This window comes from Podarcis muralis, chromosome 16 (genome assembly GCF_964188315.1).
Source record: "Podarcis muralis chromosome 16, rPodMur119.hap1.1, whole genome shotgun sequence".
In the NCBI taxonomy this organism is placed as follows: Eukaryota; Metazoa; Chordata; class Lepidosauria; order Squamata; family Lacertidae; genus Podarcis; species Podarcis muralis.
The window spans coordinates 3109033-3169980 of record NC_135670.1 but is presented as its reverse complement, the minus strand read 5'-3'; the positions used below and the strand labels follow the sequence as shown (position 1 = coordinate 3169980).

Sequence of the window (60948 nt, the reverse complement as noted above, 5' to 3'; positions counted from 1 at the left end):
CCTGCAGGGCTCCCCACGCTGCGGATGTATGCCTGGCGCGAGGGGCGCTCTGTTTCAGGGCGCTCCACCCGCCGGGCGGCAGGCTGCAATCTGCAGCGTGGGGAGCCCTGCGGGGAACTCCTGCAAGGCTCCCCACGCTGCGGATGTGTTCCCGAAGCGCCAGGCGCTCTGCTTTCAGGGCGCCCGACGCTCCGGGAAGCAGGCTGCTATCCGCAGCGTGGGGAGCCCTGTGGGGAACTCCTGCAGGGTTCTGCACGCTGCGGATGTCTGCCCGGCGCGAGGGGCGCTCTGCTTCAGGGCGCCCCTCGCGCTGGGCGACAGGCTGCTATCTGCAGCGTGGGGAGCCCTGCGGGGAACTCCTGCAAGGCTCCCCATGCTGCGGATGTGTTCCCGAAGCGCCAGGCGCTCTGCTTTCAGGGCGCCCGACGCTCCGGGAAGCAGGCTGCTATCCGCAGCGTGGGGAGCCCTGTGGGGAACTCCTGCAGGGTTCTGCACGCTGCGGATGTCTGCCCGGCGCGAGGGGCGCTCTGCTTCAGGGCGCCCCTCGCGCTGGGCGACAGGCTGCTATCTGCAGCGTGGGGAGCCCTGCGGGGAACTCCTGCAAGGCTCCCCACGCTGCGGATGTGTTCCCGAAGCGCCGGGCGCTCTGCTTTCAGGGTGCCCGACGCTCCGGGAAGCAGGCTGCTATCCGCACCCTAGACACTGCTAGCGGAGCGCTAATCCCGAAGCTTGGGGCGTGCGGAGCTCAGCGCGCCCCAAGCTTCTGGGTGCCGGCAAGGTCTCCGCTCTCCAGGCTTCAGGAAGCTTCTCCCACGGCTAGCGGAGACCTTGCCGGCACCCAGAAGCTTGGGGCGCGCTGAGCTCCGCACGCCCCAAGCTTCGGGATTAATGCAGCTCTCCGCTAGCCGTGGGAGAGCTGGGTCTCCCATGGCTAGCGGATAGCTTCCTGAAGCCTGGAGAGCGAGAGGGGTCGGTGCACACCGACCCCTCTCACTCTCCAGGCTTCAGCGAAAGCCTGCATTCGCTCCATAGGACGCACACACATTTTCCCTTGCTTTTTAGGAGGGAAAAAGTGTGTCCTATGGTGCGAAAAATACGGTATGTATTTTATCAAAGTAATTGTTGATCCCTTATTTTGGCTGCTGATCCCTTATTTTCGAGGCTGCTGGTCCCTTATTTTCAAATCTGTAAGTTGACAGCTATCCGTTGTACAGAAGACTGCTTTCTACAGATACTCGTTCACGTCCCTCACTATATTCCACCCTTTGGCCATGCTTCCTGAGGCTTTTGGGAGTTGTCCCTGCCCTTCATTGGTGTCAAGCATTTTCCTGCCGCAATGAGGGCTAGAAACTTGCTCCCCACCCTGTATAGATGAAGCTCAGATCCATGAGCAATTGTTGCTGTTTAATAGAGAGGTGAGTTTTTCTGGTTTTCCCAGGAGGCGGAGGCAGACACTGTGTTTTGCTAATCTATTTGCACCTTTCTCAAAATAGAAAAAAAAGAGAGAGATGATTGGCAGTCCCTAAGCGCAACTCAGGACAGGTTTGGGCTTGTCATACGTCATTTTTGTGACATCTGAATACGGCATGTACTTTTTAAAAATAGCTATGCGCTGGTGTTTATTTTATTTCCCCAGGTATGTTCCCACAAAAGGGTTGCGGTGATGCAATCTCCAGCGACCTGTTAAATCTGCTTACATAAGAGCGGGCATGTCTTTCAAAGACAGTCCTTAGAGCCCGCAGAGCGAATGGTTTCGTCTCTGTGTCACCTCTGCTGGTTTCAGTCGCAACTGAAATTCAGGGTGGGCTGCCCGGGGCCGGCTCTGCCCTAGGGCAGAGTGAGGTAGATGCTGGTTCTCACCTTTGCTGAGGTTTTGTTCCAATTGGCAACAAATTTTGTCCCTTTGAGAGATGGGGAGCCGAGCGCCAACCCTAGGTTCCAGAAAAGTCATAATATTCACACATTTCCCCCTGGCCTTTGGTCTGACAACTGCCTGATCCCTTGTATCCCTACCTGATCACTGAGATCTTGGGAGGAGTCTCTGCTGATGGTCACCCATGGCTGAGATGTAACTACTAGAAGATCTGCAGTTGGTCTCATTGGCCTGTGGAACTCCCTCTCACATGACAGCTCCACTCCATGCTGAACTTCAGCTGCCCAACAAATACTTCCTTATTCTAGCAGGTGTCTCTTGGGCATTTATGATTATTTTTTTTACTTTATTCTCTGCATGGCTCATTTTTAGGCACAGCGCTTAGAAATACTAGACAACTGAGTGGTATATAAATGCCTTAAAATAAATACTAAATGTATTTTTGTTTCTAATGGCTCATCTAAGCTCAGTATTGTTGGTGCTTACTGGTAGTGGCTGTCCATGGTTTCAGTCTTCCCCTTAAAAATATTATACTCCTCGTGATTCTGAATAAAGAGCTGGTTTAAATATGAACATAGGAAGCTTGTACCAAGTTAGGCCATGGTTTTGGGCATCACATGGCAGGACAGAGTCTCAAACAAAGATGTGCTCTCCCAAGCCTAAATTCTGAGCATGATCACGCTTCTGTCTCGGCGACGTCTGCGCTGGCTTGGCCATGTGCACAGATTGGAAGATGGCAGGATCCCCAAGGACGTTGAGAGACCAGCTCTGTGTCACAAAGATGTCTGCAAATGTGACGCAAAGGCTGGCAGTATCGACACCGCCATGTGGGAATCCCTTGCAGATGACCACAGTGCCTGGAGACAGACAGGTCGGACATTCATAGCAGTGACCAGAGGAGGAATGACCGCTGGGAGCAGTGCAGAGAGAAGAAACGTTGTGGTGCATCTGCAGCAGCAGAACCGGGCATCTTCATCTGCCCCGGCTGCAACAAAACATGTCTCTCCCGTATCGGTCTCTACAGCCACAGCAGGCGCTGTAAGTCTCCAACAGTTTGACTTGACCTCCAAAGGCGCACTCCTCCGTTCTCTCCCGAGACAGACGGGTGCCAACCATCTAGTTCAATATTGTCAACACTAACTAGCAGCTGCTCTCCTGGGGCCTTCTGCATGCAGAGCAGCCGCTCTGCCCTTTTGCAAGCCCTGACGATCAGCTGAACGGTGACATCCTTGCTGGTTCCAATGACCACTTCGGAAAACCCTATGCCCTCCACGAGACACAGACGTCATCTGGGACAAACCGGCTTGTCTGGGGTGCCTCTACCTCCTGACCTATATTTCTGCAAAATCAGCTGGTGCTTTTTTTTTTGCAGAAGTCGGCAGTGGGGGATTGAACATCCGGTGGAAAAAAAAGCATCACTTTCCAGCGCAGACGTGACATCCTGTTATGCTCGGTGCAGAATCAGGAAAGAGGGCAGAGCGAGCTAGACTTTGGGTGGGTGGGGGGAATGGACATATGCTAAAATCTGGTGGGTGGGTTCCGTCAAACCCTTTTCACTGAAGCCACCTCACATCCACCTCAGTCATAAATAAAACATTGAGAAATCCCCAGAAAACTCTTTGCACCTCTGTTGTTTATGGGGACGAGGTGCCCGTGGCAATGAGCAGCGGGCAAGCTCCCTTTTCATCTGCTGCTGCTTTCTTTCCTTATACCAAGACAGAATAATAATAATAATAATGATAATAATAATGATAATGATAATAATAATGATAATAATTAATAATAATAATAATTTATTTATACCCCGCCCATCTGGCTGGGTTTCCCCAGCCACTCTGGGTGGCTTCCAACAAAATATTGAAATACAATAGTCTGTTAAAACATTAAAAGCTTCCCTAAACAGAGCTGCGTTCAGATCCACAGAGCTCAGGGCTGTCCACACTGAATGGCAGCGACTGGGCTTTCAGATGGTAGATATTCCAAGCCCTGCCTAGAGATATTGAGGATTGAACCTGCGTGCTCCCGGCTTGCTCTAATCTGCTCTACCAAGTGAGCTGCAGCCCTTGGCCTAAAGATAAGCTTCTATTCCTCATGGTTCTAGAGATAGAGAGAGCCGGTTTAAACAGGGGGAAAGGAAGGGGCCTGCCACTGCCAAAGTGCAAGTCAGACCATGGGTCCATCTGCCTCAGTAACGCCTGCACAGGCTGGCAGCTGCTCTCCATGGTTTCAGGTAAGGGAGATGCCGGCACACCTGTTCAAGTAGAATTCAAAGACCCCAAGCGCAAAAGACAGGATGCTGGAGTATAAGGGACTGTGGGATGTGCTCTTCTGATGCCCTCATAGAGGAATTTGCATCCACCAAGACCCTATGGCACACACACTAAAGTGCGCTTTTCTTTAAAATGCATCATTTCCTTTTATCGGGTGCTGAAAATAGACCTTTCGGGAAGCTGCTGGAAGTTTCCAATGTTTGTTGTTCTCCTCGGTCTCTAGGGGAAGTTCCCCCCCTTCCTCTTTTTGAGACCTTGTTTCCCTTCTCCTCTCTGCCCCCCCCCCCTTGAGAAAGCATTACATAACAAAGCATTCTGCATTCTCCAGGGGTGAGTCACACACACAGATACTTCCTATTCTCCTTCAAGATCTCTCTTTGCTTTTCCATTGATGGGAGAGGGAAAAACCCAAATCCTTCACCCATTGAGCTTTCCCCCCCAAAACAGATACTCCTCCCTTTCCAGCTTGGCTCCGCCTTCTACCATTAAGTTCCATGGAGCTGTTGATCCTTCCCACCTCTCCTGTGGCCTCGCTGCTTCAGTGTTCAACACAGATATGTTAAATTGTAGACTGAACCATTTCTTTCTTTCTGGGGGGGGGGCGGGCGGAGGGAGAAGTGAGCGCTACCCATCAAACTCAACCGGTGGGGGAGGGACTCCAACATTTTATTTCGTTTCCTTAATTTTATTTATTGTTACATTTCTAACCTACCTTTCCTCCAAAGAGCCCAAGGTGATTGATATAAGTAAAAAAAAAACACTGCTCCTTTTCCCTTATGGGGTACCCAAAAGCCCATATAGAGTCCTTTTGTAGGTTCTCTATTGGTAGGAGAAAATAACAGAGACCCACCAGAGAATATTGAGAAGCAAAGCAGCTAATAAGCCTGATCTTTATTAACTGTTGCAACAGGGTCCTCACTCCCCACACGCAAGAGAGAGGACCCAGAACAAAGGTGTGCCTGCCCTTATATAGACATTTTAAATTACCCGCCCTGGAGTCCAAGACCACCCCCAGAAACATCATAGATACATCACAGAAAAGGCGGTCTACAACAGAAATCTGAGTGCGTTGTTGTTACCCTGTCTGCCAGGTTACCTGTTAATGGTCACTTGACTGGATTACCTGTGGAGCCTGGCCATTCTTTTGTAAAAATAATACTTAATTCCTGAGCCAGGTCACAGGCTCACCCTATTCACACCTTAAATGTGCCCTTAAGGCAGGATTTGTGAGGACAGAGACAATGGGGAGGTTTCTGCATTTCCTTTTACCTTGCAGAGAAATATTTGAGGTGACTGAAAGAGTCAAAATGGCTTTAGGACTTTTCCTATGGGTTTCGGACATGTGGTTTATATATTTATATATGTGTTCGCTTGGTACATTTATGAACATTTATTAGAGATATATAAGACCTTAAAATTCTTATAACAGTGACTGTTCTCCCACTCTGCATTTTACCCTCACAACAATCCTGTGAGGTAGGTCAGGCTGAGAGGTGGTGGCTGCCATAAGATCACCCACAGGGAGCTCCATGGGCAAGTGAGGATTTGAACCCAGATTTCCCAGGTCCTAATCTGATGCTCTTAACAACTACACCACACTGGTAGGCCAATTTTGCTTAGTGTTGGGAGGACACCGACTGAAATCACTGGTGGCCATGAGTAACTTTTGAGTCCATGGATTTATAGGAGAGTACCGCGGGATGCCGGTGGCACTGTGGGTTAAACCACAGAGCCTAGGGCTTGCCAATCAGAAGGTCAGCGGTTCGAATCCCTGCCACGGGGTGTTGCTCGGTCCCTGCTCCTGCCAACCTAGCAGTTCGAAAGCACGTCAAAGTGCAGGTAGATAAATAGGTACCACTCCGGCGGGAAGGTAAACAGCGTTTCCGTGCGCTGCTCTGGTTCGCCATAAGCGGCTTAGTCATGCTGGCCACATGACCCGGAAGCTGTACGCCGGCTCCCTCTGCCAATAAAGCGAGATGAGCGCCGCAACCCCAGAGTCGGTCACGACTGGACCTAATGGTCAGGGGTCCCTTTACCTTTACCTTACCCCATGTTAGAAAGAGCTCTTCCTCTTCCTAACCCAGGTCTTAAGTGTGGCATTTATAGCCCCATCCTGTACCTGTCTCCTCAAAATAAACAATTTCTGGACAATGGTGGTTTGATGGAGCAAAAACAACAGGATCTCGTGGAACCTTAAAGGCTGATACATTTTATGACGGCATCAGCTTTTGTGGATTGGAGAGCCCCGCAACAGGATCAGGCCAAAGGGGCCTGTCAAGTCTAGCATCCTGTCCTCGCAGTGGCCAAATGCCGCAGAGAACCTAGGAATCTAGATAGACTGCCTCTGGACCTGGGGGTTCCATAAGAAAGTCAGAAGAGCCTGGTTACTGGATCAGGCCAAAGGGGGCCCATCATAGTCCAGCGTCCTCACAGTGGCCAACCAAATGCCTATTATGCAAAACCCTCAAGCATGACCTCAGCACAACAGCACTCTAAGGGGGGTCTGGTCCACGGAAGCTGATGCCATAATAAAAATTGGTTAACTCCATTCAGATGCTGTAAGCCTCTTTCCTGTTCTTACTCAGAGGTGAACACTCTTCACCTCAATAAAACTCCCTCCCACACAAATGTGTATAAGGGTTACAGCCTCAGTGTTGAAAACCTGTTCATATCAGCAGGTCATTGCAACCTGTCAGTTTCAAAGTGAGTCAACTAAGGGTGACGTTTCTGCATGAAATCAAGCGCTGGATTTGGCCCAGGGAGGAAGACACCCCGGGGTAGTTTGAACAGAGAAAGACTTTGCTGCGAGCTGAGGGGGTGTTTTACGTGGGTGGTCTTGTCCCATAACTCCATATCCAGTTCCAGATGAGCCTTGCGATTTTTAAGCACTGGACTGCATTGTAGGGCTGTTGTAAACTGCTCTCTCTCTCAAGTCGCAGCAGCACAGAAAGGCCCCAATCTGCAATATGGGAGTCATAGCAATGGACAACATTGCAGGACTGTTGTAAGCTTTTCTCTCTTTCCAAGTTCTTGCAATGCTGGACTACACAGCAGGGGCGTTGTAAACCCACCTGAAATATATGGGCAATGGGCTGCACATTTAAAAATTACACATTCCACACAAAATAAGACAGAGGTTTTTAAGGGTAGTTGCTTGGCTATTTCCATTTGTTTTCTCTTTGCCAATGGTTTGTGGGTAGGCTCCCTGGTATCCCAAATCACAGCTGCTCTGAAATCCAGTTTTTTCCTCTCTCGGTGCCCACAGCATGGCTGTGCAGATTTCATGCTTTGGAGATTTGTTTCCACCAGATTCCCAGAATCCAGAAACCGAAGCCAAGTGTTTGCACAGTGGCTGAACAGGTCAGACGCACCCTTGGAATCGAAGGAGGGTAAAGAGTACATATGGGAGAGCAAACACGGCTCAGCCCAGGAATCTTGTTTACAGTTCCAGTTTTCGGTTTCAGAACTCAACTTTCAGCCTCAGCTTTTTTTTGCTCAGACATCCGCTCCTGGTTTCTGCCCTGCCTGATCTAGAACGGCAATCCGCTAATCTGGAATGGCAAACCGCCAATCTAGAATGGAAAATGCTAATCTAGAACTGCAAGCCCACAAACTAGGGCTACGAAACTCTAATTTAGAATTGCAATACCCTAATGTAGGATTGCAATACCCTAATCTAAAATGGCAAACCTCTAACCTAGAAACGCCCCCAAAAAACAAAACCGCCTGATCAAGTATGGCAAAACCCTAATCTAGAACTGCAAAACTTTGGCCACGGATCTCCTATGCACTCCCTGCTCTTAGGGGAACTCTCTACTGTGAGAACAGGATGCTGGACTAGATTGGCAAGGGGACAGAAGAACAAACAATCAGAAAGAAAGGGGCCAATCTCCTGGGAAACCACCCTGACGCCTGCTTTGCCTTTGGTTTGGACACAGTCTGACCCTCATGTTTCCCTCCCCTTATGGTTTTGATCTATGGTCTACTTTTAAAATGAGGCTGCATTTTAACCTGTATTTTAAATTGGGTCGTCCCCCCTCTTTCCCCCCTATTATGTTTTGTACTGTGATTTTATTGGTGTTAGCCGCCCTGAGCCCGGCTCTGGCCGGGGAATAAATAAAATAATAATAATTATTATTATTATTATTATTATTATTATTATTATTATTATTATTATTTATCATCACTACTACTACTACGGGCTACTTTTAAAATGAGGCTGCATTTTAAATTGCAGTTTAACCTGTGTTTTAAATTGGGTTTTTCCCCTCTATTATGTTTTTACTGCAATTTTACTGGTGTTAGCCGCCCTGAGCATTATTATTAATCATTATTATTATTATCACTACTACTACTGCTAACCGGCCCCCACCTGCCCGCCCCCGAACAATGGAGCAACCAAGAAGCGCCCTATACAAAAGCGGGCTCCTCCTTCTACCCTTTAAACGTCTATGGTGGCCTGTTTTAGCCACGCCCCCTCCCCTCCGCGTCACTGCCTCAAGCCCACGTCGTATGCCACGTCCCTTCTGACGCCAGCGCGTCAGAGCCTTTATAAGACCCTCCCCGCCGCCGCCGCTCCCCTCTCACAGCTCTGCGCGACGAGCTTCGGAGTTCGCGGAAAGCTGCGAGGAGGCCGCCATGTTTAACAAGAAGTCGGTGGTGTTGTATTGTGGGGGCGCACCGAGCATGGCGCCCGCCACGCCGGTCTCCCCGGGGGCCGGCGGAGGCGGCAGCAGTAGTGGAGCCCCAATCGCCTCAGCCGCGGCGGCCGCCGTCTTCACCGCCAACGGCCGCTCTGAGGGCGCCGGCCCGTTCTCGCCTCGGATTGGGCGCGGCTGGGGGGCCAGCGTCTTCCCTGAGGGGCCCTTGGCGCGGATTGGCTCAGGGGCGCCCCTGGCGGGGCCCCTGGCGCGGATTGGGCCCTTCGAAGTAGCGCCCCGCGCGCTGATTGGCTCCCCCGCCGCGGCGGCCGTTGGCGCCGCGCGGCCGTTGGCGCTGGCGCTCCCTGAGGGAGAGCTGGACGGCTGCGACGACGACGAGGCCGAGGCCCAGGCCGCCCAGGCCGGAGACCTGCCTTCGCCCACCCCTTCGCTGGAGTCCATCCCGTCCGCGCAGGGCGACGACGACGACGCGGCGGCGGCGACAGTGGCGTCCGCACCGGACGACCTGCGCAAAGTGACGCTGGAGTTGGTGAGCCGGTACCTGCGCGAGGCCGCCTCGGGCGACGGCGACGCCAAAGGGCCGCCGGGAGGCGGCGGCGGGAAGAAGATCCTGAAGGGCCTCCTGGGCCGCTTGGGGACCACCCACGAGGAGGAGGAGGAGGCCGCCGCCGCCTCCTCGCCGGGCGCCGCGCAGGCGCTGGAGACCCTCCGGCGGGTCGGGGACAACATCCTCGACAAGCACCAGCTGGCTTTCCAAGGTGGGTGATTGGAGCCGAGGGGGAACCCCGAGGTCATCTAGCCCAACCCCACCCCCGCGGGGGCTGGAATCGCAGTTGGGCCAAGGTGGGAGGGAGGGGGTTGGAGGAAGTGGGGAGATGAGGGGCAAGAGGGTGGCCTCTAAGTCGTTTAATAATGATGTCGAGGTTATTGCAAGCCGCCCCGGAAAGGGGCCAGGGCGGCTCACAAGAGCCGTAGGAGGTGGGCGTGGTGCCAGTTCTTTAGGCCGCGCACTGCCCTCGACGGGACCAGGTTGGCACCCTTTTTTGCTGGGCCTTATTTTTTTTGCGGGGGGGGGGAGTAAATGGAAGGGGTGCCTGAAAGATGGCTGGTGAAGAAATGATGAATCATTTCTTATTCATAATAATGAATAGTGGGGGAGGAGTCTGTTCTGGGGCCACGCCCCCTCTTAATCCCAGATTGGCACCCTTCATTGGGGATGGAAAAAGGTCAAGGGAAGAAGAAAGCCAGAAGGGATCTACAAATAAGGGCTGGGGGAGATTATAACTTGCCCCCAAAGCAGCCCAAGCTAGATTCTGTCCATAATGATGATGATGTAGGGTGGGGGGATTGTGCCTTTTCTTGAGATCACACCCCCTTTTCCCAGGCTCTGACTTTTGCATGCTTATGTGTTCTTCGCCTGGCTGGAATGTGTCCTTGAGCTATGATGATGCCTCATTAAATAAATGAAACAGAAGCTGTTTTCAATGAAGATGATAAACATATACAAAAAAAAAACAGGAAGTACATTCAAGAAAGGACCATAGGCCTAACAAACTGGTAAAGACTCATTTATCCCATGAGGAAAGCCCAAAGCAGAAGGCCATGGGCCACATTTGGGCGGCCTTTTTGTGGGAACTATTTACAGATACAAAATACCAGAGACATATGCAACAACATTTATGGAAGAGATAAAAAATACAGAATAGCCATAACAATGGCTGCTTCATTTTAAGAAAATAAAAGCCTCTGCAGAGGCCCATTGGCATAAAACAGTTTTTCAAGAGGATGCCTGCCTAATCTTCTGGAAGTGTACCCCACTGCCTGGGACCTATTGACACCAAGTGCCTGACTGCTAGTTGAAGCCAGTCAGGCAAGCTGACAGACTGGGAAACTCCCCAGCAATATTTCCTGGGTGGCTGAAGAGAAAAGCAACATTTAAAATAAAATTATTCTAATTACATACACTGAAGTTGAGGTGTGGCTTTCTTAGAATGAGTGTGGGAAGGAAATGGGGGCGTTTGCTTGCTTGGGAGGAAACAGTGAGGAGTAATAACTGATGGGGGACTTAAGTCATGGGGTGTGGAGAGGAGGAAACTGTATCAGCACCTCACATTTACTGACATTTTAGTATCTTGCCTTTCTCTTAAAGCAGCCAAGGTGGTTCGCAAAAACTAATACAAGATTTATCATTATAAAAAAAACAAAAACAAATCCTCAGTAGCACTAGCAGGAAGTGCAGCAGGGTACTGAAGTGGAAAGGGACTGTGGGGAAGGAGGAGGACGGGAAGCACTCCCTAAGGTGTGTTTAGGGAAGAGCATGAAAGGAGCTTGTGTGGGGCAAAGAAAAGTTGGGGGTGTCAGCTGTAAGGGGCGAATGGAAGTGGAGGTGAGCACCTGTAGGGCTGGTGAAGTGCTAGAGTAGGGGTTGGGAGAGGGGAGGGAGGAAAGCAGGTTGCCTGAGGGGGGGGGGAGTGAAGGTGAGGAGCTAAACATAGTGGATCAGGGCGTCCTTGGGATGGGAATGTAGCAAAGTTGGGGGGGGCAGTGAGGAAATTGATGGGTGGAAGGGGGAATGTGTTGGAGGGTCAAGTAAAGGGGAGAAATGGTGGGGCTCTTATGAAAAAAGAATTGGAAGAGTGTCCAGAGTTTAAAAAGAGTAAATAGGGATGTTGAAGGGAAAGTTCCTGGTGTGTCCATGGACTGAAAGGTTGCACATTTGAGTCTGGTTGGTTGACTGCAGTTCTGTGCAGTTTGGGCCAGATTCCTGATCTTCAGTAGAGTTCAGGCTTCTTGAGAGGCCACCCTGGCAGCCAGAAGTTTGTGGGTGGCCCAGCCTGCCTTCCCACCCTGTTTTTCTGCAAGGAGTCATTGTGAAAGCACCAAGCCCAGCAGAAACGAAACTGAATTTAGTTCACCTGACTGTGGGGTGGGGAGAAACTTGCAGGCAGAAGAAGATAATCTGGGTACAGATTAGCTCTTGCTGACATCCTGCTCCTGCCTAGCAAGTGAAATATAATTCATTGTAAACATGGTGATAAAAGATTAGCTGGTTCCTGCTGTGAACAACTAACTTCCTTCTGAGTTGCTTTGGAGCAGGTTTGCTATTTACCAGCACTTTGCCATTCTCATTTGACTTTATTTTAGTATATTACATTAGCTAGGGCACTGACTATGTAGAGTTGGGAAGTAGCCTTAAAATAACCTCCAGTAATTTGAACACTCCTAGAGAGCCTCTATGGTTTGCCACCTCTAAGTCAGTGTCCTCCAGTTGTCTATCCCCTCCCAGCTACCCTTGTGGCTGAGCTGCTCAGGTTTTTGTAATGTGGATGGGCAAGAAAAACTTTTGACAGTAGCTATTTGTGAGATGTCCTGTAGAACATTCCTTACATCCTGCATATACAGAAGTCACAATGGCACAGACTTCCCACAGAGGTATTGTTTGTTTTCTGGGTTAGGACTTGGCTCACTCATCTAGTGTATAAGAACAAATTTCATTAGACTTACGTTAAATGGTTTGCTTTAAGCCTTCCGAATCATTGCCTCTCCACAGTACAATAATGTCTCTGCTTTGGGGCAACTCCTAAATGCGGATGCAAGCATCCCTGTTCCTGAATCATGAAAATGAACTAGCTATAGTCACTTCCTTGTTGACTTCTGGATTTCAGCTTCCTCAAGTTTCTTTTAAGTATCAGTGGCTAATAGTTGAAGGCTGCTTAACCCTTAAGGACAGAATTGTACTGCCAGGGTTCAAGTCTTGAACCACTAGCTCAAAGCATGACGACTGTTGGACACCTTGTTTTGTATTAAAAAATAGTTGAAGCAGCACTTACTTAGACGCTAGAGCTGGACTTTGGTCTAGGGCTGCAGATATCAGTGGCTGCATGTAGGAGTTGTGTTAAGTTTGTCTGAGTATTGGACTCTGAAACAGGCAGCTGCTGATCTGCAAGTCTAAAGCAGCTCTAGAACATTTTCATGTTCTTCTCAGGAAGTGCTAGAACTTATTTTTATTCAGACAATCACTTTGTATTCAAATGAATTCATAAAGCGATAGTCAAAATAAAAGAACAGTAGAACATCAAAATGGGAAGTGAAAAACATTTAAACGAATCTCAAAGCAATGTACAACATGGGAAGCAAATACAATGCAGCAGAATTTTAAAGCAGCACAAAATAGAAATCAAATGCAATACAGTATATTGATAATCAAATAAAAGCCTACAGTTACAAAATCCCAACCAATCACTTTGTACAACAAAGACAGCTGACCAGATAAAAACTCATATAGCCCCAGAATTAAAGTAAGTAATAATTGCCTCCCACTTAGGACAGCACATTCACTCCCTGTCTCATTGGGGAGGGGGAAGCTCTTGCCAAGAAGACTTCTGAGCAAGCTTATCCTATCAACATTCCATCTGTTCAGGCTCTGACCCCGAGTTTTAAACATCAGTGCCCACCCACCATCCATTGCTCATTCAACCAAGTACTACAACCTCCATCCTTCCAAAAACAAAGAGCAATGGGGGGGGGGGGAGAAAACCAAACTGCTTTGTTAATGATTTTGATTGTTAAAACTTCTTGCACACTTAAATGTGGGATTTTCAGTATTTTCACCTGTGTTCCTTATTGCTCACTCCCATCTTTTCTCTCTTCAGGAATGCTTAGGAAAATTGAAATAAAGAAAGAGGATGACCTGAAGACTGTGTCAGAAGTTGCAAAGCACCTTTTCAGTGACGGCATAACAAACTGGGGTCGAATTGTGACTCTCATCTCTTTTGGTGCCTTTGTTGCCAAGCATCTGAAGCGCATCAATCAGGAGAGTGCCATCGGTCGTTTGGCAGAGCTCATCACCGAGGTTCTGGTTACAGACAAGCGGGAATGGATCCTCAACAATAATGCCTGGGTAAGTGAGTCATGGTGGGCCTGAATGGTAGATGATGTTGTGCTGCCCCTTTCCCTTGTAACTCTTCCCAGTCAAAATCCAGACCTGGAGACCCCAATACCTTCCTGTAGCTGATCTTTCTGGAAGTGAATGCATGCTCCATCAGATTTTAGGGTTGCCTCCCTATGTTAACTCTCCATAAATAGAGTGAATATCTGTCATGAGATGTTTAAAAGAGCTACGTTAAAATTGGTTTCCCACAAAGGGAACATTGTTTGTGTGTGCGTGGTTGCGGTTGTTGAAAATGGGGAGCGGATTGGACTCAGAATTGCTGGATGTTGGACTTTGCTCAGTACGTGGTTTTACCTTCCATTCTTGCTGCGAATTCTCTTTGAAGCAGTCAGAAACACATGGCTGCCAGTGCTTAAAAGCAATTAACAATGCAATTCTTTCTTCTAGGAGGGATTTGTTAATTTCTTTCACGTAGAGGACGTAGAAGGCAGCATCAGAAGCGTTCTGATGGCTTTTGCAGGCGTGGCTGGAATAGGAGCAGGTTTGGCTTACATGATCCGGTGAGTCAAGGAGTGCTCCCAGTGAGGAGCTAGCTTGGACTATCCTGTTCTACTGTGACTAGAAAACTGAGCCGTTCTTTGAAAGTTGACGGGAGAATTGAAACACCTCGAAATCCCATGGAAAGTTTGGTCTGAACTGTCAGTTTTAGAATGTCATCAACAAGGATGTCTTTACAAATTGGGAGTAGATCCTTCAAGCCAAGGAACACGCACTCCGCTTCCTCCAGTGGTGGAGCTAAGAGGACTGAAGCCCACCTGAGCACAGTCTTGGGCTTGGACTATGAACCCACAGCCACATTGGGCTTATAAGAACTGATGGATGTGCTCGGTAGTGTTCTATTTGCACAGAACTGTGACCATACGCCCAAGCGGGGTATCTAAATTATCACCTTCAGAGAAGAGAGTGGCGTGTTAGGGGTGACGTGCAAGATTGTGCGGTGAGCAAAATGAAGGACCTTCAGGTGAACACTGCAAATGCCTTATCTGTTCGCTGGCACAGGTGTGTGTTGTGTCTGCTGTGGAGAGAGAAAACTCCAAAATCTGAACCCATCTCATTGCATCAAGGGCTGATCCTGTTCTATGTACTCCCTTCAGTTTTTGTTTCCTGTTCTTCTCTGCCCTCCCCTTGGAAGCGTACACTGCCATAGCTCCCAAGTTATCACAAGACATGGAGCGCAATAGTGTAAATATGTATAAACCTTCACGGGGAAGTCAGCAGAAATGTATGTACATTTGTAGCTGAAACTGTACAAATTGTATACTCTTAAAAGAGATTTATCTTTGGGAAAGGTTGTAAAAGAGTTTTTTTTAATGTAATTAGATTCAGGTTTTGCAGCTCTTTATTCTTTAGCCCTCTAAATGTCACATAATCTGGGCCTACCTTTCTACGTACTTCAATAACAACTTGGTTCTGCCAGGTGACTTTACTGAACAACCATCTAAGTACAGCTGAGCGCCTTCCTTTTTGTTCTTTAAAATGTTTTCTTTCTTCATGGTTGCCAGGGGAGGCATTTCCACAAATCTTAAGGTTTTTTTTAACCTTCTTTATTTTGATTCTTGCTTTCTTTAAAGCCAATTATTTTAAGCTAAACTTACAAAAGAATGTCATACTTGTCTCTAAGAATAAAATTTCTCAAATGAGTTAGCAATGTAAGACATTATGGCCTATGCACGGAATAAATCTGAATCTTTGAGGGAGAATATGAGAGGGGCTTGTAGACTTGGAGTTTCTTGAACTCTTTATTAGGCAGAAGGGTTCAGTATAGGAGCAAGAGGTTAAGTTGTTTTTGCAGTTTGACTAGATTGTGTTTAGTCTTTGCTGTACTGTTAGCTTTGTTTAGACCAGATTGTGGCAGATGTGAAAACCTAAAACAAAGCATAGACTCAACATGGTGCTATGGTCAGACTTTCTTGTTTACATAAACTGTCCAATAAAACAATTCACAGGTGGTTGCAGTGTGTGCCTTCTGTTAAGGCAGAAACATGAAACAATTGAAGCTATATTTGTATGCATCCTGCCTTCTCTGTGGCCAAACTCTACTAGAAGGCCTGGCCATTTGCTGCCTCTCTTCTTTCCTTCTTGTCACTCAATCTTGCAGCTGGCTCTGGAGGGGAGCACCCCTGGCTGGCTTGTGAGAAAGTAGCCAGTTACTGCTGGATCCTGGATTATGCCCCTGGGGTTGCCATGACTGGTATCTCTGTATCGGTGGTGGGTAAGCTTACAGCCCTAGGTGCTGGTGAGAGTTGCAGTCAAACAGCATCAGGAGTGCTTCAGTTTCCCTACTGCACTGCCTTTATCCATAGCTCTCTTAGCATATCTATGCCTATATGCATTTTTCAACGGTAGTTAAAAAAAGGTGAGAGTTACCGTATTTTTTGCTCTCTAAGACTCACTTTTTCCCTCCTAAAAAGTAAGGGGAAATGTGTGTGCGTCTTATGGAGCGAATGCAGGCTGCACAGCTATCCCAGAAGCCAGAACAGCAAGAGGGATTGCTGCTTTCACTGCGCAGCGATCCCTCTTGCTGTTCTGGCTTCTGAGATTCAGAATATTTTTTTCTTGTTTTCCTCCTCCAAAAACTAGGTGTGTCTCGTGGTCTGGTGCGTCTTATAGAGAGAAAAATATGGTATATTAGTGCAATATTGCAGTAGTCTCTTTGAAATTAAGTGCTGTATTTTACATTATTATTTTTATTACTGCTAATACCACCACCTGCCCTTAACTAGCAGATTTCAAGGCAGATTGCAACAATTTAAAATTCAGAATTGAAAACAGATTACAGTCATAGGAATAGGGTGGGTCCTGAATTTATATAAGAAGCAGTCTTCCCCTTCTAAGTGCTGTGACTCTTAAGACAAGAGGTATGAAACCATTTTCACAATCCTCCACACCAACTTTGTAATGCCTTTGAATGTGCTGGTGGTGCACTCTGGCCCTATGCAAAGCTTTGCCCTGGAAATATGCAAATCTGCACCTTCTGCAAAGTTCTGTTTCTAGTTAGTGGTGCAGTGTTTGTGTCAAAGGTGGGTGCTTCCTGGTTAGGGTAGATCGGGCAATTTCTGAAGCAACTTTTTTCACATAACAGGAAATCTCTCTTGTCAAAAGTAGAGGGAGGGGTTTTTATAACCAGACCCTTCACTTAACTATTTAAACACAGTTCTAGATGTTTCACTGGACTCTGTTCTGCTAATTTGCCCTTGGCAAAAGTTGACAAAAGCCAATTCCATGTGCTCCGTTTCAAGGGAATCCTGAGGAAAATCAAGCATTTCATGCTTCTAATGCCAGAGAGGGAAACCTGTGCTGGAATACAACCCATCATATCCCTGGCCATTGGCTGTGCTAGCTGGTAAAAGGTAAAGGTACCCCTGCCCGTACGGGCCAGTCTTGACAGACTCTGGGGTTGTGCGCCCATTTCACTCAAGAGGCCGGGGGCCAGCGCTGTCCGGAGACACTTCCGGGTCACGTGGCCAGCGTGACAAAGCTGCATCTGGTGAGCTAGCGCAGCACACGGAAACGCCGTTTACCTTCCCGCTGGTAAGCAGTCCCTATTTATCTACTTGCACCCGGGGTTGCTTTCGAACTGCTAGATTGGCAGGCGCTGGGACCGAACTACGGGAGCGCACCCCACCGCAGGGATTCGAACCGCGACCTTTCGATCGGCAAGCCCTAGGCGCTGAGGCTTTTACCCACAGCGCCACCCGCGTCCTAGCTGGGGTGCTAGCTGGGGCTGATGGTAATTGTTATCATTATTACTATTTATTATTATTATTTCAGTTTATATACCAGTTTATATCAAAAGATCCCATGGCCACGGACAACATTTTACAGAGCATAATAATAATAACAATACAAAGCATAATAATGCCATAATAAAATAATCTTAATAACAGATCCCTTTAACAGGCCATCGATTACTTAATGGCTGAAGACCTGTGTAAAGAGGAATGTTTTTGCCTGGTGCCTAAAGACATGTAATGACGGTGCCTGGTGAGCCTCTCTGAGGAGAGCATTCCACACATGGGGAGCCGCTACAGAAAAGGCCTGCTCTTGTGTTGCCACCCTCTGAACCTTTAAGGAAGCAGAAGAGGGTCATGGATGACAAGTGCGGTCTGTTCATCTAGGGAGAGGCAGTCCCAAGGCATTGAGGTCCTGAACCATGTACGGCTTTATAGTTCAACACCAGCACTTTGAAGTGGGCTGGGAAACAAATTGGCAGCTAGTGCAGTTGGGCGTTATATGCTCAAACAGTCTTGTTCTGGTGAGCAGTCTGGCCATTGAATTTTGTAGGAGCTGAGGTTTCTGAGCCATCTTCAGAGGCCCACGTATAACGCATTGCAGTAATTCAACCTAGTTCATCCCTGTCCAGATATGAGCATAGCTAGGCCACCAGCCAAAGCTGATAAAAGACCACCTGGGTTTCAAGCAACACCAATAGATCCAGGAGCATCCCCAAGATACATCCCTTCTCCTTAAGAGGGTGTGTAATCCCCTCAAGAGCAGGCAGACTCCCATCCATTTGGTCTAGGGGACCACCCATCAACAGTATCTTATCTGGCTTGAGCTTCAGTTTGTTGGCTCCCAACCAGTCCATTACCTAGGCAAGGCACCAGTCTAGTCCACCTACTGCCTCTCCTTCAGATGTAAAGGTGAAATAGAGCTGTGGGTCATTAGCATACTGCTGGCAGCACACTCCAAAACTGGAAGACTCCACACAGCCGCCTCATATAGATATTAAACAACATGGGGGATAGAACTGCCCCGAGGGACCCCACATTGAAGGCCCCATGGTGCCGAAAAACACTCCCCAAGCATCAGCTGATGAAGACAACCATCCAAGTAGGACTGGGACCACTGTAAAGCAGTGTTGCCCACCCACAACTCAGAAAGCCTTTCCAGGAGGATACAGTGGTTAATTGGTATTGAAAGTCGCCAAGAGGACAAGAAGGATAAACGGATACATTGCCCTGTCTCTCTCCCAATAGGTTATATAGGGCGCTTGGGGTAGTTCCAAGTTGGAAGCCGTGATTGAAATGAATCTAGAAAATAAAGAACAGTTAGAGGACCTAAGTTTCCCCATCCCTCAGCACAGACCCCTCTACTTGTGGTCTAGGTCAGTAATGGGGAATCTAGCCCTCCAAATGATGGAACTCCCAGTTCTCCCATCATTCCTGACCATTGACTACATGGACATGGGGTGACAGAAGTTGAATCCAACAGCACCTGCAGGGCCACAGTATTCTTCTCAAATCCATGCATACCTCTAAGAATGGGACAGGATCTAAAATGCCCCTATTCTCAGCAGAATTCCTCTTTGGAAGGACGCTTTGTAGTTCAGCTAACCTTGCTATGCATCCTTTAGCATCACAAACATATTTGCTCTGGAACCGCCCACATTTTCTTCCTATGTTTCAAGCATCTCCAACCAACCAGCAGTGAATTCTTGCTCATAAGCTTACTACTGCTGCTGGGTAGTCCTGTTACCTAACAGGGTTTACCTCTGGGGTTTCTGCTAGCTTGGTATGTTCAGCCTGGAAATAAATTCCCTCTAGAAAGAGTGATTCACAATTGCTGTGTCTGCCAGAAGATCCCGCCCTGCCCCACCCCCCAGAAGATCAGTTCTCTGCCGTTTGGAAGGTTAATAATGTCAAGATCATTTGCTTTTAATAGGTGGGTGAATGCATTGTTTCCATGGTACTAGACTTGAAGCATAAATACACCACTGAAATGGTTCCCCAATGCAGCCCGCTGGCCTATGCCCACCCACAGGAATAGTTGCTGGAGTTCAGAAACATTCTGCCCTGCTATGAAGGTGCTAAAGTGAGAAGGGATCCATGAATCTGTGAAAAAATGCAGTGAAACTACATAACAATTGGGCCTAATGGAGTTCATTTTCCTCTTAAACTATAATAACTCCTAATAATAATTTATTATTTATACCGTGCCCATCTGGCTGGGTTTCCCCAGCCACTCTGGGCCGCTTCCAACCAAATATTAAAACAATACAGCATCAGACATTAAAAGCTTCTAAACAGGGCCGCCTTCAGTTGTGTTTTAAGAGTAAAATAGTTTGTTTATTGCCTTGACATCTGCTGGGAAGGCGTTCCACAGGGCAGGCACCACTACTGAGAAGGCCCTGGGGAGGGTTTATTCTTCGTAACATATAAAAACTAAAAAGTAGCTGTGGGTATTTTGCCAGGGAATTCCCAGTTATCAAAAAATAAAGCCCAACATGTTCTGCCCTTAAGCACATAGTCATAATTTCCCAGCCCTGATTGATCCAGACTAGTTAACAGTGGAGTTCTTTTTGCACCTTTCCCCAAAAGTAGGCCTTTGTAAGTTTGAGCAAATGTTTTTTTTTCTTCCCAGTTTTGCAATACACACAGGTGGCTGTTTTGGAAATCAGGTTGGGTGTGGTGCTTAATTCAATGGCTGTTCTTCAAAGCAAAGGAGGAGGTCATGCTTTTTTTAAAAAAACAAAAACCCAAGGGAAGGACACACACACACACAATGATATTCCTGTGGAGGGAAACAAAACTGGGTCTCAACTAAACTGTGTGTCTTTCTTGCCAAAAACGAAAATCAGTTTTGCCTGTTGGAACTCACTTCAACATTGGCTGAATTGTTTAGGCAAATAATGGCAAGCAGCACTGAGTATCAGCCTTCTCTGTTTACATATCAACTTCACTGTGTGGCATTGATCCAGCCCGGGGTCTGTGTTGATATGAATGGGGGTCGGGAGAATCTGGATTAGGGATACAGTCTTCTCTTGTAGTTACAGTTATTCTTACTTCCAGAGTTTACCACCATAGCGATCATGTTTCAAAGTGCCCTCCTGTAGCCATGGGGACTAGATGCTTACTCCAAAGGTCGGGTTCTCAGAGGTCCATGGTGACCCACCTGCCGCTGCCTTTTGCAAATGGATTTCTTAGGCTTTTTTGTAATTCATTTGCAAACAACATGAGTTGATGGCTGTCAAGGGCAGCATCTGTTTCAAAGGGTGCTGGACTCCTTCAAAACAATTGACCGAAGTCTCAAGGAAAGACTCCAAAAGGGAGCAGCCCTTCGATTTGCTTGATTAGGGATTTCCGCAGAGTCTGTCGAGGATCCCTGCCTTGGGCTGTTCCTTCTCTTTTGCCTACCTTGTCTGGGATCTAGCTGATTCATAAAGCCATCCAGCCCTTTCCACGGAGCCTAACTTAATGCAGCTGCTTTTAGCTCTCGGTTGCGAAAGCAAAAAATAAAGCCATCCAAATGTTAACGCCATTCCTCCCCGGTGAAGTCATTGCTGTGGCTTTTCCTGTAATAAGAGGCCTTGCAAATAAATAAATGAAAGGGAAGCTTTTATCCAGGCAAGCAGGCGGGCAGCGTTTCCTTCACAGGCCTGACGAGGTGAAAAGCACTCTTTGCTAGTGTGCCTTCCTCTCAGTTATTTGTACTTGTCAATGTTTGCACACAACACTTTCATTTTCTTTTTAATTGCAGTATTTGGGGAAGTGTGTTTGTCAGATAAGCAGGCAGTTTTCCCCCAAACTTGGCGTAGCTGAGGCACCATTGGTGAACAGATTTTCCACCAGAGGACTCCGTTGCTTTTGCACCTGAAAGGGCTTGCTTGTTGTATGCCAACTAGATCAGGCGAAATGTTCCTCTGTTCTGGGGCTTCCTGCCCTCCAGATGTTGTAATCCCTGACTGTTGGCCACGCACTGGCTGGGGGCAGATAGGAGTTGCAAGCTCAACAGTATCTAGAGAGCCACTAGTTAGCCTCTCCTAATCTCCTGCAAACCAGATACGTACATCTGAGAAGCCCAGTATAATGAAACAAAAGCAATAGCTTTCCTCTGTAATTCCTTCCCTCATCTTGATATTAAAGGTAAAAAGGTAAAGGGACCCCTGACCATTAGGTCCAGTCGCGAACGACTGTGGGGTTGCGGCGCTCATCTCGCTTTATTGGCCGAGGGAGCCGGGTCAAGTGGCCAGCATGACTAAGTCGCTTCTGGCGAACCAGAGCAGCGCACGGAAACGCCGTTTACCTTCCTGCCAGAGTGGTACCTATTTATCTACTTGCACTTTTATGTGCTGTCGAACTGCTAGGCTGGCAGGAGCAGGGACCAAGCAACGGGAGCTCACCCCGTCGCGGGGATTCGAACCACCGACCTTCTGATCGGCAAGTCCTAGGCTCTGTGGTTTAACCCACAGCACCACCTGATATTAAAGGTACACTACCACTAAACGTGGAAGTTCTGTTTCCAGCTATTGTAAAAATGGAGCAGTAGTCCTGCTGGATGAGATACGAAGAGCCTGCCAGGTCAGGGCAGTGGTCCATCGAGTCCAGCATCCTGTTCTCACAGGGGCCAACCGGATGCCTGTGGGAAACCTGCAAACAGGATTTGACCTCGAGCAACTCTCCCCTCCTGTGGTTTCCAGAAACATTCACTGCCTCTGACTGTGGAGGCGGCAGAGCATAGCCATTGTGGCTATTAGCCATTGATAGGCTTATCTTGCATGAATTTTGTCGACCCTTAAAAGCCAAACAGGTTGGTGGGAATCGCTGCCTCTTGGGAGAGCAAGTTCCACAGTGTAACTCAGCGCTGCCTAGATTTAAGCGTCCATCTGGTCAGCCTTCCGTTTGCAAGTCCTTTCCCAGGGGCTTCTTTCTGCTGTTCCTCCCTCAGCAATTGCTCTTCAGAAGCAACTCATCTCTAACCACTAAACTGGTGTGGCTAACAGCACTTCCTTTTACAGACCCCCACACTCCAAATAACGTCTTGCTCTGAGTTCCATAAGCTCACTTGCGTGTTTAAAACATCGAATGATACACCCAGGGACCGCCGTTTCAATTCCATACTGTGTTCCTGCAATATCTGCTGCCCTGATGAGAACTGAAAGTGAGACTGAAAGCCGTTTTGCGTATGCGCCTCTCGTGAAACCAAGGAGGGAGCAAGAAGAGGTTTCAAATGGTCAAGCAGCTGTCATGGAAGACTCACTTGGCTGCCGCAGATGTATATACCTCAAAGAGGTCTGTTCTGTGTATGGTTCCCCCTTGGAGAACTCAGGGAGGAGGATGGGATTGACTGCCTGTTAGTGGCTCTGGAAGATCACTACTTCTATAGGGCTTTTGCAAGAAGGTTGAGGTCTATGTGAAATTAAGCCTCGTGTGACCGCAGGGCTGAAGGTTGCCTGCTTCTGTTGAGCCACTTCAGCACACTGGCATCCAAGCTGACCGGTCCAGTTTTGACTTCTGTTCCAGAGGATATAGGACACCAAAGCAGTTACCTGCACCCAGATATATAACATGCCCCTGGCTTTCCACCCCCAGTCCTCGAGGGCAGCCTTGTGTGGACATGCATTTATTATTTCCTCCCATATACATAAAAATGTACAGCTGTGATTGCATAGCCCCAGTTGGAGGATATGTAGCGCTTCATCGCAGTCCTGGCTTTTATGAAGAAATGGGGTTGGGAAGGTGGAAGGTGAGTTTAGTGGTTGCATGGGGCGGGTAGGGGAAGCTCTAGCGCAGGCATCCCCAAACTCAGCCCTTCAGATGTTTTGGGACTACAATTCCCATCATCCCTGACCACTAGTCCTGTTAGCTAGGGATGGTGGGAGTTGTAGTCCCAAAACAGCTGGAGGGCCGAGTTTGGGGATGTCTGCTCTAGCGGGTTGGTAAGCAGAGCTAGCCGGTATTTCATAAATGAATATACAACTTGACTGTAAAAACAAACAACCCACCTCAAAGTGGTTACAGACGAACCTGAGTCTGGACCACTGATCTGTTTTGCTCAGTATCAATTATTCCTGGCCGGCAGTGACCCTCCAAAGGAACCTTCCTCATCCCAGACCAGAGGGTTGGAAGGCACAAACGATGGTTTCTGTGTTCCAAATCAAGTTCTTGCAGGGCCTTGGCATCGGAAATATTTTCTGCTACGGACCTGGCATCCGTTGACCTCGCCACACAGAGTTAAGGAAAAACGACAGCTGTTATGCATTGGTTTCCCTTGGGGCTTTCCTTCAGGTGGTAGAACCAAGGTGCAAATCTGTGTGTGTGGTGAGGGGGGAGTAACTCTGCCCCTCCACCTCAACTGGACCGATCCTATTTGCCAGGCATGGGTTGCCACCTGAATGGCGCTGTTGGATTGGAGTTGTGTCAATCAAACTGCATTGGGGCCGAGACTTCTTGGCTTGGTACTAAAGGTAAAGGTAAAGGTACCCCTGCCCGCACGGGCCAGTCTTGACAGACTCTAGGGTTGTGCACCCATCTCACTTAAGAGGCCAGGGGCCAGCGCTGTCCGGAGACACTTCCGGGTCACGTGGCCAGCGTGACAAGCTGCTCTGGCGAGCCAGAGCCGCACACGGAAACGCCGTTTACCTTCCCGCTAGTAAGCGGTCCCTATTTATCTACTTGCACCCGGGAGTGCTTTCGAACTGCTAGGTTGGCAGGCGCTGGGACCGAGCAACAGGAGCGCACCCCGCCGCGGGGATTCGAACCGCCGACCTTTCGATCGGCAAGCCCTAGGCGCTGAGGCTTTTACCCACAGCGCCATGGCTTGGTACTAGGCCCTATTGAAAATGGCGGAAGGGTAAGGAGGAGTCTTCATATCTCCAGCAATAGTAAGGCCTGAAGCAGCACCATGGGCATGTAGGAAAAGGCCATGAATGAGGCTGCCAGAGTCTCGATCGAGTTTTCTCAGCAGACAGCAGGAGACAGGCATTCCACTGACATGAATTCACTCTTGGGTCCTGTCCAGGTCTGAAAAGAGAACAGCTCTCTCTCTCTCTCTCTCTCTCTCTTTTTTTCCCCAAGAAAGAAAATCTGTTTTTCTCAGTATAATTGGTGGTCTGAGTAGTTGCTGGGCTTTTCAGAAAGAACCTTAGCCGTTTTCCTTCTTTCACAGGGCTTGCGGTGACTCTTCCCATTACGCCCCTTGCTTTTTTAGATGACAAAGCAGCTGTTGCATTTAAAAAGTAAAATAAAATAGTTCCTATGCAGGCAGGACCCTTGTTTGCATGTTAATTGCATTCCCCCAATATGGCTGTTATTTATTTGTTAGTTGTCTCACATTTGTATTCCGACTTCCCATCACAGAACACAAGGTGTCATAAAAGTGGCTTCCGGGCTTTCTGGATCCTGAGGTGGCATCCGTCAGCCCTTGCTCCATTGGGATCTGATTGAATTGCAGCTGAAATCTCCAGATTTGACTGCCCCCTCCAGGTGGCAAGGGGAGGGTTTGAATCTCCAGGTGGCTGAGAGGGCCTTCAAATTTTTTAAATTAAGAAGACTATGCATGCCTCTTGCAGGCTTCATCCTGGTAAGAGCCAGATGCAAATGATTGCTGCTCTCCTCTGCTTCCCCCTCCCAATTAACCTCCGTCTCTAAATCTTTGCAAAGGCTTTGGGGGAGTTGTCCTCCCCCCTCCCTCTTTCCTGCTCCAATTAATCTCCATCTCCAGGACTCAGTAGGACAGGGGTCAGCAAACGTTTTCAGCAGGGGGCCGGTCCACTGTCCCTCAGACCTTGTGGGGGGCCGCACTATATTTTTTGGGGGGGAATGAATGAATTCCTGTGCCCCACAAATATCCCAGAGATGCATTTTAAATAAAAGCACACATTCTACTCATGCAAAAACACCAGGCAGGCCCCACAAATAACTCAGAGATGCATTTTAAATAAATGCACACATTCTACTCATGTAAAAACACGCTGATTCCCAGACCGTCTGCGGGCCGGATTTAGAAGGCGATTGGGCCGGATCCGGCCCCCGGGCCTTAGTTTGCCTACCCCTGCAGTAGGGAGACAGAGTGCAGAGGAAGAATCACCAGGGCCTGCCCCCGTTACATCACCAGGGGCCACCCCCAGGACTCAGGTTTAGGCTCTGAGATCTCACGGTCTGGAACGCTCTTGACCTGGCAGCCCTATTGCCATATCAAGAACACATTCATTCAAGCCATATAAGTTTATTGTTCCAGCCAAAGGCCAGGACAAGCCCACAGCAACAGTGCCAATAAAACAATAGAGATCCATAATACGAGCCAACATCCATGATGTCAGAGGGAGGTTACAGAGACACCAACAAACTCAAATTCACCTTGATTTCATTTAAACCTCTGAATCACAACAACAATTTTTTAGCGATTTTATCTAGGTCCTCACCCTGTGTTACGAAGCTACTACTGTCATTCAAAGGAAACTGGACCATTTCTGCCAGGGTGTACCTGCTTCCTTGTGTGATCAAAGGTTTCAGAAAGGGATCTCTTGGGTCTCTATCTGAGGGACAGGCTAACAGATAATGAGTGATGTCTTCCACCTGAGGTTGGCCAGATATACAAAATCTGTCTGCGTACGGGGCCTTGTTGTAGTGGCCCATCCAAGGCTGTGTTGGGCATCGCTTGGGAATGCTGCTCAATAAAGGTTTAAAACAGTGTTTTAAAAGCACCAGTCATACAGTGGTGCCCTGCAAGACGAATGCCTCGCAAGACGAAAAACCCACTAGACGAAAGGGTTTTCCGTTTTTGAGTTGCTTCGCAAGACGAATTTCCCTATGGGCTTGCTTCGCAAGACGAAAACGTCTTGCAAGTCTTGCGATTTTTTCCCACTCCCCCCCCTTTTTCTAAGCCGCTAAGCCGCTAATAGCCTTTTAGCCGCTAAGCCGCTAAGCCTTTAATAGCCGCTAAGCCGCTAAACCGCTAATAGCGCTAAGCCGCTAATAGGGTTGCTTCGCAAGACGAAAAAAACCGCTAGACGAAGAGACTCGCGGAACGGATTATTTTCGTCTTGCGAGGCACCACTGTACCACCTTTTAAACCTATTCTGACCCTGTATACTTCTTGGATCAATAGCAGAAGTCTGCACTCAATGTTGGCAATTTGAAATTTCTCCCACAGGCCTGGGCTTATCATAAGCATTTGTTAATGGATAATTTCTTTGATTTCTGGAAAATAGATTGCTAGCACGATAGGAATTTTGGGCCTCTAACCAGAGCATATTTATCACAACACCTGCATTTGGGCCAATCTTCCCTTCTTATCTGTTGGAGCATATCCAGACATTATTAGGATATGCGACAAAGGCATGAGTCTTATAGCTTGAGAACTTCCTGCTCCTTCCTCTCTCCTGTTGCCTTTTCCAGACTGCAGTTCTTTTCTCTAGTAAGGCTCAGGACCGCGGTATGTCAAGGACCGCCTCTCCCCCTATAATCTGAGCCAAACTCTGCATTCACCATCTAAGGCCCTCCTTCGTGTGTCTTCTCCAAGAGAGATCCAGAGGGTGGCAACACGAGAACGGGGCCTTTTCTGCAGTAGCTCCCCATTTATGGAATGCTCTCCCCTCGCTTATATATCTACAGGGGGAAATGTCCCTCTTCGACCATGTGTTTGTGGGAGGGGGCTATTGTTTGGTAGTTTTCGTTTCAATAACTTATTTGCGTTTCTATCTTGTATTTTTATCTTGGGAACCACACTGAGATCTTTTGATGAAGGGCAAGTACGTAAATCTAATAAACAAATAAGTAGCCGGTACAGGGAAAGGATATTTCTAAATTGTCATTGGGCGGGTGGGGGTTATTTGGGAAAGCTTTTAATTTGAATAACAGCTCCCTGTCAGCAAACGTAAGAATTGGAAACCAACATTTGTCCAATGCATCCGGATCCTAAAACATTAGTTCGATACTGCCTCTCTGGTCACAATTAGACAGGTATTTACAACGCAGACCATTTCCTAAATCCAGAGAAGCCCCTACAATGGCTTGTATTCCTCCTTTTAGTTCAGATTCTGTTATAATTTTTCCTCTGGATTTCTTCACTGGCCGGTTATGTGGCGACCTCTTTCTAGAAGAAGCATCATTGAAATTTGGGCTTTCCCCCTCTGTGTTTATTACACTGGTACCTCTGGTTGTGAACAGGATCCGTTCCGGAGGCCCGTTCGCAGCATGAAAAGCCCGCAACCTGAAGCGCCATATCTGCACAGGTGTGCGGCGTGATGTAGCGCTACTGCGCATGCGCGAGCAGCGAAACCCGGAAGTAACCCTTTCCGGTACTTCCGGGTCGCCGCGGGACACAACCTGAAAAAACATAACATGAAGCAAACATAACATGAGGTATGACTGTAATCCATTGCTCACTGCCTTTTCCTCCCGTCCGCGGTGGGGCAGGGAATGTGAAGTTTTCGACTTGCAGCCTGCAGAGCACAACACACACACAATAAAACACTAGTCTGGAGGGGCTCTGAGTTGCTGCTGAGGTTTTCTTGGGTGAGAGGGAGGAGGTTAGTGTCTCTTCTGCCCCCCACCCCCCAGCCCAAGCAGGTCCGTAAAGATCCCAGAATTTCTTCACCTTCCTGAGAGCTGAGTGGATTCACTACAAATCTTGAGCGCTGACATCCCTCTGCTGAACCAGCGGACTTTTGCTAAAGTCTCGTCGAAATTGGAGACTGGAAAACATAGGTCACAGCGTCTCAAAAAAGGGTTATCTGAGTACTTTGTCCTCTACAGTTGACCAACCGTGGCAAAACCTTGCGCAGAACAGCTGAGTTGCAAATGTCAGTTCCCCTGTAAACATCCAAAAAGGACGACAAGTCATTCATCCCGAACGATGAAGTCTCAATGATGAATTTGGAAGACTGTCAGAAACAGGGATGGAGTCATCGTCTGTTGTCACAGACTGCTTGCTGGGGCTGAAAGAATTGCATGGGCTGCCAGTTAGCTACAGGCAGGCCTAGGTTCAAGGTGCTAGTCCTGGCGTAAAGAACTCTATACAGCTTGGGACCAGGGTACCTTACCTCTTAAAAGGTAAAGGTACCCCTGCCCGTACGGGCCAGTCGTGACCGACTCTGGGGTTGCGTGCTCATCTCGCTTAAGAGGCTTGGAGCCAGCGCTGTCTGGAGACACTTCCGGGTCACGTGGCCAGTGTGACGAAGCTGCTCTGGCGAGCCAGCACCAGCGCAGTGCATGGAAACGCCGTTTACCTTCCCGCTATAAAGCGGTACCTATTTATCTACTTGCACTTAGGGGTGCTTTCAAACTGCTAGGTGGGCAGGAGCTGGGACCAAACGACGGGAGCTCACCCCACCGCGGGGATTCGAACCGCCGACCATATGATCGGCAAGTCCTAGGCACTGAGGTTTTACCCACAGCGCCACCTGCGTCCCTTACCTTACCTCTTACCTCTTACAGACCTTACCTTACCTCTTACAGACCAGTTTATCACTCAACTGAGGGCCTCCTGCAGATACCATCTTATCAGGCAGTCCATTCCACACAATGTAGGAAACGGGCCTTTAGCGGGTTGGCACCTGTCCTTTGGAACTCCCTCCCACTGTATATCCGACAGGCTCCATCTCTGTTGGATTTTCGGCACCCTCTGAAGACCTCCTAAGCCTTTAAAGCTGAGATCTTTCCCAATCCACATCTGTGCTGGAATCATTTTAGGATGTTTAACATGTCCGCTATTCTTTTATCTCTTGTTGGATGTCCTGTGTTCCTTTGGAAGGAAAAGGGCAGGATATTCATTTAACAAATAAATACCGGGCAGGGCTGGGAGTTCAGGAGGCAATGTCTTGAGACTGTGTTTGCATATACATGTGGGTGATTCCTCAGCTGGGACCTGAAGGTGTTTTAACTTACCACAATTTCTTGACGCAGCTGGCTGGTCTAATAACCATCAGATCAGCCAGACATCTCCCAGCTGCCTTGCATCAGTTGAAGAACTGATTCCCCTTAACGCTCTTGACTCACTTTTCCTTCCATCCTGTCCATGGCATCATCATCATCATCATCATCATCATCATCAATGTCAGGCTGTTTCGCTGCAAAGTCTTTCTTGCCCAAGAATCTCTCGGAATTCCAGTTTGAAGTGGCGCTTAGGAGTCCCAAGTTAGAAAACAGTCTTAGAATCATAGAATCCTAGAGTTGGAAGAGACCACAAGGGCCATCGAGTCCAACCCCCTGCCAAGCAGGAAACACCATCAGAGCACTCCTGACATATGGTTGTCAAGCCTCTGCTTAAAGACCTCCAAAGAAGGAGACTCCACCACACTCCTTGGCAGCAAATTCCACTGTCAAACAGCTCTTACTGTCAGGAAGTTCTTCCTAATGTTTAGCTGGAATCTTCTTTCTTGTAGTTTGGATCCATTGCTCCGTGTCCGCTTCTCTGGAGCAGCAGAAAACAACCTTTCTCCCTCCTCTATGTGACATCCTTTTATATATTTGAACATGGCTATCATATCACCCCTTAACCTCCTCTTCTCCAGGCTAAACATGCCCAGCTCCCTTAGCCGTTCCTCATAAGGCATCGTTTCCAGGCCTTTGACCATTTTGGTTGCCCTCCTCTGGACACATTCCAGTTTGTCAGTGTCCTTCTTGAACTGTGGTGCCCAGAACTGGACACAGTACTCCAGGTGAGGTCTGACCAGAGCAGAATACAATGGCACTATTACTTCCCTTGATCTAGATGCTATACTCCTCTTGATGCAGCCCAGAATTGCATTGGCTTTTTTAGCTGCTGCGTCACACTGTTGGCTCGTGTCAAGTTTGTGGTCTTCACTCTCCCAAAACTACATGTCGCAGGGTCCTTTTGGGGGAGGAAAACAAACATAGTGGGTTTTAATTTCCAGCTCAGATGTGGCTTAAGTCAAGGCAGGCAAAACAGAGAGAGGTAAATTTTATCAGCTCTGGCTCTGCTGAAAGACTAGATCCATACATCCGTAAGGGCAGTCTCTACCCTCAAACAGTTCCCCATCCAGTTGGTCATAAAAAAAATAAGATTTAGTTCCTGTTCTTGCCCCCCCCTTTTTTTCTGTCCCTTTCCCCTTTTATGTTGTGTCTTTTCAATAGCAAACCTGCAGGCTCTTCTTGTTTTAACTGATTGTTGGTCCAGAAGCCAGTCTTAGAGCCTTTTTGGCTGCAAGATCAGGGTGCAAGCATCCTAAATGATAAATGTAAAAAGTAAAGGTACCCCTGCCCGTACGGGCCAGTCTTGACAGACTCTAGGGTTGTGCGCCCATCTCACTCAAGAGGCCGGGGGCCAGCGCTGTCCGGAGACACTTCCGCGTCACGTGGCCAGCGTGACATCGCTGCTCTGGCGAGCCAGAGCCGCACATAGAAACGCCGTTTACCTTCCCGCTAGTAAGCGGTCCCTATTTATCTACTTGCACCCGGGGGTGCTTTCGAACTGCTAGGTTGGCAGGCGCTGGGACCGAACAACGGGAGTGCACCCCACCGCGGGGATTCGAACCACCGACCTTTCGATCGGCAAGCCCTAGGCGCTGAGACTTTTACCCACAGCGCCACCCGCGTCCCTAATGATAAATGTACCATAGTCCTAACCTGTTCCCATGCTTAAAGAATTACCCTTGACTACCAGTGGTTGGATGGTGTTAAAAATATTGGCTGGTCTTTTTTGGTTTTCAGGATTCAGCCATTGCCAGGGGGCCGGGGGGCGTACAGGATGGGGGCACACTGAGGAATTGATCTGTGGCCTTGCATTTATTTGAGAGTTTCTAGGGAGGGCTGTCACATCATCTTTCAAAGCTGGCTTGTTTGTTTCTGCTATCAAATCTCTCGGGTGCAAGCGAATAGCGTTTCCTTGAATTTGCGATGAGCCAAAAGAACATTTACTGCGTTACGGAGAAACGGGGGGCGGATGCCGTACACGAAATCCAACCGAGCTCAAGGAACTGGGCTTTCATTTCGCAGAACGGCGGAGATAAAAACCACCGAGGAATCTTATCAGCCCCACGCACACCAAGAGTGGGGGGAAGTGGGGGCTGGCCTTTGGTTTGACGCCTGCGGGTAGCAGCCGAAAACGGCATGCTGACTCGAGAGGGAGAGACGGAAATTCAAAAAGCAACAGCCCAAAGTGTTGACAACCCATAAGTCAAATTCTAAACACCATATCAGGGCTTTAAAACAAAACAAAACAAAACAAAGCAAAAATTAGGCCAACCGGAACATTGCAAAGCTGTGTGCAAGCTTGCAGCAGCCTCCAGTATTCTTCACCAGAGTCTGCTGGTTAGAGTGAGTGCAGACTCATGGTGATAAAAACCAACTAGATTTTCTCTCTCTCCATTGACGTAGCGGGGGGGGGGGGTCAGGGAAGGCCAGCTGCCCCCCTCCCTAAATCAATAAAAATGAACAAAAATACATAGCAAACGGAGGTTATAATAATAATTTAATAATCATTTATTATTTATACCCCGCCCATCTGGCTGAGTTTCCCCAGCCACTCTGAGCAGCTCCCATTCAAGTGTTAAAAACAGTACAGCATTAAATATTAAAAACTTCCCTGAGCAATGCTGCCTTCAGATGTCTTTTAAAGATAGGATAGCTACTTTCCCCCTTCACATCTGAAGGGAGGGTGTTCCACAGGGTGGGTGCCACCACCGAGAAGGCCCTCTGCCTGGTTCCCTGTAACTTGGCTTCTCGCAGTGAGGGAACCTCCAGAAGGCCCTTGGAGCTGGATCTCAGTGTCCGGTCTGAACGATGAGGGTGGAGACGCTCCTTCAGGTATACAGGTATATAGAGGTCCTTCCTCTCCCCCAAAAAAGGCCTGCCCTCCCCAAAAAATCTTGGCTACGCCCATGTCTCTCTGCCCCCCTTTTGTTTGCTAACCAAGGTATAGGACCAGGAGTGGAATCCCACCTTCCAGACTTTCTTGCCCTTGGATCTCCCCTTGCCAGCCCTGCTTGGATCTGCTTGGATCTCCTTGGATCCTCCTTGAGGGGTTTTGCCTGGCTGGAATGTGTCCTGGATCTCTGCTTATCCCTTTTGCTTCTTTGATTGGAGGATAGAGAAGGGGTTGCATGGGCAGGCAAACTAAGGCCCGGGGGCCGGATCCGGCCCAATTGCCTTCTCAATCTGGCCCACGGATGGTCCGGTGTGTTTTTACATCAGCGTGTTTTCACATGAGTAGAATGTGTGCTTTTATTTAAAACGCATCTCTGATGTGTGAACTGATGGACGAAGGGTCTGATTCGGTATAAGGCGAGTTTCCTATCCTCCTCTGACATAACTGCTTTCCTTTCCACTTCTGCTCCTTACTTACGGTAATTCTCCTGGACACATCCCGCCGCCGCAGGCAAGCTAGCAAACCCGTATACCCTTCCTCGTTGCATCCCTGCATTCCAAGCAGTTTAGCAATTAACAGGATTTGCAACTGAAAAGACAATTTGGAAAGGTATTGCCCATTTCCTTCCTTCTACTGCAGATAAAAGTTTTGGGGTAATTTGGGAGAGCCAAAACAGCTTCAGGGTTGCTCACCTAGACCATTTCAGAATGTGGCTCATGTGCACACACCCTGTGTATTTATGAACATTTATTTTATTGATTTGACACCTTAGAGGCAAGAGGGGTAGGTACATGCAATGGCCAGTTCTCGGGTAACAATAACAGTGGTTAGCTACCCAGACCTCATTGCTGGTTGTGAAGGGCCCACCCCTCTTAAAATAAGAATTTTAAGGTCTTATATATATAAAATAGATGTTCATAAATGTACCAAGCAAACACAAATATGTAAACCACATGTCTGAAACCCACAGAAAAGTCCTGAAACCATTTTCTCTCTCCCAAAATGACATCAAATATTTCTCTGCAAGGTTGAAGGAAATGGGAAATCTCCCCATTGTCTCTTTCACAAATCTTGTTGTAAAGGTAAAGGTAAAGGGACCCCTGACTGTTAGGTCTAGTCACGGACGACTCTGGGGTTGCGGCGCTCATCTCGCTTTATTGCCTGAGGGAGCCGGTGTACAGCTTCCGGGTCATGTGGCCAGCATGACTAAGCCACTTCTGGAGAACCAGAGCAGCGCACAGAAACGCCGTTTACCTTCCCGCCAGAGTGGTACCTATTTATCTGCTTGCACTTTGACGTGCTTTCGAAGTGCTAGGTTGGCAGGAGCAGGGACCGAGCAACGGAAGCTCACCCCGTCGTGGGGATTCGAACCGCAGACCGACAAGCCCTAGGCTCTGTGGTTTAACCCACAGCACCACCCACATCCTTCACAAATCCTGTCATAAGGGCACATTTAAGATATAAATAGGGTGTGAGCCTGTGACCTGTGGCCTGGATTCAGGAATTGAGTAACAAGAGAGTGGCCAGGATGCCCATGTACTCCAATCAGGCAACCTAGCAGACAAGAGAGAAAAAACAACACACTCAGATTTCTGTTGTAGACCGCCTTTTCTGTGATGTAGGTATGATGTTTCTGGGGGTGGTCTTGGACTCCAGGGCGGGTAATTTAAAATGTCTATATAAGGGCAGGCACACCTTTGTTCTGGGTCCTCTCTCCTGCGTGTGGGGAGTGAGGGCCCTGTTGCAACAGTTAATAAAGATCAGGTTTATGAGCTGCTTAGCTTCTCAATATTCTCTGGTTGGTCTCTGTTATTTTCTCCTACCGATAGAGAACCTACAAAAGGACTCTATATGGGCTCTTGGGTACCCCATAAGGGAAAAGGAGCAGTTTTTTCTCATAACACCCCCTAACATTCCAAGTTTCAGCCCCCCCCCCAAATGTAGGTTTTCCACAAGCCAGCAGAATCCCAAAGGCAAAAAGCTGGCAACTGGAAAGCCCCTTGTTTGCTTAAGAGTTTAAAAAACCCACTGGTTGAGAGCTGAGCAAATTGCAGCATCCAAATGCTTAAAAAACAGCACATACATTATTGCCCCAAATTGCCCCAAGTTGTGGTGCAGTGCTGTGCTGAGACATTCCGCCTGATCTGTGCAGAAGCAACTCTGCTGATTTCCCTGTGTTTCGTACATGGGGTGTAGTGGGGAGTTGGGTGGAGTTTATTGCCCCACACGGACAGGAAAGGAGAGAGGTGTGACTCTGCGTCACTTCCCTCCTGGCTAGACACCAGAGTCGGGATCCACACTCTTGCAACAGGGCCTCATGAGTCACGTTGGGGAACTGCCTTGACCTCTTCCCATTTCACAGAGGGAGAAACCGAGGCTTTCTCATGAGGCCCGTTTTTGGACCGCGTGCGGCGGGTGGTTGCAGCATTTGGGCCTTTTCAGTTCAGAGAAAAAGCGAGTAAGGAGTAGCATGTTAGAAGCGCATAAAAATATGCGCGGCATGGAGACAGCGGATAGAGGGAAGTTTTTTCTCCCTCTCTCTCTCGCAACCCCAGGGCTCGTGGACATCCCATGCGGTTGAATGCTGGGAAGATTCAAGACAGATAAAGCCCTGTGGAACTCCCTGCCACAAGAGGTAGTGATGGCTTTAAACTTGGATGGCTTTAAAAAAAGGTCTGGATAAATTCATGGAGGGATAAGGCTATCAGTGGCTACTTGCCGCGATGGCTGGGCTCTGCCTCCACGGACGGAGGCAAGAGGGCTTCCGAATACCAGTTGCTGGAAACCGCAGGACGGGAGAGAGTTGGTCTTGTGTTCGAATCCTGCTTGAGGCTCTCTCTTTGGGACATCTGGATGGCTGGACTAGATGGGCTGTTGGCCTCATTCCAGCATGCTCTTCTTACGTCGCTATCCGACTGAATCCTGCTCCGGAGTAGACCCACCGAAATCAATGTCCACGGCTTACTTAAATCGGCTGGTTCCAGTGGGTTTCTGCCAACCTGAGAGATCAGTCCTGCCACAGCTGATAAATGCCTTGGTTCTGTGTTTCCCACCACCAGAGGGGTGAAAAAAATAAATCCTTTTTCGGTCTTGTTCCGGATTTCCTTCGCTGCTGCGTCCTTCCCCGCTTTGGCCACCCACCTGCAAGGAAGGCGGTTAATTGGGAGCTTTGAAAAAAAGAGAGCGAGAGAGCGAGATCTGGCGAAACCCAGGAGGGGAGCGAATAGAAAGCAGAAGAAAAGGAGCTTATTTTTGTGAGAGCTGGCCAAAGCCAGATTGCAGTTGGCAAGAGGAAGCTGAGAGCGGCTGGGGGGGGGAGAAACATATGACGAAGCCCCCACTCTGCCATCTGCTCTTTTGCATCTGCTCCTCCGAAGGCCCTTTTGCCCCAAAGCTCTTTCCGCGGCAGCTGCTCCTTTTGTCTGCCCCTCTGCTTTCAAGGATCTTGGCACGGGACAGAGCCGATTAGATCTCCCCTCCCTGGGTGGAAACGAACCCTGCCGAAGAGCACAGCTGGCCCAGGCCTGTTCAGGGAAAGGGGGGTGGGCTGAGAGCACACAACAACCTTGCATAGGTCTTAGGAAGTGGCCTTAGGCAGAACTCAGTATTGTCGACACTGACCGGCAGCAGTTGCCTGGGGTTTCAGGCAAGGGACAATCTGCTATCAAGGATTGAACCAAGGACCTTTTGCAGGCGAATCGGATGCTCTGCCCTTGAGCTGCAGCCGTTCCCTTAAAAACAATAGTAAGGTTCCAGTCCTCATGGTTCTGAAGAAATAGGAGGGAAGGAAGATGCCTTTTCCAGAACCATGGGCCATCTGGTATTGCCGACACTGGTCGGCAGAAGCTCCCCAGGATTTCAGGCAGGCAGGGGTCATACCCAGCCCTACCTTTGGGGGTCAGACTTGGGGCCTTCTGCATTCACAGCAGTTGTTCTATCGCTGAGCTTTGGGCCCTTCCCTGACAATGGAGTTCTTGCCTCAAGAAGGGTTTCCATGTCCTCTCATACGATATACGATATCTTTATTGTCATTGTCCCATGCAGAACAATGAAATTGAAAAACTACATAAAACATTCAAAACCCCCTAAAAACTCTGAAACCCCATTTTAAAATACACTATACTATAGAGACCACTTATGCTGTGTTTAGAACCAGAATTGCATTTGTGTAGAAACTGTTTCTGAGGCGGCTAGTCCTGGCCTTTATAACCCTGTATCTTCTTCCAGAAGGCAGAAGCTGAAAGAGATCATTTCCGGGGTGCGCACTATCCTGCGCTATCTCTGCCGCTTTCTTATGGCACCTGACAGCATAGATTTGATCTAAGGTGGGAAGAATGCACCCAATTACAGTGGTGCCCCGCAAGACGAATGCCTCGCAAGACGAAAAACTCGCTAGACGAAAGGGTTTTCCGTTTTTTGAGTCGTTCCGCAAGACGAATTTCCCTATGGGCTTGCTTCGCAAGACGAAACGTCTTGCGAGTTCTTGCGAGTTTGTTTCCTTTTTCTTTAAGCCGCTAAGCCGCTAATAGCCGTGCTTCGCAAGAAGAAAAAACCGCAAGATGAAGAGACTCTCGGAACGGATTAATTTCGTCTTGCGAGGCACCACTGTATTCTCTCTGCAGTCTTTACAACCCTGGACAGCATTGTTTTTCCCCTGACCGGGCAGCTCCCAAACCACACACGCATTGCTGGTATTTCAAACAACCAGAATGTGAAAAGACCAGTTGAGTGCCTCTGAGCACGTGCAAAGTGTCTCACCCACACCGTTCCTGTCGCGTAGCTAGACACCACCTGTTGGTGCTTTTAGGAGGCAATCTCTTCGGTTCCGGGAGTGCGGTTGTGAGGCTCCGCCTAGGACCACGTTGTTTGTGTGGACATCAAGTGGTCTGTCTGGCTGCAAGAAGGCAAGGATAGAGAACTTCTTGCTGGACTCCCAACTCTCATTGTCATCACTCACTGACCATTGGCCGGTCTGGGCTGCCGAGGCAGATGGACGGCATAATCCAGGGGTCAGCAACCTAAGGCCCATGGCCGGAAGTGGCCCGTGAAGGTCATTTCCAAGCACAATTCAAAGTGTTGGTGCTGACCTTTAAAGCCCAAAACGGCCTCGGTCCAGTATACCTGAAGAAGCGTCTCCACCCCCATCGTTCTGCCCGGACCCTGAGGTCCAGCGCCGAGGGCCTTCTGGCGGTTCCCTCATTGCGAGAAGTGAGGTTGCAGGGAACCAGGCAGAGGGCCTTCTCGGTAGTGGCACCCGCCCTGTGGAACGCCCTCCCACCAGATGTGAAGGAAATAAGCAGCTATCCTATCTTTAAAAGACATCTGAAGGCAGCCCTGTACAGGGAAGTTTTTAATATTTAATGCTGTATTGTTTTTAATACTTGATTGGGATCCGCCCACAGTGGCTGGGGAAACTCAGCCAGATGGGCGGGGTATAAATAATAAATTATTATTATTATTATTATTATTATTTGACCAGCCCATGAGCTGCCCCTGAACCGAGATGCCTGCGCGAGTGCTACGCTAAATCGGCGCAGTGCAGCCCGGGGACTTGCTTCCGCGGCGCCAGAAATCGCGTCTGCGCAGACGCCAAAAATTGCATCTGTGCATGCGCAGATGCCGAAATTCCGGCCGATGGAGGGATCTCCGCGGGACCGATCCGGCCCAAGAAAGATAAACCTTGCTGACCGCTGATAATCCGAAGACCGAGGGAAGGATGCTGCAAACCGGAAGTAAGCCCTCAGTGCCGGGGCTCAGTCCCTAGATAGATGGAAGCAAGGACCCCCGGATCAGATGCCTCTGAGCATGTGCAAAGAGAGTTTCTCCCGCAGCCCCTGAGGAATCACACCCCAGCTTGCCGTAACCTCAAAGGCAGCATGGCCCAGTGGTCAGGGACGACGGTGATGATGAACTCCTTAGGAAGGCGGTGGTCTCTCCTTCCTTGGAGGTTTCTAAGCAGACATGTTATGGACACTTTAGCTGCGATTTCCACTTTGTGATGAGCTGAACTTGCAACTCTATGATTTTGTGACGGGCGAGACATTCGGACAGCACAACGCTTGCTACCCCAGCTCCAAATCATGCACAGAGTAAAAATGTCCCGGCTTTGAGGAATTACAGCCAGGCAAGGCCCATCCAGGGTACCAAACTCTTCATTTTTATTTTATGGCTAGGGCTTGACCCTCTGCGGTCTTGTTTTTTTGGTGTGTTTTTTAGGGGATTAAGCGCCTAACACACCTTTAGCACAGCGCCCTGCCCTGTCTGGGTTTGGAGCTTCCCTCCGCACGCAGAGCACGGAGACACAGACCCCCACCCCACCCCAAATCATGCGCCACCACACGTCCGCAGCCCTCGGGACAAAGGGGAGGCCGCATTCCTCTCTCCCCCCTCCACCCCACCAGCTTGTGTACGTGTTTAAAGGGAAGAATTCAGAGCTGGTGAGAAAGCAAAACAAGGTTAGTTAAGCCACGTGCCCTTCATCCATCAAAGGTCTGGCTTTAGGATGATGTTGATGTATGCTTTCAGAGGCAGAAGCGACCTTCTATTATTATTTATTATTATAAATAATAAATTTCTTGGGAGAAGGGCAATGACAGGCCTAGACAGCATCTTGAGAAGTAGAGACGTCAGCTTGCCAACAAAGGTCCATATAGTTAAAGCCATGGTTTTCCCAGTAGTGATGTATGGAAGTGAGAGCTGGACCATAAAGAAGGCTGATCGCCAAAGAATTGATGCTTTTGAATTATGGTGCTGGAGGAGACTCTTGAGAGTCCCATGGACTGCAAGAAGATCAAACCTCTCCATTCTGAAGGAAATCAGCCCTGAGTGCTCACTGGAAGGACAGATCCTGAAGCTGAGGCTCCAAGACTTTGGCCACCTCATGAGAAGAGAAGACTCCCTGGAGAAGACACTGATGCTGGGAAAGATGGAGGGAACAAGGAGAAGGGGACGACAGAGGATGAGATGGTGGGACAGTGTTTTCGAAGCTACCAGCATGAGTTTGACCAAACTGCGGGAGGTAGTGGAGGACAGAGGTGCCTGGCGTGCTCTGGTCCAGGGGGTCACGAAGAGGCGGACATGACTAAACGACTAAAGAACAACAACAACAAAAATATTATTATTACGACCAGATCTTACAGTGGCACTCAGGAAAGTGTGTCTCATTGTGTCCGGGGTGGGGCGTGGGTGCTCTTTACATTTTCCAGATTTCAGAAAACAAAAAGTGGCTGAGATAAATGTTTTCCCTTTGGTTATCTCCACTTGTATGATTTGACCAAAGGCTATCCGGACCAGCCTGCTTCTGGAAAATAAAACTGGCGACAATCCCAATTTGGTTGGAACCAAAAGTAATCTTGTTCCACGTCTCATATTGGAAGGGAGGAGACCCCCCCCCTCATAGAAATGGCACCCCCATCTTTTAACATCTTGGGGTGCTGATTGGGCTGGATTTTTCTCTCTCTTCCAAAGTGGACCCGTAAACTTTATATTTGGAAGGAGTTGGGGCGCGGGTTGGAGGTCAGGAGTGGGTAAGTAGAAGGCCTCTTGGCCTCTTTGATCATGGGTAGGCAAACTAAGGCCTGGGGGCCAGATCCGGCCCAATCGTCATCTAAATCCGGCCCGTGGACGGTCCAGGAATCAGCGTGTTTTTGCATGAGTAGAATGTGTCCTTTTATTTAAAATGCATCTCTGGGTTATTTGTGGGGCATAGGAATTCATTCATATTTTTTTTCCAAAATATGGTCCGGCCCCCCACAAGGCCTGAGGGACAGTGGACCGGCCCCCTGCTGAAAAGGTTTGCTGACCCCTGTCTTAGATACTGATCAGAACTGCTCCAAAGCTTATTCCTCACTTCCTGTGGCCTTGAGCAAGTATTTGATCCCTCCACTTCGCAAGTGGTGAATCTCAGACCTTTGCCCCCAATTCCAGGCTTTTCTGTCTGCCCCATTGAGGTGCTGAAGGACAGAGCTGTGTGCACCCACCCGACCCCTCTGCGCCCCATAGGCAATCCTGCTGCCCTCAATTGCACTGCCCTCTTCAGGTTTTGTATGTGGACTCTGGGAATCAAAATCATCACATTTGCCAGGCAGTCCCTCTTCGTCACCATGAGGTCTAGAAACTTGCGTCTTTGTTTTACGTTAACAGCTGAAATGTTCCGGATGCGAGGTTGTGTCTAAGCACAAATATGCGAGGTTGTGAACTCAACTGCATTACAATCCACACATGTGATAACTATCATTTTCTTTTATGTTTCTATAGCTGCCATTTTAGTTTTTATAGCTCAGCTTTTACTGTTATTTCCCATCCAAGTTTTGGTGCTGTGTTATAGGAAAGGAGGGAACCCTACTCTGTCATTATAATATGGGCTTTTCTGTTTTAACAGAATATTTCTTTCTTTCTTTCTTTTCTTAATAAATTGTATTTTATTAATAATGTTATAAAACACACACATAGCAGACACATGTTCCACCGAAAACCAGTCCTTCACCCTTCAAAATTTAGGAAATATCCCCTGAGAAAACTACACATTATTTTAGCACACAAAACAATCCAAAAAAAGCCATATTGGCTCTCTTAATTACTCTAATTATTTCCTCTCCAGAAGGCAATATCTTGGAGACACCATCCCCATTATTTCTTTTTCACTTACAAATCCTTTTCTTAAAGGCATATTTTGTGTAGGAATAGGGTGGGCCTGTGACCTGGATTCAAGAACTTTAGTATTTACCATCTTAAAAGTATGGCCAGACTGCTCACGTAATGCAATTCGTAAAACATTTCCACTATGTTGGCAGACAGGAGAGAAGCCACACGCTCAAATTTCTGATGGAGACCACCTCTTTCTGTGATGTAAGTGTGATGCTCTTAGGGTGGGCTTTGGCGATGTCTAAAGTCTTCAAAGGTTCCTGCACACTTTGTTCTTGGTCTCTCGCCTCCTTGCAAGGAGAGTGGGTAGGTGGGTGGACTCTGTTGCAACAGAAAAATGAAGATCTGCCTTGCTTTGACTGGTTCCTGCCTCCATCCATTCTTCTCTGACCGATCCTGGATTTAGTGGGGCTCAGAATCCCTCAGGGAGTTGGACAGCAAAAGTTTCCACAACAATAAGCAAAATAAACCAAAGATAAGGAGTAAAAGAACTACTGTTACAGCAGGTTGAAAGCTGCCTAGGTTTGCATATTACCGCTGAACTGGTCATTCCAAAACATTACAAAAAATACCAATTTTCCCGTAAACCTGTTAGGCTGCGTTATATGTGTTCTTTTGCAGTGTTAGCTTACTGTATTTTTCGCTCTAAAAGACGCACCAGACCATAAGACGCACCTAGTTTTTGGAGGAGGAAAACAAGAAAAAAAATGTTCTGAATCTCAGAAGCCAGAACAGCAAGAGAAATTGCTGCACAGTGAAACTGCAATCCCTCTTGCTGTTCTGGCTTCTGGGATAGCTGCGCAGCCTGCATTCGCTCCATAAGACGCACACACATTTCCCCTTACTTTTTAGGAGGGAAAAAGTGAGTCTTATAGAGCAAAAAATAGTAATTTTAGTAACCGCGATTAACAACATGTTTCTGTCGATGCTGTTTGCCCAATCGTCCTAGGCTTTCCTTCAAATTCTGTATTCTAATTTAATGTAAAATTTTGCTGGGGTTTGAAAGGGGTGGGGGGACGCTGCCCGTATTCTGCCTCTTCTCTGGAGGCTGTGGAAATAGGAAATCCATAAACATCATGAGTCAGTGAATGTGCTTGCAAAGTCTTGACACAGCACCAGTGAGTCATAAGAACAGCTGATTGTCCTCCCTGGCTGCACGCACACACAATTGAAAGCACCTGGGAACTGTAGTTTAAGGGTGCTGGGAACTGTAGCGCTGGGGGGGGGGTACTACCATCCTCAGGCTTAAATGTGTGCTGTGGGTGTGTGCCCCCCACCAACCCAAATCCCTAGGAACGAAAATGAAATAAAGACAAGAAATAGCAGTATCCGATCAGCGTTTGTTGATCCTCAGTCGTCATTACGAGGAATCATAACAGATAAGAAATGTCTACTTTCTTATTCCCCTCCCGGTACTTTCTATTTACGATCGCTATGTAAAGCTTTATAGCGTGTTTTCGTGATGTCCTGGTTCCGTCCTCCCCGTTTCCTGATTTTTTATGTTTTCTTGTTGCTCCTTTATTGTGAAAAGTCTCCAAGCAACTTGTGCTTCTCCTCTCCTAACAACAGGACAATAAATATTTCTCTCTTTTTTTTTTTTTAAAAAAGAAAGAAATAAGAAATGTGGTTTCCTTAGGGAATCCCCTCATTAATACAGAGGTTCATCACTGGCAAGGAAAGTGTGCTCTGCACATGCTCGCGTCTGTTAGTTTTTGGGTTTTGGTTTCATCAAGACTTTATTATGAAGTCAAAAGAACAATCCAGTGCTCTTTATTTCTGGTTGTTGTTTTTTTGCACTTTGCCTCTAAACTTCTTTTTCACCACACCGTGTTTATTTGCCCCCCTGCACAGTCCTCTCACCCCCTAACCAAGGGTAAAGGGTAAAGGGAGCCCTGACCGTTAGGTCCAGTCGTGGCCGACTCTGGGGTTGCGGCACTCATCTCACTTTACTGGCCAAGGGAGCCGACGTACAGCTTCTGGGTCATGTGGCCAGCAGGACTAAGCCGCTTCTGGCGAACCAGAGCAGCGCACAGAAACGCTGTTTACCTTCCTGCCGGAGCGGTACCTATTTATCTACTTGTACTTTGGTGTGCTTTCGAACTCCTAAGGTGGCAGGAGCAGGGACTGAACAACGGGAGCTCACCCCGTCGCAGGGATTCAAACCACCGACCTTCTGATCGGCAAGCCCTAGGCTCTGTGGTTTAACCCACAGCGCCACCCGCGTCCCTTAACCAAGTGGGGCGGTAAATATCAGCTGCATGGGGGACCCCTGATACCCAGGACAGGTCAGCGCTATACATTTAAATCACACAACCCCCTCCGCAAATAATCCCCACAGCTAGCTGGCTGAATTGGTCCTACTTGGGCCAGCGAGGAGGCCAGGGGAGAATTAGCTGTGGGGTCTCAGAGCGGGTGATCTTCATAAAAGGGGAGGGAAGAGAAGGGAAATAAAAGATCAGGCTGAATTCAAATTAAAGGCCAGGCGGAATAGACCTCCAGAACAAATTAAGTTCTTAACCTGAGGTACCACTGTAGTCCCAAAACATCTGGAGGGCCAAGTTTGCCTATGCCTGGACTAGAAGACCCTTGTGGGTCCCTTCCAATTATACAATTCTGTGGTGTTGTGTTGCATAATGGAATATATATTTCCTTTCTGGGGTTCAAAGGACCTTTGCTCTGATCAAGGAAGGCTCTTCTGACCTTTTCTCTATTCCCTCTTCACAGCCACATCTGCTCCAGATTTTCCTCACAGAGTCTCTGGCTATGAGGGTGTCCTTCTGAGTCATCCGCGGCTGACTCGCTAACCCACAGCGCCTGGGAGCCATGCGCCCATCACCTGCCCTTGGGGCTGATGTGATGGTGACTCAGATCTAGAACTGAGAATTTCCATTAGGTACTAATATTTTGGGTTGTTCCTGGCAATGGCATGTTGAGGCGAAGCTCCATTTTCAAAAGTACGCATTTGTGCCATCTCTGTTGGAAAAAAATATTAAATAATTTTTCCGTTTAACAGACAAGCGAAGCAAAACAATACAGATCAGACAGAAAATCTTTCGTCCCACACAATTGTTCTGTTTTACCATTTCAGATCCGGAAAGAGCGAGCCATTTTTTTATTTTAAAAATGAAGAATAGGTCAACTGAAGTAGTTAGAACTGAGGTTATATTACTTTGAAAACAAATGGTTACCTGAAGGAGCGTCTCCAGCCCCATCGTTCTGCCCGGACGCTGAGGTCCAGCGCCGAGGGCCTTCTGGCGGTTCCCTCATTGCGAGAAGCAAAGCTACAAGGAACCAGGCAGAGGGCCTTCTCGGTGGTGGCCCCCGCCCTGTGGAACGCCCTCCCATCAGATGTCAAGGAAATAAACAACTACCTAACATTCAGAAGACCTCTTAAGGCAGCCCTGTTCAGGGAAGTTTTTAATGTGTGATATTTTAGTGTATTTTTGGTTTCTATGGAAGCCGCCCAGAGTGGCTGGGGAAACACAGGGGTACAAATAATAAATTATTATTATTATTATTATTATTATTATTATTATTATTATTATTAAATGCTGGAACCAAAGGCGTTGGGCAGTCAAACACACACCTGGAAACCTGGGGTTACAATATCCAGTGTCAATCATAGAGTAAAGGTAAAGGTAAAGGGACCCTTGACAATTAAGTCCAATCGCGGACGACTCTGGGGTTGTGTGCTCATCTTGCTTTACAGGCCGAGGGAGCCGGCGTTTGTCTGCAGACAGTTTTTCTGGGTCATGTGGCCAGCATGACTAAGCCGCTTCTGGTGAATCAGAGCAGCACACGGAAACACCGTTTACCTTCCCACCGGAACGGTACCTATTTATCTACTTGCACTTTGACGTGCTTTTGAACTGCTAGGTTGGCAGGAGTTGGGACCGAGCAACGCGAGCTCACCCAGTCTCAGGGATTCGAACCGCCGACCTTCTGATTGGCAAGCCCTAGGCTCTGTGGTTTAGACCACAGCGTCACCCACGTTCCCCAATCATAGAGTAGCCCCTCTGAAATTAATGGTCATGGGAAACGGAGTTCCATTCATTCACAACAACCCTGTGTGGTAGGGCTAGGCTAAGAGACATAGACTTTTGGTCCTGGGCCAGCTGTGTTAGCATCCAGCCCTCACCTAACCAGTCCGAGGGGTATCCCCCTGGCTGTCCGCTTCCTGCTGGCTAGCCTCAGTGTTGCCCTTGTGAAATACAGCAGAGACGAGGAAGGAGAGAAACGGAAACAAAACACAAATGAGCAGCGTTTTCTGAAACTGGCTTCTTCCTGCTTTGAGCAGCCAGGGTTTAGCACAGGCTTCTTAGCATGCTGCAAGCACTGGGTGTGGGACTCCCTAAAGGTAAAGGTAAAGGGACCCCTGACCATTAGGTGCAGTCGTGGCCGACTCTGGGGTTGCGGCGCTCATCTCGCTTCATTGGCCGAGGGAGCCGGCGTACAGCTTCCGGGTCATGTGGCCAGCATGACTAAGCCGCTTCTGGTGAACCAGAGCAGCGCACGGAAACACGATTTACCTTCCTGCCGGAGTGGTACCTCTTTATCTACTTGCACTTTGACATGCTTTTGAACTGCTAGGTTGGCAGGAGCAGGGACCGAGCAACAGGAGCTCACCCCGTCACGGGGATTCGAACCGCCGACCTTCTGATCGGCAAGCCCTAGGCTCTGTGGTTAAATCCACAGAGCCACCAGTATCCCCGTGGGACTCCCTCGCACCTCCCTCCCTCCTGCTGGGAGTTAACATCCTATTGTGCATTTGCCCCTGACCCTGGGAGAGGAGGGATGAAAGAGCCATGGGGGGGGGGGGCGTTGATTTATTCACCCCACCCTCCCTCCAGAGTAGACAAACATCTGCCTGTCAAAGGGGTGGAGAGGAAGCCGAGAGTGAAGAAGGCAGGATGGAGACAGGGACAGGAGGCTGGTGGCCCTTCATGATTGATTGATTGATTGATTGATTGATCAATCGCTCTCTCCAGACTCCCTTCAGCCCCAGTCAGCAAGTCCAATATTCAGGGATGATTGGAGTTGGAGCGGTCCAGCATCATCTGTGTGGACAAAGGTGAAATGTCCATGCCGCCACTTTCAACAGAGCCCCTAAATGACCAGGCTAGCCAGCACAACTTTGCACATTTCCGATGCTGCCTGCTGCATCCCTGAGAGGCAAAGGGTTTGGGGCGGTTACCCAGCTTCATTCCCAAATATCCTTGCAACTTCCTGCTGAAATCTCTTAGTGCCTTGTACCACAACGGCTCTGCTTTATTTTATCAGTGTCCTGGAAGAAGCAAAGATCACCAGCGTTGAAGCAATGATTCTTCAACATCAACTTCATTGGACTGGTCATCTTGTGCGGATGCCTGATGATCGTCTTCCAAAGCAACTAGTCTATTCCGAACTTAAAAATGGAAAGCGTAATGCTGGTGGTCAACAAAAGAGATTTAAAGACTGTCTGAAGGCAAATCTAAAAAAATGTAGTATAAACACTGACAACTGGGAAGCACTTGCCTACGAGCGCTCCAGTTGGAGAGCAGCCTTTACTAAAGGTGTCATGGGCTTTGAAGACACTCAAACTCAGGACGCAAGGGAGAAACGTGCTAAGAGGGAGGCACGCTTGGCAAATCCACACCGTGATCAGCTCCCACCCAGAAATCTATGTCCCCACTGTGGAAGGACGTGGGGATCCAGAATTGGCCTCCACAGTTACTTACGTACTCATTGTTAAAACTGTGTTTATGGAAGACAATCTTACTCAGCTATGAGGGATCACCGAAGAAGAAGAAGAAGAATTTTTGTCCCGCTTTTCTCGTGTTGTAGCTCCTCCGGACAGCGATGGCACTGTATAAAGGGTTTGGAAAGCCGCACAGAACATCCCCTAAAAAGCGGGATAAATTCACCGCTGAACTACTCTTACTGGTCCAAGAGCACCTTGCAGGATGCGTCCCCAGTAAAACACTGGTCTGGCGTGGCCCCTCAGCTCACTACCACACTGTTTCCCTTTGGTTTTGGTTCTTTTGGAATATGAAAAAAAGCAGAAGGATTCTGGTTGAGGATCACATGAGCAACCAGCAGCCCTGGAGAGAAAAGGCCACCGATATATCTATAAGCTACACGCCCAGAAAAGTGTTCTTTGCCCCAGTGAGGTTACATTCTAAATTTGCCACAACAGCTGAGCAGCAGAAAATAAGCGGTTTTGAGGCAATCTGAGGCAGAGCTCAGCCCTCAGAGAGAGAGAAGGTATTTCATGGTAGTCTATGTTTAGGCAGGAGGGCTCTACAGTGTTTCCGCCTGTCGCCTTTGGGTTTAGAACCGCTGCTGTCTGGGCTGCAGGAAGCTGGCTTCGAAATGCCCTGTTTCCTTGTGTCTGTGAGTGAGGCTGATTCCGGAGGGCTTATCTAGAGCACATTTTGATAGCAGAGCCCGGCCTTGAGAAATAATATTACTTGCGGTGTTGTGTATTATTAACGCCTCTTCCGCAGGCAGGTGGTGGTGTAAGGCTGTGCACCCACTGCACTTTAAAAGCACACTGTTGTTGTTTAGTCGTTTAGTCGTGTCCGCCTCTTCGTGACCCCCTGGGCCAGAGCACGCCAGGCCCTCCTGTCTTCCACTGCCTCCCGCAGTTTGGTCAAACTCATGTTCGCAGCTTTGAGAACACTGTCCCACCATCTCGCCCTCTGTCCTCCCCTTCTCCTTGTGCCCTCCATCTTTCCCAACATCAGGGTCTTTCCCAGGGAGTCTTCTCTTCTCATGAGGTGGCCAAAGTCTTGGAGCCTCAGCTTCAGGATCTGTCCTTCCAGTGAGCACTCGGGGCTGATTTCCCTCAGAATGGAGAGGTTTGATCTTCTTGCAGTCCATGGGACTCTCAAGAGTCTCCTCCAGCACCAGAATTCAAAAGCAATAATTCTTCGGCGATTAGCCTTCTTTATGGTCCAGCTCTCACTTCCATACATCACTACTGGGTAGTTTAAGCCCTGGCAGGACACCCTGAAACTACAGTTCCCAGATTCTTTTCGGGTGGAGTTATTTAAATGTATTGCGTGTTTGCAGCTGGCCAAAGCATTAGGCTTAGCATGACAGCCGGCTCATCTGGTAGATGCTGGGATGGCGGCAAGTGGTGGTGGGGTTTGGAGCACAGAACTGTGTGTACCCCCAATCTCTCGCTCTGCCTGCTCCCTCTGCATTGCAATGTCTTTATTTGACAGTAAAACGCTATAGCTCAGCGGCAGGACACCTGCTTTGAGTGCAGAAGGTCCCAGCTGCAATCTCTGGCCTCTCCGGGTAGGTCCCAGATAGCTTGGCAAGCCTCTGCCAGTCGGAGCAGACATCCACTAGATGGACTAGTGGTTTTACTTGGCAAATTCCTACGCTCCTATTTAAACCAGCCTTTCGCACGGAACCATGGCGGCTGGAATCTTAATTCGCTTTCAAGGCTGCAGTTCACTGGTAGAGCACCTGCTTAGCATGCAGAACGTCCCAAGTTCAGTGTATGAGCGTCGACTTCTCTGGATGGCTGGTGGCTATGAGCTACTGCCCATGTAGGGATTCGTAGCTCAGGTGTAGAGCAATTGTTTGTATGTAGAAGGCTGATCGCCGAAGAATGGATGCTTTTGAACTATGGTGCTGGAGGAGACTCTTGAGAGTCCCATGGACTGCATGAAGATCAAACCTCTCCATTCTGAAGGAAATCAGCCCTGAATGCTCCCTAGAAGGACAGATCCTGAAGCTGAGGCTCCAAGACTTTGGCCACCTCCTGAGAAGAGAAGACTCCCTGGAAAAGACCCTGGTGTTGGGAAAGATGGAGGGCGCAAGGAGAAGGGGACGACAGAGGACGAAATGGTGGGACAGTGTTCTTGAAGCTACCAACATGAGTTTGGCCAAACTGCGGGAGGCAGTGGAAGACAGGAGTGCCTGGCGTGCTCTGGTCCAGGGGGTCACAAAGAGTCGGACACGACTAAACGACTAAACAATAACAACAACAGAATACCCTGGCTTCGCCTCCAGGAACAAGCTGGGGTTGTCCCTTGCCTGAAAGCCTGGAGAGGTTATTTAAAAAAAAAAAAGTTGCACTTTGAAATGGATCAGTTTAACACTTGTTTGTGGCGTTCTCCTTATCCCAAGGTCTCCTTGATGGAGAAATCTGACTGCTTGTTTTAAGTTGCCAGGAAAGTCCACGTGGCTTTGTCTTGGGGTAGCAGGCTTGGGGCGTGGAGGGGACATGGGGCGGCAGGCCAGAGTGAGCCGTGCTGAAATGCAGGGTGTCTTGCAAAACTTCTTCTGCTTTGCAGGAAAACTGTGAAACTAGTTGTGGCTTCTCGCAGAGGAACCGACACGTAGAGTTTCTCCGAAATTGTGCTATAACAGTCTCTGTTGCCAGGCAGAACAAGCCCTGTGGGTGTGTGTTTGTGGGTGTGTGGGTGTGTGTGCGCGCGCACACACACACACACACACACACACACACACATATATTTAAATAAGGCCAGTCTGGGGAAACCCAGACCCATTTTCTGGGTGGGTGGCAAAAGTTATAATTCATTTTGTGTGTCATTTTGCCACACTGTGAAGGTTGCAGCATTTAGGGACTTTAGAGAAAAGGCCAGCGAGAGAGGTAGCAGGACAGAATTTTATAAAACGGCGCATGGCGCGTTGAAAGTGGATAGAGGAAGTTTTCCTCCCTGTTACGACACTGGAATTCCTGGGCGTCCAGTGAAGCTGAATGTTGGAAGACTGATCATAGAAATCCCTTTGTCACATAGGGCCCTGTTAAACTGTGGAACTCCCTGCCACAGGAGGCAGCGATGGCCATTAACTTGGATGGCTTTAAAAGGGGATTGGACAAACTTATGGAGGAGGAGAGAGCTAATCGATGGCTACTGGCCGCAATGGCTCTGTTCTGCCCTCCACAGTTTGGGGCAGTGATGGTCCTCTGAATACCAGTTGCTGGAAACTGCAGGAGGCGAGAGAGAGAGGTCTTGTGTTCATATCCTGCCTGAGTGTTTCCTACAGGCATCCGGCTGGTCACTGTGATAATAGGATGCCGGACTGGATGGGCCATGGGCCTGATCCTGCAGGGCTCCTCTTACACTCTTACAAAGTGGGGTTTGAGTCTAGGTAAAGGTAAAGCGACCCCTGACCATTAGGTCCAGTCGTGACCAACTCTGGGGTTGCGCACTCATCTCGCTCTATAGGCCTAGGGAGCTGGCGTTTGTCCACAGACAGCTTCCAGTCATGTGGCCAGCAGGACTAAGCCCCTTCTGGCGAACCAGAGCAGCGTACAGAAACGCCGTTTACCTTCCCGCCGGAGCGGTACCTATTTATCTACTTGCACTTTGATGTGCTTTCGAACTGCTAGGCTGGCAGGAGCAGGGACCGAGCAATGGGAGCTCACCCCCTCGCGGGGATTCGAACCGCTGACCTTCTGATCAGCAAGCCCTAGTCTCTGTGGTTTAACCCACAGCGCCACCTGCGTCCCTTGGGGTTTGAGTCTAGCCGCAGGCAACTCCCCTTGACCAATGGAAAGCTCCGAGCAGCGGCGCGACAGGCAGAAATTCCACAACATGTTGCCAACTTTGCAGGTGAACTGCCCCTGTCCATGGGGGCTCTCTTAAGCCTTTGTTTTGTTTTGTTTCAAAAAAATCATTCATTTTATAACACAACTAAACAACACAAACAGAAAAACAAACAATACAAACAAATTCTTGTCTTATCCTTATTTTTTCTAAACATTGTTAGGTGGGCTTCCCCAAGTCCCCCCTATCTGATTTTCATTTTGCCTCATCTTTAGCAGTTTACATATATCATAATTTCTAACCATTTTTTTTATCACACTTACTTTTACCATAAAAATCTCCACATTTTATCACTTACAAATAATGCTATTTTAAATACACTATCTTCTACTTCTAACCCTACAGCCTATATCCACTTCCAAAGCTATTCTAATATTTAAATATGAACATATTTTTTCAAATATTCTTTAAACTTCTTCCAATTTTCTTCCACCATCTCTTCTCTCTGGTCTCAGACTCTCCCGGTCAGTTCAGCAAATTCCATATAGTCCATCATCTTCATCTGCCATTCTTCGATATTTGGTAAATCTTGTTTCTTCCAATTCTTCGCTAGTAATATTCTCGCAGCTGTTGTGGCATACAGAAAAAAGTAACATCCTTTTTGGGGATTTCACCCCCCTACACACACACACTATACCAAGTAAAAAGGCTTCTGGTTTCTTCATAAATGTGTCTTTCAACACTTTTTTCAGTTCATTATAAATCCTTTCCCAGAAGTCTTTTACCTTGGGCACATCCACCACATGTGGTGAAAGGTTCCTTCTTTTGGTTCTTTTAAGCTTTTGAGTGCTGTTTTGAGTGGGGCTGGTGGGGCCACAATCCAAAGGCTCTGGCTGGCAAAATCTGGCCTGAATCCTTTTCCCCCAGCCTTTGTCATGCTGGCTGAGTCGGTTGGGAGTTCAAATCCTGCCACATCTGAAAGGGCCATGCACCTGTCGGTTGTTTCACAGCTGTGTCCTAGCTGAGATAGATAGATGTTAGCTTCATGGCCTACACTGGAGCTTCTCAGCCCTGACTCTATAATGCAAACTGCTCCCTCATCTCCATGAGGACTAGAACATTTGCTCCGGCAGGTATCGGCATCCTTCAAGAGCGCTAGGAACTTGATTTACCTTCAACCAGCAAATTGCTTCTGGCTGGACTGAGCCTTGATTTGAAGCGTGTGTGTGTGTCAGAAATGCAGAATGGCCAACTTCTCCCTTAAGAACATGGGTCTTCTGAAATTAGCAGATGGGACTTTTCATTGTTGTTGTTTAGTCGTTTAGTCGTGTCCGCCTCTTCGTGACCCCCTGGACCAGAGCACGCCAGGCCCTCCTGTCTTCCACTGCCTCCCACAGTTTGGTCAAACTCATGCTGGTAGCTTCGAGAACACTGTCCAACCATCTCGTCCTCTGTCGTCCCCTTCTCCTTGTGCCCTCCATCTTTCCCAACATCAGGGTCTTTTCCAGGGAGTCTTCTCTTCTCATGCGGTGGCCAAAGTCTTGGAGCCTCAGCTTCAGGATCTGTCCTTCCAGTGAGCACTCAGGGCTGGTTTCCTTCAGAATGGAGAGGTTTGATCTTCTTGCAGTCCATGGGACTCTCAAGAGTCTCCTCCAGCACCAGAATTCAAAAGCATCCATTCTTTGGCAATCAGCCTTCTTGATGGTCCAGCTCTCACTTCCATACATCACTACTGGGAAAACCAGAGCTTTAACTATACGGACGTTTGTTGGCAAGGTGATGTCTCTGCTTTTTAAGATGCTGTCTAGGTTTGTCATTGCTTTGCTCCCAAGGAGCAGGCGTCTTTTAATTTTGTGGCTGCTGTCACCATCTGCAGTGATCATGGAGCCCAAGAAAATAAAATCTCTCACTGCCTCCATTTCTTCCCCTTCTATTTGCCAGGAGGTGATGGGCCCAGTGGCCATGATAGCAAGGAGTAATATGACATCCCTGCTTTCTTGCCACTGCTGGTGAGCTGCTCAAGGGCAAGAGCTCCAAAACGATGGCGACGGCTGCAAAAAAAAATCTGCCCACCAGAGAGAAGCGAAACAAACCTCTTCATTCCTTTTCCTCCCCGCGCTGGTATTGATTCATCGTCTAGTTTCGATTCTCCATTAGCCCCAAACAAAAGCAGAACGAAAACACTTGTTCCAAGAGGGTTTATAGCTCGCAAGAAGAACTATAAGCCGCGTTGAAGCTATAAGCCCCCCCCCCCCTCGGAACTGGAATCCCTTCTCCTAAATTCCAGGCACATGGGAAGTGGTGGCAGTTGCAGGGAGATGCCAGGAAAGCACTCTTTGCATGCTCAGAAGCACAGATATGTGTGTGGGGGAGAGGGGTCTGATTCGGTGCTTTTCCGCTCTGCTTTGGGGTCCACTTTGGAATGCTTTCCTATTCGTTCCTGTTTTGTTTGTTTGTTTTGTGCTATTTTTAACTGTTCATATTTATTTATGCAAATATTTATCTACCACTGTTACATAAAGCACCTCAAAGCAGTTTACAACAAAAGGACGTAAAAGCATGCAATAAGAGCCATAAAATGAAGATAAAAACCAGACGTCAATTTTATTCTTTGCATTGCTTTGGGACATATGGGGAAATAATAATAATAATAATAATAATAATAATAATAATAATAATAATAATAATAATAATAATAATAATAGGTGCATTGTGACCAACTGAGTCTTTCATGATGCACAGCGCAGATTATTTCACTCCAAGTAGTCTTACAACAGCTTGAGAATCTGATTTGCTACTCAAGGTGGTTCCAGACAACGGGCTTATTCATCCTCATTTGTTTGCAAGATTAGACAACATTTGTCTATATAATGAGCATTCATTCTGATTCGTTTGGGTGCCATTGCGTGAAAGCAAGTGTTGTCCTGATGATTAAGACAAATTAGCTGTGTTTGGATATAATATACAGCTAAAAGAATGGGAGAGGTTGTGGAAAGAAAGAATAAAATTTACAGCATGTAATGCTTTGAAAGAGAATATGATGAAAACGATGTATAGATGGTATATCACACCTGTGAAATTAGCTAAAATGTATAATACAAGTAATTAATGTTTTAACAGACTATTGTATTTCAATATTTTGTTGGAAGCCACCCAGAGTGGCTGGGGAAACCCAGCCAGATGGGTGGGGTATAAATTATTATTATTATTATTATTATTATTATTATTATTATTATTATTATATTGTTTGTGGGTGAAAACAAAAACAGCATGCCCCACAAGGGATTGCCCTTGGTGACTGGCTGTGGCTGTTGTTTTTGCCAGGGCCAAATGCCCGAGGAATGAGTTTAAAGCATTACTCCATACACACACATAAAAGAGACTTCCTTGTTGCAAATCTCCGTAACTGAAGTGACACAACTTCTTGCACGTACACAGCTAAGGCATTCTGCATTTTTGTCAAAACAACAAACAGAAGTTTGTGCCACGTTGATTGGAGAGGAGAAACTTCCCAAATCCCAGTTGGGGCCGGCAGATTAATGTTTGCGCTCTGCACATCACTCAAGTCACTCTCCTCTTTCCCCCCCTTTCATTTCTGCCTCTGTCCTAAGACTGAAACCCCCCCTGGGATTGGAAATGAGGCTCAGGTGAGAGACAGGTGGGCAGAAGTGGGCGGGGCCAGAGGCAGAAGTGGGCGGAGCAACCAAGGTGATTGCCACCTTTGTGCAGTAGGCTAGCTTTGGCTAGCTCCAGGCAGCTGAATCCCAATTCCAGGCAGATGAATCCCAAACTGGAATTGAGATTGCCGGAAGGAATATCAACAACCTCAGATATGCAGATGACACAACCTTGATGGCAGAAAGTGAGGAGGAATTAAAGAACCTTTTAATGAGGGTGAAAGAGGAGAGCGCAAAATATGGTCTGAAGCTCAACATCAAAAAAACGAAGATCATGGCCACTGGTCCCATCACCTCCTGGCAAATAGAAGGGGAAGAAATGGAGGCAGTGAGGTTTTTTACTTTCTTGGGCTCCATGATCACTGCAGATGGTGACAGCAGCCGCGTAATTAAAAGACGCCTGCTTCTTGGGAGAAAAGCAATGACAAACCTGGACAGCATCTTGAGAAGTAGAGACGTCACCTTGCCAACAAAGGTCCGTATAGTTAAAGCTATGGTTTTCCCAGCAGTGATGTATGGAAGTGAGAGCTGGACCATAAAGAAGGCTGATCGCCGAAGAATTGATGCTTTTGAATTCTGGTGCTGGAGGAGACTCTTGAGAGTCCCATGGACTGCAAGAAGATCAGACCGATCCATTCTGAAGGAAATCAGCCCTGAGTGCTCACTGGAAGGACAGATCCTGAAGCTGAGACTCCAGTACTTTGGCCACCTCATGAGAAGACTCCCTGGAGAAGACACTGATGCTGGGAAAGATGGAGGGCACAAGGAGAAGGGGGCGACAGAGGACGAGATGGTTGGATAGTGTTTTCGAGGTTACCAGCATGAGTCTGACCAAACTGCGGGAGGCAGTGGAGGACAGGAGTGCCTGGCGTGCTCTGGTCCAGGGGGTCACGAAGAGTCGGACACGACTAAACGACTAAACAACAACAAAGCTCCAGGCAGGCAGGCAGGCGATCAAGGGCCATGGTCAGAGTTCGAGGGCAAACCCCAGCCAGGCAAAAACACCTAAGGAGGGTGCGAAACAGATCCAACAAGGGGCACGGCTTGCTGGGAGAGGCTTGTGGCCTGGGGAGAGTTCTGAGGGCCAGATTGTGAGGCACAGGGGGCCGCATTCAGCTCTTGGACCTGAGGTTTCTTTTAAAAATACCTCTGTTCAGGTGCAGGGAAATTATGGGGTTTAATCTGAGTCGATTAGCACAGAATACCGCCTGCAGCATTAACGGACCAAGAAGCATGGTAACCTGGGTGGTTTTTTAGAAGGACACCCCCCCCCCCCCGGTTTTTCCAAGCAGGACTGCTGGGCTCTGGATGGGAGGAAACATTCCTTTACGGAAGAAGGGGGAGGCGAGTTTTCGGCGTGACAAAAACCAGCCAGTTCAGGCCTGGCTCTGCTCAGCAGAGGAAATGAGAACAACGGGTGCTTTTATGGGACGAAGCGGGGAGGGGGCCGGGTCGGCACAAAGTGCCTTTGTTAAGCTGCTGGGTGCAAAGGGGAAATTCTGAGGCTCGACAGGACTAGGAAGTACCAACCTCGCTCTGCCCCCAACCCCGCCAGCGTGAACGGTGCCAGGGCGACCCAGGCCAGGGTGACAGTGTTGACTGCAGTCGGGAAAACAATGCTGCCACTCTGGTCGGGGAGAGCCAGACTCCACAACCGGGATGGAGGATGCGTTTTTTGGGGAGCGTGGATTAATTATTTGGTTTGTCTATTACTCGTCGCTGGAAAGAGAGTTTGGCCAGGGCATCGAAGGACACGTAATCCTTCTCAATGCCCTACCCTATCCCAGCTGTTTTTGGATGCCGTTCCCAGATTTCCCAAGACTTGGGTGGTGGCCACTTACGTCCTAAGGGCAAAGGTAAAGGGATTCCTGACCGTTGGTCCAGTCGTGGCCGACTCTGGGGTTGTGGCGCTCATCTCGCTTTACTGGCCGAGGGAGCCGCCGTACAGCTTCCAGGTCATGTGGCCAGCATGACTGAGCCGCTTCTGGCGAACCAGAGCAGTGCACGGAAACACCGTTTACCTTCCCGCCAGAGTGGTACCTATTTATCTACTTGCACTTTGACGTGCTTTCAAACTGCTAGGTTGGCAGGAGCAGGGACCGAGCAACGGGAGCTCACCCCGTCATTGCGGGGATTCGAACCGACGACCTTCTGACCGGCAAGCCCTAGGCCCTGTGGTTTAACCCACAGCGCCACCCGCATCCCTCTCCTACTCAGAGTAGACCCCCTGAAATACGCCAGCCTGGTGCTCTGCGCTGCAACTCCCAAAGGCAGTTTTGCTGCTGTCTTTGCCGATACGCAACCGCACGGTCGTTAAACTGACAAATTTCCGTGCAATCCTGAACAGACCTCCTGAGACATATGTCCCATTGCATTCAAAGGAGACTGAAAACAGCTGGCTTTCATGTGGAAGCGCCCAGGTTTGATGCCCAGTATCTCCAGGGAGTTCCAGGAAAGATCTGGACCAGTCAGTGTGGACATCCCTGACCTAGAATGATACTTCATTTAAATGAAGTGTTTAAGGCAGACAAGAAAAGAAGCTTTACAAAGGAACTCTCATTACTAGATAAAGAGTTATTACAAAATCAGACCAAGGTAACTTCTAAAATTTATGAAACGCTCCTGGAGTGGGAGGTGAGGGACGAACAGGTAAAAGTGGTAATGATTAGATGGGCTATAGATATAGGTAAAACTATCGAATCATCATCATGGGAAAAATTATGGAAAGATACTTGGAAATTTACGGCTTGTGAAGCGATAAGGGATAATTTAATAAAGATGTTTTACAGCTGGTATTTGACACCAACCAAAATATGTAAAACGTATAAAACAAAATCAGATCTGTATTGGAGGTTTAACAAAGCGGAAGGGACACTCATACATATGTGGTGGACATGCGATAAAATCAAAGGCTTCTGTGATATAGTGTACGAAGAGCTAAAGAAAATGTTTAAACAAAACTTTTGTTTAAAATTAAAAATGAATAAATAGAAGGGCTGATGCTCTGACTCAGAATAAGGCAACTTCCTTTGTTCTGCAATACAGAGTTTGGAAATAAAACAAAACAGGATAGAGGAACACTCTGAATGAACCTGTTCCCCTTCAGAAACAAGAGCAGATCCAAAACAGGGAAAAATTTGGGCCAGGAGGAGAATCTTGGAAGCAGCCCTTGCTGCCAAAGATGGGCATGTTGCTAGGGTGCAATATGTCAAGAAGTACAGGGTCAGGTTTAAGGTGCTGGTTTTGACCTTTAAAGCCCTAGGACCCACGTACCTACGGGACCGCCTCTCCTGTTATGCTCGTGGAGGACCTTAAGGTCCACAAATGACAACACTTTGGAGGTCCCGAGCCTCAAGGAGGTTAGATTGGTTTCAACTAGGGCCAGGGCCTTTTCAGTACTGGCCCCGACTTGGAGGAACGCTTTGTCACAAGAGACTAGGGCCCTGCGGGACTTGACATCTTTCCACAGGGCCTGCAAGACAGAGCTGTTCCGCCTGGCCTTTGGTTTGGATGCAGTCTGACCCTTATGTTTCCCTCCCCTTATGGTTTTTGATCTATGGGCTACTATTGAAATGAGGCTGCATTTTAAATTGTATTTTTAATACAATACAATTGGGTGTCGTCGTCCCGTCCCGTCCCCCCCACATTATGTTTTTATTGTAATTTTACTGGTGTTAGCCGCCCTGAGCCCAGCTCTGGCTGGGGAGGGCGGGGTATAAATAAAAATTTATTATTAGTATTATTATTAATACCGAAGTCGGCAGTAGTGTCCGGGCGGAAATCAGCCAGATGTCCATGAAAATCCAAATTTACGGCAGCCCACATTGGAAGTGCTGTTCTTGCCAATTTTCCATAACAACAACTTTGGGCAGAACTTAAAAAAAAAAAAAAAGGGACGTGGGTGGCACTGTGGGTAAAAGCCTCAGCTCCTAGGGCTTGCCGATCGTCAGGTCGGCGGTTCGAATCCCTGCGGCGGGGTGCGCTCCCGTTGCTTGGTCCCAGCGCCTGCCAACCTAGCAGTTCGAAAGCACCCCCGGGTGCAAGTAGATAAATAGGGACCGCTTACTGGCGGGAAGGTAAACGGTGTTTCCGTGTGCGGCTCTGGCTCGCCAGATGCAGCTTTGTCACGCTGGTCACGTGACCCGGAAGTGTCTCCAGACAGCGCTGGCCCCCGGCCTCTTAAGTGAGATGGGCACACAACCCTAGAGTCTGTCAAGACTGGCCCGTTTGGGCAGGGGTACCTTTACCTTTACCTTTTTTTAAAAAAAAGCTCAAAAACTTTGCCAAAAAAAAAAAGTTCAACCACTTTCCTAGCATGTGCTTCCATCCCTTGCCATAAGAGATGGATGAGCCAACTTGCAGTGGGAACCCTCACCAGCTTCATGCAGGGAAACCAGCGCCAACAATTGCTGAATTGGAGCTGATATCTTTTCTACCTTTTCCAAAATTAGCAATCCTCTTCGGGGCCTGGCAAACGTTTGGAGCATGACTCTCTGCGGTGATACACGTGGCAGGGATTGCACAGAGTATACCTGTTGCGGAACCGAAGTGAGAATCCAACTAGGAGTTAAGTTGCCCGTGTAAAAATACACCCGTTGTCCACAGAGGCAGGGGCCGGCCGGATCATTAGGCAGAGTGAGGTAGCTGCCTCAGGCAGCTTATTCTGAGGATCAGCAGCCAGGACAGAGCTGTGCGCGACCACGGATGGAGGAGAAACTTTTCGGTTCACATTTAAAGGCGAACCTGTCCAATCTGTGCTTTCCAAAACATTATGCAAAGCAAAACGCAACCATCCTTCGAAACTCGCGCTTCTTCCAGTGTTACGATGCAACTCTCCAGCCAAGGAATGCATAGAAAAATGTACATTTAACTGCACAGATCGGTAAAAATATGCTACGAGAATGCATGACATTAGGGGAAATGGCTTTGCAAAAATGTATAAAGGAAAATTGCGTACAAAAAGTCCTATGCTGGGAGAGATTTGCATGAAAACGATGAGTTTTCACGAGGACCTGGAAAAAAATAAATTGGCCCGCTGATGTGGAAATGAATGAATCTTTATTTGTGACAGCCATCGGCCATAGCAATAAAACAACAATACGATATACAAAGAATAGAAATAAAAAGTCCATTGTATAAAATACATTTTAGGGTTTGGGGATGTGGAAATGTGGAAAGCTGAACTTGGTGAGAAAGGAAGAAAAAGATGAAGTTGACAGACCTGCCTGTCCATTGTTGCAGGAGACACTCTCACAATGACAAATCCCTCATTGCCCCACAAGTGTGATGCAAGTCAAATTGTTTGTATGTGTGGGGGAGCAGGCGAGCCTTGCGGCGTAATTAGAAGGATCCGACTTCTTTTACTCCGTAGGGCAATCCTTTCCGGTTAAGTCACAACTGCTTCTGTGCCCTCTGTTTTGAAGAGTGATGCTATGATCAGCAAAGGAATGTGACGCAGAGTTTGGTCTCAAAGCTAAGTCAGGGCGCCTGAGACCAGACTATCTGCATTCCCGTTGCATGAGCTGGGAGGGATGTCAGAGAATTCCAGCAGAAGTGAAAACAGGAGCGGAAATTGCTTCATGTTCACTTCCTCGCTCCACATCCAGAATGGAAATCAGTCTGGTATACACTCTTGTTGCTGTTTTCTGTCCATGAGAGACACGTAACTGGTGGCGTTACTTCATTTCATTTCTTAAAATTTATATACCGCTTGCTTGCAAAAACAAACCAACCTCAAAGCAGTTTCCAAAAAAGAGCAAAACATTGAAATAATCTGTAAAAAAACCCCAAAAAAACCCATCAACTGTTTGTTACCAATACCCAATAAAAAAACTTTAAAACCTTTAAAAAAAATGGATTAAATTCCCACCTCCATTTGCATTGTGTTATCTTTTTAAGGTAAAGGTAAAGGTACCCCTGCCCGTACGGGCCAGTCTTGCCAGACTCTAGGGTTGTGCGCTCATCTCACTCTATAGGCCGGGGGCCAGCGCTGTCCGGAGACACTTCCGGGTCACGTGGCCAGCGTGACAAAGCTGCGTCTGGCGAGCCAGAGCCGCACACGGAAACGCCGTTTACCTTCCCGCCAGTAAGCGGTCCCTATTTATCTACTTGCACCTGGACGTGCTTTCGAACTGCTAGGTTGGCAGGCGCTGGGACCGAACGATGGGAGCGCACCCCGCCGCGGGGATTCGAACCGCCGACCATGCGATCGGCAAGTCCTAGGCGCTGAGGTTTTACCCACAGTGCCACCCGCGTCCCATGTTATCTTTTTATATATTAGATTAAATGATTTCATTAAAATAAATACCGTATTTTTTCGTCCCATAGGACGCACCGGCCCATAGGACGCACCTAGTTTTTTTGGGGGGGAAATAAAGGAATTCCCCCCCCCCTTTATTTCCCCTCCCCCAAAACCAGGTTGGGGAACAGCGGGATGGCGGCGCTGCGCCTCCCCGCTGTCCCCCGAGCTTGTGGAGCTGCCCGATGTCTGCCCGAAGCGCGGGGCGCTCTGCTTCAGCGCTCCCCGCACTCCGTGCAGCAGGCTGCTATCCGCAGCCTAGGGAGCCCTACGGGACCTCCCACAGGGCTCCCCAGGCTGCGGATAGCTTCCCGAAGCGCGGGGCGCTCTGCTTCAGGGCACCCCGCACTCCGGGCAGCAGGCTGCTACCTGCAGCCTAGGGAGCCCTGCGGGAACTCCCGCGGGCTCCCCAGGTTTGCTGATAGCTTCCTGAACCCTGGAGAGAGAGAGGAGTCGGTGCGCACCAACCCCTCTCGCTCTCCAAGCTTCAACGAAAGCCTGCATTCGCCCCATA

General features: G+C 48.4%; 1 protein-coding gene across 1 annotated transcript; it reads left to right on the top strand.

Annotated features, from left to right (window-relative positions):
- The first annotated feature begins 8713 nt into the window (after positions 1-8713).
- MCL1 (MCL1 apoptosis regulator, BCL2 family member) lies at positions 8714-15704 on the top strand. Its single transcript, XM_028709081.2, has 3 exons — positions 8714-9562; positions 13457-13704; positions 14143-15704. The coding sequence occupies exons 1-3, from the start codon at positions 8782-8784 to the stop codon at positions 14257-14259; spliced, it is 1146 nt and encodes a 381-aa protein (XP_028564914.2). The 5' UTR covers positions 8714-8781; the 3' UTR covers positions 14260-15704.
- The last annotated feature ends 45244 nt before the right edge of the window (positions 15705-60948 follow it).

Coding starts and splice junctions, on each gene's coding strand:
- MCL1 (XM_028709081.2), top strand. CDS start 8,782: ATGTTTAACAAGAAGTCGGTGGTGTTGTATTGTGGGGGCGCACCGAGC. Junction 9,563..13,456: donor GCACCAGCTGGCTTTCCAAG/GTGGGTGATTGG, acceptor TTCTCTCTTCAG/GAATGCTTAGGAAAATTGAA. Junction 13,705..14,142: donor TCCTCAACAATAATGCCTGG/GTAAGTGAGTCA, acceptor TCTTTCTTCTAG/GAGGGATTTGTTAATTTCTT.